Below are 61,828 nucleotides of genomic sequence, written 5' to 3'. Positions count from 1 at the left end.
TATCTTGGTGTCTGGTTCGACTCTAAAAGCACCTGGGGTTGTCACGTGAGGTATCTGATGAAAAAATGCCAACAAAGAGTGAATTTTCTTCGTACAATAACCGGACAATGGTGGGGAGCCCACCCAGGAGACCTTATAAGGCTTTACCAAACAACGATATTGTCTGTCATTGAGTACGGGTGTTTCTGCTTCCGCTCCGCAGCAAACACACATTTGATCAAACTGGAGCGAATACAATATCGTTGTTTGCGTATCGCCTTGGGTTGCATGCAATCGACCCATACGATGAGTTTGGAGATCTTAGCTGGAGTACTACCATTGAAAACCCGCTTCTGGAGCCTGTCTTCTCGTATTCTAATCAAATGTGAGGTCTTGAACCGTCCCGTGATTGAAAATTTTGAAAGGTTAATCGAACTTAATTCTCAAACCCGTTTTATGACATTGTATTTCAATCACATGTCCCAAAATATTAACCCTTCTTCGAATATTCCAAATCGTGTCGACTTATCAAATACTTCTGATTCTACTGTGTTTTTCGATACATCCATGATAGAAGAAACTCGTGGAATCCCGGATCATTTACGCGTGCAGCAGATCCCTAAAATTTTTTCCAATAAATATCGAAACATCAACTGCGACAATATGTACTACACTGACGGATCACTTCTTGATGGGTCCACTGGCTTCGGTATCTTCAATAACAATTTAACCGTCTCCCATAAGCTCGATAATCCTGCTTCTGTTTACGTCGCAGAATTAGCTGCAATTCAGTACACCCTAGGGATTATCGAAAAAATGCCCACGGACCATTATTTCATCTTTACGGACAGTCTCAGTTCCATTGAGGCTCTCCGATCGATGAAAGATGTTAAGCACTCTCCGTATTTCCTGGGGAAAAAACGGGAACATCTGAGTGCTTTATCCGAAAAATCTACTCAGATTACCTTAGCGTGAGTCCCTTCTCATTGCTCGATACCGGGTAATGAGAAAGCGGACTCTTTGGCTAAGGTGGGCGCAACAAACGGTGATATTTATGAAAGACCAATTGCCTTTAATGAATTTTTCGCATTTGTACGTCAGAATACGATCATCAGTTGGCAAAATTCTTGGACCAAGGGCGAACTGGGAAGGTGGTTACATTCCATAATCCCCAAGGTGTCGACGAACCCGTGGTTCAAGGGGTTGGATGTAGGTCGGGATTTCATTTGCGTGATGTCCCGGCTTATGTCCAATCACTATAGATTTGACGCGCATCTCCGTCGTGTTGGGCTCGGCGAGAGTGGTATCTGTGCCTGTGGTGAAGGTTATCACGACATAGAGCACGTTGTTTGGTCATGCCCTGTACACCGTGACGCCAGGTCTAGATTAATAGCTTATATACGTTTTCCTGAAATCCATCCACGCCCCAGTTTAGTCCTATCCCCTTCCGCCTACATCCAACCAAACGACAAGAACACGTTAAGACCCCGGATCCGGAAACAGCAATCAGACCCGCACGATACTCTCAAGGCCCGATGGAAACAACCCAATATGCCAGTCCGTAATATCTTGGCCCAGCAGCGGAACAAATTTAATATGCTGCTTACCTATGGCAATGAAAACCATCAAACAGCAAACCTGTGCTTTTAATGCAAAATATTCTAGCTTTAAGTTAGATTTAGTTTCAGCTCGTAGTCGGCAGCGAGGATAAAAAATTTGCTTTTAGTTTTTATGATACTTTAGAAAGTAAGCTACCAGATATAATTGGCGCCGTTAAACATTGAATTGTATTTGTGCCGTGTCAAATAAACTATAGAAGAAGAAAAAAAAAACTTTTGAACAGTATATAAAATTTTTATTAAGTTTGTTATTTATAAGTTTGAGAGATGACTCGTTCGTATGACACTAGTTATGTTCAAATAAGTCGTGTAATACTTGAGATAATAGATTTTCGTTGTTTTACAAATTAAAACATAACGGTTGCTTAAGTTTGATTACAATCAAATGAAAAGGGAACGTATGGGGGAGCCAAACTTTGAAACCAAGTGTTCAGTCATAATTCATCAGTTAACCCTTAACTATCCCGTTCATTCGATATCAATATTGTTCTAATCTGTTGTGTAGTTTCTAAGATAATGAAGTTTAGTGATTTTCACATTTCGATACATTACAGACGAAGTTACATTCCGATTACAGCAAAATTCAACAGGGTGTTATAAGGCAGCTAGACCTTTCGTTTGATACTAATTCTGTGGAAATCGTGTCAACCATCTCTGAGAAAAGTGAGTGAGCCCAAGTAGTCATCAGAATATGTTTCTTTTCATAGCTGGATTTCACGTTTTTAAACATAACAGGAAAAGTAATGATCCGTTCGCAAAAAAAATCATTAGGGTCTTATGGGGCAACAAGACTTTTTAATATGACACTGACTTTATGAAAATTGGTCCGGTCATCTCTGAGAAACATGAGTGAGATTAAACAGTCTCCAGAACACGTTTCTTTCTGTAATTTCTGAACCATATGTTCAATCTTCATAAAGTTCAAAAGTTGGGGGTTTTTAGGTAGACCGTTCATTTGAAACCAATTTTGTTAAAATCGGTTGTGTAGTTTCTGAGATATTGATGTTTCGTGATTTTTACATTTTGATACATAACCTCTAAACTAGAAATCAGATTACAACAAAATTCAATAGGGTCTTATAGGGCAACTAGATCTTTCATTTGCAATTGATTTCATTGAAATCGAGTGAGATTGGGAGAGCGTTACACACACACACATGCAAAAAATGCTCAGCTCGTCGAACTGAGTCGAGTGGTATACGACATTCGGCCCTTTTGAGCACTTTTATACCTTTAGTTTTTGCAGTGATTGCTATACCTTTCTAGGAGAAAGGCAAAAAGTGAAATGATAGAAATGACTTTTAATTCCAACTTAAATCCTGAGCAAGGCCGCAACATTGAAATAGTACAATATTAAATTTAAATGATGTTGAGGCCACATATTTTGATCGTAGCTATAGTTTTAAACAGTTTGCGGGTTTAGTTTCTTTCTATAACTTTCAAACCACATGTTTAAACATTATGAAATTCATTGTTTAAGGGTTTGAAAGCCCATTTATTCAAATTCAACTATGTTCATAGCTTCTAAGATATAAGAGCGTTTTTCACATTCTGACGCAGCGCCAAAACTAAAAGTTTGATTACAATGCAATTCAATAGCAACCTAAGCGGCAAATAGACCCTTCATTTGACACCAAGATAGAAAGAATCGGTCAGACCATCTCTGAGAAAAATGAGTGCGAAAGAAAAGTGCACATATACACGTACACACCCACACACAAACATATACACCTATACATGCATATATGCAGAAAATGCTCGATTCGTCGAACTGAGTTGAGTAGTATATGACATTCGGCCATTTCAATCATTTTTCTACCTTTTGATTAGCCAGTGATCGTTAGGAGAAAGTCATTATGTTTACTTTCATTATGTGATTTCACGTTTTTATGAACAACGGACAAAGTTACAATCCGATTGCAATGAAAATCAATAGCAACCTATGGGGCAACTAGACCTTTCATTTGACACTAATTTTGTGAAAATCGGTTCAGCCATCACTGAAAAAAATGAGTGAGTTTAAACAACCTCAGGATAACTTTTCTTTACATAACTTTTGAACCATATGTTCAATCATAAAGAAATTTAAAAGTTAAGGGTTCTGAGGACAGCCCAATCATTTGAAACCAGTTTTATTGAAATCGGTTGTGTGGTTTCTGAGATATTGATGTTTCGTGATTTTTACAATTTGATACATAACCTCTAAACTAAAAATCCGATTACAATGAAATTCAATAGCAACCTATGGCGCAAATAGGCCTTTCATTTGCAATTAATTTTATGAAAATCGGTCCAGCCATCTCTGAGAAAAGTGAGTGAGAAAAAAAAGTTGCACATACATACACACACACACACACACACACACACACACACACACACACACACATACACACATACACACATACATACATACATACAGAAAATGCTCAGTTCGTCGAAAGAAGTCGAGTGGTATATGACATTCGGCCATTGGGACCACTTTTATACCTTCGGTTTTTCCAGTGATTGCTATACCTTTCTAGGAGAAAGGCAAAACATGTTATTTGGAAAATCGTTGTAAAGAAAAACCGTGTAAAATGAAATCGTGTAAAAAGAGACTTTACTGTAAATACCAACAACAATGGCAACATGGATTACTAGTGTTCACGTCGGGGAGAAAAATGTATAATGTAAGAAAGTAATCAACACAGCACCAATAGGTTGATTATATAAAATCATCATTAATCATGGAATAATTTTTGCTTAAATGTTCTCAATCAAATAGAAGCTATAGTAAAATAAAACGCGTGCCAAAAACAGTGTTCAGTTGATTTTACACTCTCAGACTCCAAATAAAATACATAATAAAAAAATATTGATTCTTAAAGCACAGACAAACAGACGTGTCACTCGATAACGATTTCATCGACCAGAAAAATTACGATAATTTTGAAATTTTGCTTAGTGGGCAATAATGACGCTATTGTCGCTGTAAGCAAGCGTGCACATCCATTATCAAAGACAAAAACCATCATTAATGCCGCTTGTGTTGATTTAAGCAAGCGTGCACACTAGGGTGTCCCAAAATTGCACAAATCTGCGGCTCACCCTCCAGATGATAGAAAATGGTGTTACGAACAAACTTTTGTTCGGCGGCAACTCTAGAAAATGACTTTTTTGAAAAAATCGGTTTTTCTTATGTTAAATCCAATAAACATGTCCAGTTATTCAATTTTCCATGAAACCTAATCCTTTTATATTTTTTACAGGTTCCTTAGAATACAAACTGTAAGGGAAAAATTCGTTTCGGATTGATTATCGTCAATTTATTTTCCTAAAAAAATTCTATAACTCAAAATCAAGTAATTTTAGAGCCATGTAGTCTTTGGCAATGTTCTTCCCCATAAATTTTCCAACTTTTAATGGTATTCAGTTGGTGAAAGCATTAGGTTTAATACCCACTTTTATGGAATAAATGTCGAAGTATACTTGAAAAATCTCTTTTCCAAACGATAGAATTTTTTTTAGGAAAATAAAATGACAATAATCAATCCGAAACGAATTTTCCCTTACAGTTTGAATCCCAAGGAACCTGTGAAAAATATAAAAGGATTAGGTTTCATGGAAAATTGAATAACTGGACATGTTTATTGGATTTAACATAAGAAAAACCGATTTTTTCAAAAAAGTCATCGGGGCCAGTCGAAAACATCATTTTCTAGAGCTGCCGCCGAACAAAAGTTTGTTCGTAACACCATTTTCTATCATCTGGAGGGTGAGCCCCAGACTTGTGAAATTTTGGGACACCCTAGTGCACACCCATTAGCAAAGACGAAAACCGTTTCACTAAAATAAGTTAGTAGGCAATAAGCTCACATGGTGGCGCATGAATGTAACGTTTCGAAGAACGACGAAAGTTTTTCAGGATTTTTGTTCGAAGAAGCAGGTCTGTTTGTCTAGTCTAGTCTAGTCTGCACTAACACAGCCACCATTTTGAAAAATAAAATGATTTCCATACATTTTCCTTGTCAACGGCCATGCCTACTGTGTAGCGCAATATGATACAATATAATCTAAGAGCGGGGACAATCCGTGCCAACCGTCCGGTGTGTAAAAAGTCATATAATTCGCTGGGAGTGAAAAAGCTAAGAAAGTACACTCCTTTGTTGACCAATCTCCTGAGAAGGAACATAGGTATTTACTCTTAATGTTCGGGTTTCAAAACCAAGGATATAGCGCCTCTACTCGCTTCCACAGTTACGGTTGGAACTTGAGTACTAACTCTAGTCCTAGCATTTTTAGCTTATGGTTATAGCGTCATTACTCGCTCTCTTAAAGGAATATGGATTAGCAAATGATAATTAAGGTAATGTTTCTTGTTAATGATAAAGGAAAAATCGTCACAGCAACATTCAAAGTGCTACTAAAAATCAGAAAAGATGTTAAGAGTGCAAGAAATCTCGGATCATCAAAAATATTGACATAAAAATTGTAAGTTTTTTTTTTCAGCCTCCGACCACTGAGAGCCATTTCATACACAGTAACAATACAACATTCCTAATCCATTTGCAAAATGGCAAAACAATCATTATTATTTTATCGTTTCGAACCTGTATCATCTTTGACATAATTATTAGAACTTTTTTGCGTGGAAGTAAGAAAAAAAATTCAAAACATAGAAAAAGTGCATAATGAAATCGGCTAAATGGCTGGGAAAAGAGTCTCAGGATGATTTTTTTGTGTTCATGAGTAATCAACTCTATCTCCATGACTGATTCGATGAGCGTTTGAACAGAATAACATAGTACAGTACCTCCACATTTATGGGTCAGCTACAATTATGGGTCACTTACACGCAAATAGTTACATCTATTCTCACGAAACTGATCAATTTTTATTAGCAGTGGTATTTTTTGTAACTCACTTGTAACCTCATTCTGCTCGGTGCAATAAGTGAAGTGACCCATAATTGTAGTAATGTTACATCCTGCGGTGCACAATTGTGGGTCAACCCATATTTTGGCTATTTTTATTACTTTTACAAGAATATGCGACAAGACTGAATAAATAACTTATTATCAAGCTTTTATAACAATGAAATAACTTGCGTTATGTATTTTGAGTCTAAATGATTTTGAATACCAAAAGTGACTCATAATTGTGTCTTTGGCTATGTAAGTGATATTTTTCTTCCCAACCGATTTACACATATCAACTGCAGTGAAAGTAATTGTTGATCGAAAGTACACATCAGAACACAGAGATAGATAGTAAAACATTCGTAGTTGATAACTTTTCCGATTTTATATCCAATTTTTGAACATTCAGACAACACGTTGACTGACCCATAATTGTAGAGAGACTGTATTACTAGTTTTGCAGTCAGAAATAGAACATTTATAAAATAAACGGCAGCTACTGTTCGTCAAATGGCAATTGTGCATTCTTCAGATAAATTAAATAGTGATAAATAAAAAAAAAAAAGAAAAAATAGTGATCAATAATAATGAGTAAAATTATGCGTAATTAAATTCAATTTTCAATTAATGTAACGCGTGTTTGGAATCATTGAATTCGGGCTTATAGACCATTTTTCGAGACGTTTCTGAACTCAATTCATGAATGAAATTTTGACAGAAAGCTCGGAACCGCTGACATAACGCACGTAAAAGCAGCATCAATATCCGCAGGATCCGTGACATTTGCCAGTTCGTAAAATGGTCTATATACTATTCGCAGAAATTTGAAACGATCTCACCAAAATAATGTTTCCTATGATTTCAATCGCCTCTTTTACATTTCGCTAGTCTGCCGCCAGCAATCGTTCCATTTTCTGTTGGTAAATTTTTGGTCACATTCATTTCATCCTCTGCAATCTAATTTAATCGAGTTGCCTTTGCCTTCTAGCATGCGTTAACTTGTTATTTCCTTTTCCTATGGGAACTGAACCCTTTTTTCATCATACCCTGCCACCTCTCACTCACGATGCTTTTGATGTGCTTGATTTTCTGGTTACCAACCGTTCATTTTTCACGAAAATGTTAAAAAAAAAGGCAACCACTTTTTTAGATCAGCAATCCGTCCGGTTCTTAGCACTTTAGTACGACTAACTAAAAAATGTTTGTATACTATCTTAATTTTTGCAATAACATGTCAGCGGAAAATTTTTCACATCCACTCGCGGTCGCAGTTTGCTTCGAACCGGAGAAGCAGGTCTGTTTGTCTGTGCTTAAAACATGGATTTTATATCGAGTTGGAATTTCGTACATTTCGGAATTTACATGTTTTTCCCAAAGAACGTCGTTTTTACGAGGTAAGCTTTAATTGATTTTTCATTTTCGATCGTTTATTCATAACGTCCGATTAGTTGCAACGATCTAATTACCGAATATTCACTGATTTGACAGGAAACAGCTCCACTGGATCCCGTAAGTCAAAGTTTCTGTACGTTCTTATTTTCCGAGTTTCGCATAATCCATAGGTTTAAAACTGTGAAATCAAGGTAAAAAAGAGAAAAAGAGCGTTTTCACCATTTAGTATAACTCTAAAAAAATGGTTTTGTTGAAATACCCTCTTAAAACACTCAGCATGGTCTCCGTTACACTGAAAATATTTTTTAGTTTATTCCACGAAAACGTTTATTTTACATACAAAACCTTTTGTTGTTTTCTGCAACAAAACCAATGCTTTATAAATATGAAGGTACTTTCGTCAGAACTGTCAAATTTGCTACAGATTTCTATTCGTATACGCAACGAAAGGTTTCAAAAATAAACGCAAACCAATCGTACAAACAAACGCTGGAGAATGTTGACAGTAGGAAAAATTAGTAAACTTACGTAATAACATATAAGGTGTCGAACGTCTTCGGCAGTGTTTTTTTTCGGCTTTTCTCAGCCGCTTTTTTATGCTAAAACCTGCCGAGAAAGCCACTGTCGAAGAAGTTCGATACCCTACATTATACGAATTCGGAAACAACAGAACACAAAAATTTCGTTCAAGAACTTACTCGTTGTTATCCACATTCGTACGAAAGTACGAATTGTACAAATTATGCCAATGTTGCAATTCTATACGATAACTTGCAATACGAATGTTCTATACAATCAACAAAAGTGCTGTACAACCTACGAACTCCATGTTTATGAAATGTGCGTGAGTGAAATAACGAAAATATATTTTCAATATATTTAACAAATTCATTACTCTCATTAATTAAGTACACGAAGCGTTGTCAATTTTATAAAAGATGAATTTTATTCAATAAAAATTTCACGTGCCTTCCACGTAGTTAAATATCATAATATCACATAATTTATGTAGATTCAGCGTATAAATACCCATCACTACTAAATCCCATTTTATGATGTCAACCCATTCAGAGCTACTAGTACGCATTGTAAATACAATACCCCATTACTACTTATATATACTTGTAACCAATGTATTTCCTCTTTTTTTTAAATATGGCATGCGACTACACTGCTTAATGTCAAGCACTGGTTTTGATTGTTCAATTTTAAATTAAAAATTGTTTACAGCCTTATGTGATGTCACTGAAAACCATGTTAGCAACTGATTTAGTCAGTGCTCCCTCCTTCTTACGCAAGATGGACTATTCTCGTCAAGAATATCCCAATGCTTATTCTAACTTAGCCCGGGGGTCATAAGTACGTGACTCAATCCGTGCCAGTTGCCGGTTTTGAGAAATTATGTGATGAAGCCAGTTGCATTCACGATACACATATTCGAACTCGTCGCAGGTTTTGAAGAAAATCGGATACAGTTGAGGTAGTACTCCGTGGTCGAGCGTGGGAAACATGTGATGCAAACAGTGATCCCCGAAACTGGTCAGTACCGCAAATTGTGACCCTTTAACATCCGCCCGGTCGATAACAGTTGCGATTTGGTAAACTCCGAAGTCAATCTCATCCCTGAAATGATTAAATGAATGCATTCGGGTAGTGAATTGAATGGAGTGTCACAATCCAACAAAAAATATCTTACGGTATTTTATCACCACTGTGGAAGATGTCCGGATGATGGTGAGCCGCGTTCAGTCCTGTCAATCCGAACAAAAAGCTAGTTACCAATAAAATGACGATCCACAATTTCAACACAGTCATTATGCTACTCGAATCAACGAGATACATAAAGGTGGGTAGAATGAATGCAATTAGATCATCTGCGAAGAAAGTGTTCCTGCCTAGTTTGTAACTTTCTACAAATCTGTAAATAAAGAAAACACTTCCAGACATACAGCTCTTTACTACTATAACCAACAAATACCTTTTCAGGTACTCCATCAGCATCATAATAGAGTATAGTATCGGTCCATAGAACCAAGCTCCAAATCGCTGAACCAAGCCTTTGTCCGGATTTGGTAGCCAGCAAAGGGCCGGCTCGAAATAAGATACCTCCAGATCAAGAACCGAATTTGCATAATGATGGTGAGACATTGCATGCGATACTCGCCATTCTCTAGAAGTTAGTACCATTAGTATTTAGTAGTTTGACGGATGAACGAAATACTAACCTATAGCTGAAGAAAGCCAAATTGAACAGTCGCATCCTCCAATTGTCTTTTTTATGAAAATAATTGTGGGCGGAAATTACAGTCCAATTGATACAAAGTCCACATGCAGCTGCCATAAGATAGCTGTTGAATTTCACCGCCAAGAAAGCAAACAGTAGTGCCGATGCTACCAGAGAATCGATGATCAAGTTGGACGTCTTAACTGGTGAATAGTCAAGCTCTGAAAGTTTTTCACGTACTCGTCGTTTTAAGGTCCGATAGAAACCGTCATCTTTAAAGGTCAACCGTATATTTCGTGGTTCTGTTGCCTCACGAACTTTAAACTTAGGAAGTAGATTTTCCGCTTTTGTTGTGAGGTGATGTGTTTCGAATAATTCCGTAATATCGGTTCCCTATTGAGGGGCGAATAAAGTAGTGTCGGCATACGTGCAAGCTTTACTAAACAAACTTACCTTTGTCAGTTGAATCCAACTTGGCCCACCTGGATGTCGTGCGGCAAAATCGGTCAAATCATATAACGTATCGTGAATTCGCCAAAGCCCTTCCGCGCCATCATCTTCTCTTCTACCTTCCAACCAGAAGTGGGGTGTTTTCAACAGAAGGTCATCACGATACGACGGATACTTATTGGTGATGGAAGTTATCAGATTGGGGTGATGAGAACCGTTCGATTTCTCCGTCATGACTGAAGCGTTGCTTTGACTAGTGTCTGCCTGAGACGAAAGTGAGTTTAGTACTATTAGTATGCTCCAGGGGTGTACACATCACAGTTTAATCGTTATTAAGTCTGACGCTGAATAATTAGTATGCCTAACGTTCACCTTCTGTGTTAACGTTAGCTGAGTGTATGTTCTGATTCTGGACAATGAACGCACTGTGAAACGGCAAGTTGTTTCGCTCAATGTAAAAATCTACGAAGGGGGTTACCCAGTGAGCGAAGATTTAATACAGATAGTGCAAATGGCATAAGTGTACTTATAATGGCTTCAAACAGCAATTAAATTATTACCTATTTATTCTCGGTGTGATGTCTATAGAAAGCTTGCAAATAGTTTCGCTGCCTCGTGCTACTATAGGACGTAAATTCAAACAAAATACTCTAATCTGGTAAGAAACCACTGTATAGCACAAATATTTGCATTCATTCTATGTAATCTGACAATCAATATGAGGCGATTTGGATTTCATAAAACGCATTTAGAAATGCAAAGTCATGGTTTTCGCAATTTATTGTTTATTTTTTAACTAAACTATTCATAAAAAGTTGGTTTCCACTTCTTCATTCTAGACTATTTATTAAAAGTTGCGTTTCAAGTTTCGTGAAAAAAAAAATTAAAAAATCTACTTCTTTATTTAAATTAAATTTTAGGGTAAGCTCAAAAAACTTGCAGTCAAAAATTTTTTGCGGTGCACATTTTTTACAAGACGTTATTAATTTTTTACAATGAATGTTCAGACAGTTTTTTTATACAGCCAACGTGTTTTGAGTTACAATGCATGGAATGAAATCTATGCCAAAATGCCTTTTTGAAGGTTAACTCTGCAGTCTACAAAATTAATTTTTGCAGTTTCATTTTAAATAAAGTTTTTGCGTATTTCCAGATCGCTTGACGTGGTAAAACCTCTCTTAAGTGACTTGAGAAAACACACAACTGAGATTCGTTTCACCATTATATGAATTATTTTGGGGTTTTCCTTGAGGATACTGACCTACGTCATTAGAGTATATGGCAAATCAAGTGAATGATTTAAACGAAATAACTAAAGGCTGTGGGTAAGCAAACTAACAAGGTCGAATAAAGGAGAAACAAATGATGTTTTTTGCTGTTATTGTGATACGGCTTGTTTAATCATAACAAGCCGTATCACAATAACAGTAGTTTAGTATGTTTAGTCATAACATTATCTTTGGATTTTATTCAGGAATTCAGCAAGCTGTATTTGTTGCCAAATTTTCAAATGGCGGAATCATTCGCCGTCGCTTCCGTTCCAGCCAAACTTTCGTGCTTTATAACGTACCTTAAGATCAACTGACATGCTTCAAACTGCATTTCATCGTACATCTTTTGGTTTCTACGAGCCAGTCACCGCCGCACTGTGGGGCAGAACCCAGAAAAGTCGCGGCAAAACTGAAAAAACAAAATTTCCATGCCTCATTTCATTTTCTACTTGCTGTAGACATGTTGTTGACTGAAAATCATGATAATTCATTCTGAAAAATAATTTAGAAAATGTGCTATAATATTGTGAAAGTGAGGCTTGTGAAATGGAAGAAAAATTTTAACAGATATTTTACAGTAGGGCATGCAAATACGTAGGAATCAATTAGCTAACTCATATGATCCTCATAAAATAGAGTATTAACTAAGAGGTAATGTTTAAGACAGTTTTTTTGAAAATAGGTTCGTAGGAGGCATAGTATGTAAAATAAGTTTTTCTGTAATTTCGGCAAATTGAAAAACAGAAAGTTCTATGTTGTTCTGCTATGACACTATTATTGACCTAAAATACAAGGTATTGACTAGTACTAAACCGAAAATCAGCTGCTACTAGTTGCGACTTACCGAGTAATTCGAGTTTTCGCAACGATTGTTTTCATGTCATTTCATGTTGAAAATCGTTAATCAGCAGTGTCCGTATCGAAACAAATTCATAGTCTTTGTTCATCTATATATCAATTGTGACAAGCTGATACATTTGTTTATATAGCGTAACTACGTTGTTTTAAAAACAAAACAAAAACGACAAAACCACTAAGCGAAAAAGATCTAACCAAGTTATTGATGGCAGCCAGATATACAAAAACCAAACGAATTGTGACATCATACTCGAGCGAGAGTAGAAATGTCAAGGGCTGTATGGGCTATCTGAGCTAGCTTTGTGTAATAACACGATGAATGACATCCAGAAAAACCTTGCATAAGGACCCGAGAAGTGAACTGCGGTTGTATTGAATAATGAAGGTTGCCCAGCATTAAAATATAATTTCTCTCAAGTTGAATTCGCTTGTACATACCAACATCCATTTTGCTCTGTGAAAAGAGGAAAGAGAGGGCGGTATCCGAGACACGACCGCATGGTTGACGTAGAACTACGTGCATTGAGACCTTTTTAGTTATTCTCGGTTATTATAACTATACTTCAAAAGAAAAGTCATTAACTTTGCATTAACGAGTACTGCCTCATTCTGAAACGATCTTTTTTTGACGTAGAACTACGTCTTGCTGCAATATTCTGGAAAAGGGGGCTAATTGAAATACCAAAAACATCGAGTGTCACGAAAATTGTTCAATACCAAATGCTTCTAACTCAGTTAGTTTTTTTCAGCAACATGCGCAAAAACGGCTCTACTCATTGCACTAATTAAAAATGTAGTTTATTTGTTTATTTTACTTCAATTTATAGTCCTAACAAATAAAAAAAAATCGGGGTCAAGTCCATTAAATATGTGATTGGATTAACCTGTGTACTTTCGAGATGACTCGCCGAACTCAAACAATCTACAACACGGCGCGCAGTGGGGCAAATTGGTCCGTTGGTGCGACAAAACCTCTTAACTCCTTAACAGTTGTTTCCACAGTGTTCATGTCTACGGCAATGTTGTTCACCATAAAAACATCTTTTTGAAAAATGTATTCAGGCAGCTTTAATTTTTTTTTCTGCAGATGGCGCTGACATCTATCTTCTGAATAAATGATGCTAGCAATTTTGTTTCTTCGGGAAAGTTGTTTATATCATCAATTGACATAAAGTTGTCGAACATATTACAACTGTAGGACTGACCGTGAACAAGATAAAGTTATTTTCTTTATTCATAAACCCAAAATTTCAGTAATTAGTTATAACTAAGACTTAAGTACACATGTTTCAATTTCAGATGTATTCGAACTTTTGAGTCATCATGAAATGAATTATTGATAGTTTGTAATTGACTGTCTATAGTTTTTAGTCAACCTGTGATGTGTCACAATTTTAAAGAAAGAATATAAAATATAATTTCAATGTTATTGTTTGTGACAAAGTATTTCAAATAGGAACATTGTTCAATTGAAGATTTGTTGGTCATGTTCCCTTACTGAGAGCTACTCTTGTTTAATTTAATTCCATTTAACATGGATACTAAACGCTTACTTTTGTTCAAAACACTGATCACCCAATAACAAACTGTTTCCTAGTAATAATAATTATTTCGAGGGGTCTTCATTCTGCTAGACGTCATTTTTGAAAGACCCCCAAACACAATTATGGTCGTGTTGCATACACCGGCATTCAGCAAAGTCTATTGTAGGAAAAAATATCGATACGGACACTGCTGATTAACGATTTTTAACATGAAATGACATGAAAACAATCGTTGCGAAAACTCGAATTTCTCGGTAAGTCGCAACTAGTAGCAGCTGATTTTCGGTTTAGTACTAGTCAATACCTTGTATTTTAGTTCAATAATAGTGTCATAGCAGAACAACGTAGAACTTTCTGTTTTTCATTTTGCCGAAATTACAGAAAAACTTATTTTACATACTATGCCTCCTACGAACCTATTTTCAAAAAAACTGTCTTAAACATTACCTCTTAGTTAATACTCTATTTTATGAGGATCATATGAGTTAGCTAATTGATTCCTACGTATTTGCATGCCCTACTGTAAAATATCTGTTAAAATTTTTCTTCCATTTCACAAGCCTCACTTTCACAATATTATAGCACATTTTCTAAATTATTTTTCAGAATGAATTATCATGATTTTCAGTCAACAACATGTCTACAGCAAGTAGAAAATGAAATGAGGCATGGAAAATTTGTTTTTTCAGTTTTGCCGCGACTTTTCTGGGTTCTGCCCCACAGTGCGGCGGTGACTGGCTCGTAGAAACCAAAGGATGTACGATGAAATGCAGTTTGAAGCATGTCAGTTGATCTTAAGGTACGTTATAAAGCACGAAAGTTTGGCTGGAACGGAAGCGACGGCGAATGATTCCGCCATTTGAAAATTTGGCAACAAATACAGCTTGCTGAATTCCTGAATAAAATCCAAAGATAATGTTATGACTAAACATACTAAACTACTGTTATTGTGATACGGCTTGTTATGACTAAACAAGCCGTATCACAATAACAGCAAAAAACATCATTTTTTCTCCTTTATTCGACCTTGTTAGTTTGCTTACCCACAGCCTTTAGTTATTTCGTTTAAATCATTCACTTGATTTGCCATATACTCTAATGACGTGGGTCAGTATCCTCAAGGAAAACCCCAAAATAATTCATATAATGGTGAAACGAATCTCAGTTGTGTGTTTTGTCAAGTCACTTAAGAGAGGTTTTACCACGTCAAGCGATCTGGAAATACGCAAAAACTTTATTAAAAATAAAACTTTGCAAAAATTAATTTTGTAGACTGCAGAGTTAACCTTCAAAAAGGCATTTTGGCATAGATTTCATTCCATGCATTGTAACTCAAAACACGTTGGCTGTATAAAAAAACTGTCTAAACATTCATTGTAAAAAATTAATAACGTCTTGTAAAAAATGTGCACCGCAAAAAATTTTTGACTGCAAGTATTTTAAGCTTACACTAAAATTTAATTTAAATAAAGAAGTAGATTTTTTAATTTTTTTTTTCACGAAACTTGAAACGCAACTTTTAATAAATAGTCTAAAATGAAGAAGTGGAAACAACTTTTTTATGAATAGTTTAGTTAAAAAATAAACAATAAATTGCGACATTATTTGAAATATTTGTTTTCTAATGATTTTGAGCAATTTGCGTAATCATTTTATTTCAACAAACTTTTAACACATAGCTTTTCAAATTCATCCGTTTTTATTTTAAATTGAGGTTGAGAAAACGAATTGTATCGAACAGAACCAAAAATTCTAGATTGGAGATTGAATTTCTAGATAGTAACCAACCCTATTTTGATTTGCCGTTTCAAACCTCATCATATGTCATCAAGAAACACTTTTAAAACAAACGCCAAATTTAGGAAAAGAAAATTTTTCAAAAAGAGAATGAAGAATTGTTTGACATTCTAACTTTTTTTTTCTTCTATGGATTCTCATTATTGTGAACAGTATTGCCTTTTATATTTACTAATTATGTCCATCTAACCATTAATTAGGTATATAAATCAAGTCAAGAGAAATTCACTGCCGTGAGATGACAAAGTGACGTAAGAGCCATTTTTTATCCGAAGACCTATCTTTTGGTATCTTCCTTTTCGTTGTTACTTATTCGTACGTTGCATATAGTCAAAAAAACAAAGTGACGTAGGCACCCATTTCAATACAAAAGTGACCAGAAATTCATTCATTTTTGGGCAGTACTGAAAAGCTGATCACTTGGATCAAAACTCAATACTCATTTTGGATTCCATTGGCTAGAATGCTCAAAAAATATCGATGCAGTATAAATACATCGATGTTCTTTTTTTTTTTTTTCATCTATAGTTTATTTGACACGGCACAAATACAATTCAATGTTTAACGGCGCCAATTATATCTGGTAGCTTACTTTCTAAAGTATCTTAATAACTAAAAGCAAATTTTTTATCCTCGCTGCCGACTACGAGCTGAAACTAAATCTAACTTAAAGCTAGAATATTTTGCATTAAAAGCACAGGTTTGCTGTTTGATGGTTTTCGTTGCCATAGGTAAGCAGCATATTAAATTTGTTCCGCTGCTGGGCCAAGATATTACGGACTGGCATATTGGGTTGTTTCCATCGGGCCTTGAGAGTATCGTGCGGGTCTGATTGCTGTTTCCGGATCCGGGGTCTTAACGTGTTCTTGTCGTTTGGTTGGATGTAGGCGGAAGGGGATAGGACTAAACTGGGGCGTGGATGGATTTCAGGAAAACGTATATAAGGGACATGTAGGATAGGTCACGGCTCGCCAAGACATCACGAACTGGAACAGCCGGCTGCCTACCTTCGGCCTGCAGGGAAGCTATTAATCTAGACCTGGCGTCACGGTGTACAGAGCATGACCAAACAACGTGCTCTATGTCGTGATAACCTTCACCACAGGCACAGATACCACTCTCCCCGAGCCCAACACGACGGAGATGCGCGTCAAATCTATAGTGATTGGACATAAGCCGGGACATCACGCAAATGAAATCCCGACCTACATCCAACCCCTTGAACCACGGGTTCGTCGATACCTTGGGGATTATGGAATGTAACCACCTTCCCAGTTCCCCCTTGGTCCAAGAATTTTGCCAACTGATGATCGTATTCTGACGTACAAATGCGAAAAATTCATTAAAGGCAATTGGTCTTTCATATATATCACCGTTTGTTGCGCCAACCTTAGCCAAATAGTCCGCTTTCTCATTACCCGGTATCGAGCAGTGAGAAGGGACCCACGCTAAGGTAATCTGAGTAGATTTTTCGGATAAAGCACTCAGATGTTCCCGTATTTTCCCCAGGAAATACGGAGAGTGCTTAACATCTTTCATCGATCGGAGAGCCTCAATGGAACTGAGACTGTCCGTAAAGATGAAATAATGGTCCGTGGGCATTTTTTCGATAATCCCTAGGGTGTACTGAATTGCAGCTAATTCTGCGACGTAAACAGAAGCAGGATTATCGAGCTTATGGGAGACGCTTGAATTGTTATTGAAGATACCGAAGCCAGTGGACCCATCAAGAAGTGATCCGTCAGTGTAGTACATATTGTCGCAGTTGATGTTTCGATATTTATTGGAAAAAATTTTAGGGATCTGCTGCACGCGTAAATGGTCCGGGATTCCACGAGTTTCTTCTATCATGGATGTATCGAAAAACACAGTAGAATCAGAAGTATTTGATAAGTCGACACGATTTGGAATATTCGAAGAAGGGTTAATATTTTGGGACATGTGACTGAAATACAATGTCATAAAACGGGTTTGAGAATTAAGTTCGATTAACCTTTCAAAATTTTCAATCACGGGACGGTTCAAGACCTCACATTTGATTAGAATACGAGAAGACAGGCTCCAGAAGCGGTTTTTCAATGGTAGTACTCCAGCTAAGATCTCCAAACTCATCGTATGGGTCGATTGCATGCAACCCAAGGCGATACGCAAACAACGATATTGTATTCGCTCCAGTTTGATCAAATGTGTGTTTGCTGCGGAGCGGAAGCAGAAACACCCGTACTCAATAACAGACAGTATCGTTGTTTGGTAAAGCCTTATAAGGTCTCCTGGGTGGGCTCCCCACCATTGTCCGGTTATTGTACGAAGAAAACTCACTCTTTGTTGACATTTTTTCATCAGATACCTCACGTGACAACCCCAGGTGCTTTTAGAGTCGAACCAGACACCAAGATATTTGTGTACCAAAACCTGAGAAATCGTTTTACCCATTAATTGTGTTTGAAGCTGAGCAGGTTCATGCTTCCTAGAAAAAACTACTATCTCAGTCTTCTCCGGAGAGAATTCCATACCTAGCTGTAAAGCCCAAGCAGACAAATTGTCCAAGGTATCTTGCAATGGTCCTTGCAAATCGGCAGCTTTGGCTCCTGTAACAGAGATTACAGACATTCGTCGATGTCATTTACATAAAAGTTGTAAAGAAGGGGGCTTAAACATGAGCCCTGGGGAAGACCCATGTAGCTAATGCGAAAAGTTGCCAAATCGCCGTGCGTAAAATGCATGTGCTTTTCGGACAACAAATTGTGCAAGAAATTGTTCAAAATTGGAGAAAATCCTTGTCGGTGAAGTTTACCCGAAAGAATGTCAATAGAAACGGAATTAAAAGCCCCCTTAATGTCCAAGAACGCAGACGCCATTTGTTCTTTGCGAGCATACGCCAGCTGAATATCTGTTGAAAGCAACGCAAGACAATCATTCGTCCCTTTGGCACGGCGGAAGCCAAATTGAGTATCTGATAGTAGACCATTTGATTCGACCCAGTGGTCTAAACGACGGAGTATCATTTTTTCCATCAATTTCCGGATACAGGATAGCATTGCAATCGGCCTATAAGAGTTGTGATCAGAAGCTGGTTTCCCTGGTTTTTGGATGGCGATCACCTTCACTTGCCTCCAATCCTGCGGTACAATGTTTTGCTCCAGGAACTTATTGAACAAGTTCAACAAGCGCCTCTTGGCATTGCCGGGTAGATTCTTCAATAAGTTGAATTTGATTCTATCTAACCCAGGCGCGTTATTGTTACAGGACAGGAGGGCAACTGAAAATTCTGCCATCGTAAAAGGTGATTCTATCGCGTCGTGGCCCGGAGACGCATCGCGAACAATGTTTCGCTCAGGAACAGAGTCCGGACATACTTTCCTGGCAAAATCAAATATCCACCGACTTGAAGACTCCTCGCTTTCGTTGACCGTTACGCGATTCCGCATTCTTCGGGCTGTGTTCCAAAGAGTGCTCATCGATGTCTCCCTCGACGTCTCGTTCACGAACCGACGCCAATATCCGCGTTTCTTTGCTTCAGCCAAACTTTTAAGCTTGGTATCAAGCTCCGAATACCGTATATAGTCGCCAGGTATACCTCCCTTCTGGTAGGCCAAAAACGCGTCGGATCTTTGCGTGTAGACATCGGAGCACTCTTGGTCCCACCACGGAGTGGGAGGCCGTTCTTTAATCGTTACGCCAGGATATTTCTTCGTTTGGGCTTGCAACGCGGCGTCGAGAATCAAGCCCGCGAGGAGGTTGTATTCTTCAAGTGGTGGATGATGTTGAATCGAATCGACCGCTTTTGAAATCATTTCCTCGTATAACTTCCAATCGACATTCCGTGTGAGGTCATACGGAATGTCAACTGGTCGCATGCGAGTTGACCCGTTAGTAATTGAAATAAGAATAGGCAAATGGTCGCTACCGTGAGGATCGAGGATTACCTTCCATGTGCAATCCAACCGTAGCGACGTCGAACATAAGGATAGATCCAAAGCGCTTGGTCGCGCTGGAGGTTTCGGGATACGTGTCATTTCACCGTTGTTTAAAATAGTCATGTCGAAGTCATCGCAAAGGTTATAGATTAAAGAGAAGCGGTTATCATTGTAAGGGGAACCCCAAGCCACACCATGAGAGTTGAAGTCTCCCAAAATCAAACGTGGCGAGGGAAGAAGTTCTATTAAAGAGCAGCCGTTGCCCAACCTGTGCTCTGGGAGGAATACATATTGCGGCAATACAAAGCTCTTTACCTTGTATTGTCATTTGACATGCGACAACTTCGATGCCTGGAATCGAGGGGAGGTTAATACGATAGAAAGAATAGCACTTTTTAATCCCTAAAAGTACTCCTCCATATGGGGTGTCTCGATCAAGGCGAATAATATTAAAATCATGGAAGTTGAGATCAATATTGAAGTAAGCCAAGTTTCGCAAAGGGAAAATGCATCGCATTTGTTTTTATTTATCAGAACTTTAAACGAATCATTTTTTGTCAAAATACTTCTACAATTCCACTGTAAGACAGAGATAGAATCCTTCATATACAATCGCTGCAAGGAGGGGCCATTGGGCAGTCAACTGCTTCAAAAATGATCTAACTGTTGGGAGGAATGCTGTAAGAAAAATTTTAATTGGATCGGGTACATTGAAATTTTCAAAAATCCAGTCCACAATGTCAGAAAAATTTACTAATCCAGAGTTTGTTTCATCAACTGGATGTGCAAAAGGAACAACTGGGGTTTTAGATGTTCCTGGCAGTGCTGGGAACTCCTTCTGGGACTTTAAATTTGCAAGCCCAGGAGGAGTTTGCTTCGGTTTTTCCGCTGCACTGTTTGGTTTGTTCGTACTTTTCATTACACTTTGGGAAATCTTAGGACCTTTACGGGGAAGTTTAGGAGAAGAAACATTTTTCCTCTTCCTAGACTCCCCAGGATTGGCATAAGATGTTCCCGCTGATGAATCGTCAGAATCGGTTTCATCAGAGGACAACAGATCAAAGGGGTTTGATGTTATGGTATAAGTGGTCACGGTCTTCTTCAGCATCTCAGCATAAGAACGCTTTGAACGCTCCTTAAGTGACCGCTTGATTTTATCTCTGCGCTGCATGTACACCGGGCATGTGGAGAGCTCATGCTGGTTTTCCCCACAGTGAATACATTTTTCAGCATTAACACTGCAAGAATCTTCCGCATGAGTCTCCCCACACTTGCTACATCGTGCCTTATTGCAGCAGTAGGCGGCTGTGTGGCCTAACTGCTTGCAATTGGTGCAATTCATAACACGGGGTACATACAATCGCACAGGCAGACGAACCCGGTCGATCGAGACGTGGCTAGGGAGTGCAGATCGGGCAAACGTAACGCGAAACGAGTCTGACGGAGTGTAAACTTTTTTACCGCCGACGAGAGACATGGACCGCAATTGCTTACAATCCAAAATCTTCGCCTGTGTTTCGGTATTTTTGAAGCAACCGGTTGCGCTTTTTAGGATACACTCGACAGACAGACTCGAATCGGTTATGACACCGTCGATCTCCACGTCTCGTGCGGGTATGTAAACGCGATACTCGCGTGTGAAGAGCTCAGAGCAAGCGATAGCATTGGCCTGTGCCAGATCACTGACCACGACACGGAGCTTGTTAGGTCGGACCTTGGAAATTTCGGTCACGGCCTTGAACCCCTTCGTCAGGTCCTTAGAAATTTGCAGTATGTTTAATCGCTTTGAATTCACTCCTGCCTTTGGACGAAAATAAACAGTATAGCTGCCCTGTTGAGATCCGTCCGGGTAAAGCCTGGGGCGAGGGGGGACTGGAGAATGAACAGGGGAGGGGTAACAGAAGGGTCAGGGTCAGGGGGGTTCGGGGATGGTGGCACGGGAGGCGAGGGATCTATATAAATGTAGCGCACTAGCGCACTAGCGCCGACAAGAACACGTACCTATTTGCTTTTTCCTTCCAGCAGTGATTGCACCCAAAGTAGCCAGCAGCACCAGTACAGCAGCACCAATACAGCCACCAGCAGTGAGCCGGGAGTGAGATCACTCAGCACAGCGACACGACTCGACTGTAAACTGATGGCCTTGAATTAGAAAGATCTATTCACTGTGCACAGATCAAAACTGCAGCTGGTATTTTGCACCAATACAGCCAAAGTTGCGAGCCGGGTACAGAACGTAGCGACACAACTCACAACCTAGTTGGCCTTTAGCGCGAATAATACACTCTTTTGTTTGGCTATTCGTACACACGGACCGGATTGTAATAGAACGACCACTTTGCACGTCCGTTTCGTTGTTCGACGCGGAATGCCATCGATGTTCTATTTGAATTACTAATTTGTACCAGTTGTGCTTGGTCTTGACGAGTAATGGAAGATTTGATGTATTTTTTGAGGTAAAAATGTTTTTTACCAGGATTTAACACCGAATTAAACGATTAAACGACTGACAATTCATTTTTCTTTGCGGTGCCCATCATCTACGCCCGAAAATTTTCTGAGTGAACTGTGAGGATTATTATCTTCGAAATCAGCAGAAACGACCTGACGAACCATTCGGTGTAATTAATTTCGACTTGTGAATCAATCGGAGCTGAATAAATCACTTTCGTTTCTCATATGAGAGGCAATTGTTCTCACTAGTGTGAGTACCCTAATGGCTTCCACAATGCTCAGCTGCTCGAGACGAGCTTTGTTAGCATGAACATGCCCTATGTCTCCAAATCCGTACTTTTGACAGAGTATCAACGAACGGGGATCAGAACATTATTAAAGTACATATATTACAAAAATCACGGAAGTAACACGAACTTCGTCTGTGTGTATTCAACCCTTCCTTTTCTTCATTGCGTCGAGGTGGATCCAGCGAAAAGCACCAACGAGCAGCGGGAAGCAAAAAAAAACAATCGCAAAAAATGCTTTTTACTTTAGCTTTAAAAGTAACGAAACAACGATAACCATGATTCGCACACACTGCGACACGATAACACCGCAGTAGATAGTATCGGATGAAAGCGACATTGAACTTTACTCACCGTGAGTTGGAGAGCACCTAAATACTTATATAGGTACTGCCATAAACGCTAAAAAAAAATATCGTACAATAACGAGATCAACAAATACGATATTGACGAAGATAAAATTTTACAAATATGATAGATTTCAAAATAATACTCTTTACATTAATTCGTTTTTTAACCCATACAGGTACATTTTCTCCTTTTTCAAGATGCCTACTCAACGACAATTTGAGGTCAACAAGATATAAAGGTAGATAATCACTCTACAATTATGAGTCAGTCAATTGGAAGCCTGCATGTAGAAAAATAAGTAAAAATCCAGAGAAATGATTTATCAACAATGTTTTACCGTCTAGTTATTTGTTCATATGTGTTCTTTCGATCATCAATGGGTTTCACTTCAACTGATTTATGTAGGTCATTTGAAATGTAAAATATTACTTGCATAGTAAAAAGATCATAACGAATCACTTTTGCTATTCAAAATGATGGAAGATCATAAAATATACCTAATAAAATTATGCATGGTTGTAACAGCTTGCAATTTTAATCTTACAAATAGTGAATAATCTACCAAAACAATAGTCATATCTAGTTTAGCGTAACGACTAACGGCATGCCTCCTTTGGATTGGCCAATCTAACCTTGTGATACAGAGTGTTATCTTTGTAAGCATCATAAAATTGCAAAGTCTAGGTCAGAAGAAGTCGATCAATTCCATCTAAAAATAACTAGATACTCTGACTGTAGAGCTTATCGATACTAATCTTATCTAAACTAGCCGGCGAAAAAATCGCTTAATCACCACCAGAACAATCGAACCATAACATAACGGAGTGGAACGAGTGACACATGAGAAAGGAAATGCTTAAATTAAGTCTCGCAATCTAATAGACATGGTAATGAAAGTTGACCAAGTTCCTGCGTATGTAATGAATGGTTTTGGTGACAAAAATCATCGATTTCTGCTTAGTTAGTAGTAAACTGAAATTACTAACCAACCTACCGATTAACTGAAGTCCCACGCAGAAGTTGAAGTCTTGTACAATCATTGTGTCTTCCCGATTCGCACAAATGTTGCACAGAAATCGCACAATAAATGTGTGAAACGCATAACGCAACAGTTGTACTGCGAATACATTGGCATAGAATGAAATCAGAATATGTATCATATACCGACACTTTATTTCTCACGTCGAGTGTATTAGTGACTAGACTAGACACATCACATACAATTTGCAGGTTGCTCTTTCGCTTCTCTTTCGGTTCGGATTGCGACGCGCAAGGCGATATTTCGTTGCTTCACGAAATGAGCGAGACACCCGTGCTGTACATACTTGATACCATAGTGTTGTTAGTCTCACTCATAGGCCGTTGACATACTGGCGCGTTCTGCGTTGCGGAGACGGTTCGCCTCACCGCGGGTTAATGTACAGCTCTACTTAGCGCTGTACATTAACCCACGGCAAGGCGAACCGTCTCCGCAACGCAGAACGCGCCAGTATGTCCCAAGTATGATGACAGTTCTACAAGGTATGCTATTCACGTCGATGCATTAGTATTAGTGATCGTTATGAACTTTTTCCAATTTTGTATGACATTTGAAATGATTTTGCATTTTAAACTAAACTTATAAAACATACTTTCCTGAAAAGTTATAGAAATGATGTTGAAACATGTTTTATTTTTGGGTAATACATAAACATGCTGCGGTTTAGGTAAAATATGCTATTTTTCATCAATTTGCCGGTAACCTTTTTGCACTTTTCGTTTTTTTATTGTAGTCTAATAGCGCTTCTAAATTGAGTCGCTTTGTTTCATACAGTAACAAAAGTCATGAGCTATGACAATGACTAAGATTATGCTCCAACTATTAGAAATATAGCATTTTTATATATTTTATTTCGACATATTGTCGCAATTTTTCACACTAAATCTAAATTAATATCAATTTCTAGTGTGTTTCAACTGGAGATTCACTCTCCAATTAAAAAAAGCAAATATAAAACAACATAAAACGAGAAATTTCCGAGAATGTTCCGAATTCCATACAAAAAACGAAAATTTTCATAACGAGATTTGTTTGTGTGCGTGGATAGATAAAAATGTGGCATACCTTGTAGAACTGTCATCATACTTGGCAGTATGTCAACGGCCATACTGTCGGTGCGTGCTTGCTGCTATTCAGAGGAATGCATGAAGAAGAAAAAGTATCTCGAAAGCGTGTGTGCAAAAGACTTGAAAAGCGTAGCATATGTCTCGTCCTCAAGCAGAAAGGAGGATAATGGTTTTGCTTCTCGCTCGCTTTGCAATGCTGCTTGATACCAGTTGAAACTGTTTAGGTGTAGTAGTTTGGAGCTGCCAATTACATTGGAGAAACGCTAGAGCATTAATTGCGTTATGCCCAACACGCAATCATTGTACTGGTTTCGAATTACATCAACAATTGCGCTAAAAACGCACAATTTTGTACTGGTTTCGCACCATCCAACTTTTGCGTGCAGTTGCAGGTAAGACGTATTGCGATATCAGGTAAGACGTATTGTTCGCTAAATTAAACAAATATTCTAGTACAGCAAACGAGTGCTAATGCGAATACTGACGCTTTACGGCTTATGTTGTTGACACCGGTGACCCTTACGGTAACAATAACAACCAAAACCCATTAACCGTTTAATGATCGCGTTGCTTCTGACCAAAAGTAATAGACATCAACAATGATCGGAAAACAAAGATTTGCGGCCAAAATATTTTTTGATGTCCTGTTTTGTTCTCTAGAAGCTTTTATCGTATAAGAAAATTGTTGTAATGTAAGGCTATCCATAAGACCACGTGAGTTGAAGCAAATATCATTTCTTTCATTCTTTCATGTATTCAAAAAATTATACTAATTTTTTACGTTCTCAGCGTGTTTTGGACCAAATTGGTATGATATACGAAGAATTTCGTTGATAAATAACCCAGAAATTAAAAAGTTAAAGAAAAATGAAAATTAATTCATCATTTCTATAAAAACACAAATTTTCTGCAAACTGTTAACATAGATTCTTAAAACTAATATAATAAGCTCTGAATTGTATTGAAACATACTTTTTTTGTTCACACACACATTTATTTGACACGGCACAATACATCATTAAAACTTACTATAACAGCTTTAGCAGGGTTTTATAAATTTCCACATATCTGAAAGAGGTAACTTTGGAAGCATTTTTCAACATGAATCAATAATCCCCAACAAGCAACGAGGGCGGTCTACCCAGTCAACCACAAATCGTATATCAATGAATGAAAACTATCGTAAATATATCTCAACGAAGTCGAAATCGTATACAACGCTTAATATCATGCGCAGAAGTCATTTTTTCATCGCATATCATACCGGAGGCTGACTGTTTTGTTTACATTGCTTTAAGTCGGATATTTTTGTATATCGATACTCATAGATATAATGAATTGAAAATTATCCTGTACTGTTATAATTGAATAAACAGCAATCGTTTTAATAATTTTGTATCTGGTACCATGAAGCCGAGTTGCATTGTGCCGTGTCAAATAAACAATTTGATAAAAAACAACGATAGAAAATTTTTGAAAATCACGTTTTGCTTAGAAAATGCAGATCTTTCTGATGATATAAAAAACTGATACAGCTAAACAACCCAATGGCCCGGAAATACGCCCAATTGAGACATTTTAATACCCATTACCAAATTTATTCAGTTATTTTTAAGTTTGCTTATACTTCCTGGTGCGGCCTACATGTAGGGATTTCCGAGGCCGAAGAAAAGATGATTGAGAATGTTCCAGACCTCTCCATCCTCTGGAAGGAAAGGGTCCCATACAAATGAAACACAAATTTCTGCATAACTAAGAACTAATCAAGTAAATGTTACCAAATTTAGCATGTGAATATTAATGAAAGCAAGAAATAATTTAAATGGTGGATCGAAACCGTTCCCTCTTCTACTCTTACGGAAGGAAGGGCTCCCATACAAATCAAACACAAATTGCTGCATAACACGGGAAATGACCGAGCAGATGGAACAAAATTTGGCATGTGAAGGTTTTTGAAGCGACAAATGATTCTTTGATAATTTGACACTCCTCCCTACATTGGAAGGGGAGGGGGAGGCTTTCATACAAATGAAACAGATATTTCAACCAATTTTTTCGGGAAGCAACCTAAAATGAATGGAAAACTGCACAGTAGCCAAAAATCAACCCCAGACGCCATTTTTAAATCCCAGATGTAAACTTCAGGTTTCTGGAAAACAGCCGAATATTGCCGAATACCACCTAATATTCGTATTTCCGGAACCAGAATAATGCAGAGGCCAAAAACTGACTCCACATGGCATTTTTAAATCCAAAATGGCGACATCCGAAAGTGACCAAATACCCCCAATATGTGTATTTCCGGAATCGTGATGATTCACAAAGGCCAAAAGTCGACTTAAGACACCATTTTGAAATCCAAGGTGACGACTTCTGGTTTCTGGAAAACAGCCGAAAGTGACCAAAAACCACCCAATATGGATGTTTTTAATCGTGATGAAGCACAGAAGCCAAAAATCTAAATCAGACACCTTTTTTTGAAGGTGAGTTCCGGTTTCTGGAAAACAGCCAAAAATTGACGAATATTAATTAAAACAGGTATTTCCAGAATAAGAATGGTGTTCAGAGGCTAGAAATTGACTCTACATACGATTTTGAAATCCTACTTCACGACTTCCGGTTTTTTGAAAACAGCCAAAAACCAACTAATATCACCTGAGCAGATTGATGCTCAGACGCCAGAAATTGGCCCCACATGCAATTTGCGGAATCAAATAAGAATGTTTAAAAATATTTAAATAAAAAAATATGGGCGGAACGTAGTTTGCCGGCTCAGCTAGTGAATGATACAATGATACACTTCTATTTATTTTACAAATTTTCTTTCGTTTCCTTCGTAAATTTAACGGGGTTCTATTCTGAAGTGCTACATTTTGCTCATGCGAATTTAATGTATGTATTAGCGGAACAAATGAATATAGTTAGTTCGACAGCTTCGCCATGATTAACCCTCTAGTGCCCAAATTAATTTTTAGACGGACTTCGAAAAAATCACTATGAAGCTTTATAAACATTTTTTAATTTCTTATTCAAGCTTTTTAGAAGTTCAACTTAAGACCGTCTAAGGGCGGCACTGGGCACTAGAGGGTTAATGAATGTCAGCGATCAACGTGAGTATAAACTGCCTTCGCATTTCCTAATAGCCCATAATAACCCTGTGTTAAAAAAAAATCTATTCTGTTTCTCATTCGTTATTATAAAGTTTAAAAATTTTTATTTTTTCCTTCATGCATATTACTTGCTTGAGACTTCATATCAACAACATGTGCTTTTCATATTGATACATATGATTATACTGTCGCGCATAGCATGTCACTCCCATTTGCATTTCAGCAAGCCGAGAAAAACGCGTTTTTGTGTGATTTCATTACTTCTTGTGAGATGGGACAATATGATTGGATGTTTTCCCGAATTTTTTCAGAACAAAGTAATTGAGTCCATCTATTGTTACGAGACTATGCATAGCTGGCTACCATTTACACGTATCAACTCAATTTTAGTGAAAATGCAAATGGAACTGACTTGCTATGCGCGTCAGTATAAGTGATGCAACTATTTCAAAAGAAAATAAAAACATACTAGTTCGAAGAGGATTAATGAAATAATTATAATATATGTCAGTTATTTTGTTGATAGAATAGCATAGAATAACAAAAATTTTGATTGTATGTTTCGCATATTCTAATGGTAAATTTAACATTTCTCAATAGTCAGCAAATTATTTCAGGTCAGCAAATATATAGGGTAGTTTGGGGTAATTTGGACCCCTAGGGTGAAATGGACAGGTGTTTTATCTTGGAAAGTATTACTTTTATGGGCTCCATGTACTACTTCATCCTTTCCTTAAACTACTAAACCCTACCTAACATAAAAATTTCATGGTTTGCGGTGATAGGTGCACCGCAGTGCCAATGTGAACAAAGGAAACATCAAAATTTGATTTTGCTGTTAAACTTACAGCAAAATCAACTTTTGATGTTTCCTTTGTTCACATACGCTCGTGTACAGTCAGGTTTTTTTACGCAGTTTTTTTATACGCGGATTTTTTTACGCAGATTTTTTAATTAACGCGGTTTTTCACGCGAATTTTTGAATTACCGCGGTTTTATGAGAACTTCTTCTTTAATGTTTTTAGTCTAATCACCTTCGCGTAAAAGACTACACGATTACGATAACAAAGTGGAAAAACAGTGAGAGAAATTGTGTTTTTTGTAAGGCGCCATATTTGGGGTGAAATGGACAGTTTTTTTGGGGTTATATGGTCAGATGAGTTTGGAGTAAATTCTTTTGTCGGACTGATGCCGCGGGCATACAAAAACGAACGACGGTATACAAAGGATGAACTGTGAAAAGTATTGCAGGCAATCCGAGATAAATCATCCGTACACAAAGTGTTTTCTTAGCTGGTCCATTTCACCCCAAACGATTTTTTCATGTCCGAAAATCATTATTTTTAATTTTGTTATTTTTTTTTTTATTTTGACCTCAATATCATGACGTTTTCGTGTAAAAACATAGAAAACAGGCCAATATTACTATAATACGTTACGTTTATGGGATAGGAAACACAGGCTACGAAATACAGTACAGTAGTTTTCCTTAGGGGGTCCAAATTACCCCAAGCTACCCTGTATCCCTTCATTCCGCTACTTCGCATGCACGTGGGGTAAAATATAAACTACACATAACTATATAATAGTTTTAGTTTAGTTTTACAATTTACTCAAACATTCCCTGTCACAGATGAGAATAACAATAAAATAGCCACTGTCTGAAAACCATCGTGGCGTTCAAGAAGAATTTGGTGAAATTACTGATTATTACTAGGTTATTATTCTCACACAACACAAGTTTCACCTGAAGCAAGCAAGAGTTTTTAAACGTTTGACATAGTAATAAGAATTCAGTAGTACGAAAAAATCAAAGTAATTTCAGATATTGCTTTCCAGCAACCTTTTCTTAAATTCGTTTATTTTCCATGGGCCTGAGATTTCTGGCACCAAAATAGCTTCCTGTGCGATGCCAGATTGAAATTCGAACTTAGACCGACAGGGTTAGTTGTGAGTGCATTATGCCACACCATAACCATCGATACACCAAGTCGCCAATAATGTGGTGTGGATGGTAGAAACGTTCCCAACTACACAAGGCCGACGCATGTCCGGTATCCTTTACGATAGATAGGTACAACAGCTAAGCTTTCACAAAATGATGATGATGATGATGATGGTCCCACCTCTTACCCCTACAAAGGTTTGAGAAAGACGATTTATCTACAAGATAATTATTATAAAACAATTAAACCAGATAAGCAAACAAAACGAACTGGTTTTCATCACAGATATAAATTTCTCCACAATTGATCCAATGCTTTGCAGCGATTCAAATAGAGAAAATATTCGTCAAAAATCAAGTAATTCATCGACAAAGCGTTGTCGGTATCAATTTATTTGCAACTGTCAGCCAAAAGACATTAATTGCATCTGAGTTAAGCCAACATCCAGTGTAATCATCCACAAAGTCGATACAATCCCGACGAGGCCATTCCTGCCGTGATAAGCAAGCAAAGCACAAGTCCAGCTGTCAACTTCGATGTGATTTATAAGAGAGCCCCCACCTAGGGAAGTCGAAAATATTTCCAACTCGAAAATATCCTAGACCGGCTAGGAAACCAATGTCCAATGACAACCAACAGAACTCAAATCGTTCCGATTACTCTGACGAGTATCTTGATAATGTCAAAATAATATAATAAAGGTATTCTCCATCTCAAATGATTAAATTTCTAAATTCAGTCCTTCATATCTGATCATCGCGCGCGATTTTCAAACCTTCGTAGACTACTCTTTTTTATTTTATACTACATCAATAATTACAAAATCCATCATCACCCTCGTGACGAACATAATAGTTTTTCAGTGCTACCATATTCCTTTAAAAAGCTATATAAGCAGAGTCCACAGAGATCATCCGTTACAAGAACTTCGTCAATTACAGTTTAGCTAAATTAAAAAAAATTAAATAACTGCTTAAAATTCAGCTTTGACGTGTGAAATGCATAGTCTCTTGAATTCTGATAGCGTCGCCGTACGTCTGATGTGTCTAGGCATCGAATTGTATACATTTATTCCTTTAAAGAACAATGAATTTTGTGAAGCACTAGTTAAAAAATGTGGTGTTCTAATTTCTCCCGCATTTCTTGTGTTATATCTATGGATGTCACTTCCTCTAACAATTCGATCACACAAATATCGGGGCAGCAATCCATTAGCTACTTTAAAAATGAACACCATTGTCAGAAAAACAATTCGTTGCTTCACCGATAGCCATTGCAAAGCGTCAAGCATCAAGGACGAGGAAGTGTATCTATTGCATCTCAAAATCAACCGCATTATTTTATTTTGCAAACGCTGCAATCTCGATATTTGTGTTTCATTTGCCAAAAATAAAATGGAAGTGCAAAAGTCTAAATGAGGAGAGATGATTGATTTATAGAGATGAATCTTGCTGAAAGTATTCAACTCCTTTTTCAAACGACAGAGGATTCCATATTTCTTGGCAATTTTCTTGATGACATTATCAATGTGAACATTGAACTTTAGCTTGTCATCAATAATCACGCCAAGATATTTGATCTCACTCACGCGATCGATTGTCTCACCATCAATTTCAACTGAGACATTTTCATTTACACGGTTTCGCGAAATAATCATGAATTTTGTTTTGTTGGTATTCAATTTTAGCTGTTTGAATTTCAACCATCCGCTCAGCGATCGCAAATCTTTGTTTAAATGCAATATGGCTTCTTCGAGATTTTTAGCTGCAATGAACAATACTGTGTCATCAGCAAAAAGATTTATGTCACAAAAACGTAAGACTCTTCTCATATCATTAATGTACATAATAAACAAAATAGGCCCTAATACACTTCCCTGAGGTACACCAAGAGTGTTCCTTATGGGATCAGAGGTAAAATCATTGAAAATAGTCCTTTGAGTTCTGTCACACAAGTAGTTTTCAAACCATTTGTATGCAGTACTCGTAATTCCAAAGCGCTTTATAGTTTGTAACAATAAGGGCCTAGAAATCGTTTCAAAAGCGCGTTTAAGATCCAAAAACACCGCAACAATAGTATCCTTACGCTCAATGTTTTCTTTCCATTTTGCTAACACCAAATTCAATGCAGTTTCACAAGAATGGCCTTCCCGATATCCTGATTGTTCTGGTATCAGCAAACCGTTAGAGTTCAAATATTGTAACAGTTGGCCTTTTACAGCAAGTTCTAAGATTTTCTCTAAAGTGTGCAACATATTGATAGGACGAAACTCTTCGGCTTTAATCGTCCCAGCAACTTTTTGTATCGGAATCACTAACGACTCCTTCCAAATTTGTGGCACGTGCCCCGTTTGTAATGATTCGTTTATAAGGCCAAGTAGATCGTGCCCAATAACATGAAAACAATCTTGAATAACTCTAGCATTAACGTTATCAATTCCAGCCGTTTTATGAAGAGAAAAACATATGTTTTTGAGTTGTTCTAGTGTAAGTTGGTGAAAGCTTTCAAAACTACAATTAACATTATACGGCCGTTTTATTTCATTCGGTTCATTAACCAATTCAATTGATTTATTGATCAATGAAACACTTTCGATGAAATAATCATTGAACTTACTTGCAATTGTTGCTTCAGAATGTTCTTCAATGCCATCAAAAGTTATGGACCGCGGATTAAAATTGCAAGGTTTCAGTAATGACTTCAGTATTCTCCATAACTCTTTGCTGTTGTTTTTATGTTGATCTATTTTCCCCTGTATATATTCGCTCCGTGTTTTGTTCAGAGATTGTGAATATATATTCCTAGCAACTGTATAATTGTACCAATCATTATCATTTGTTGTTCTACAAAACTTCTTGTACAATTTGTCTCTTTTTCGCCTGAGGCGCAAAAGATTTAGATTGTACCAGTTGTTCGAGTTCTTAACAACAACATTCTTTTGTTTGACTAACTGATTAGTACGGTTTTTTTAAACATTGTTCAAAATAGTTGCTTTATCATCAAGGGTACGAGATAGGGAAAAGTCCAAGTTTCTTGCAACAAGCTCCGAAACCTTTCGTTTCGAGTAATTTTTCCAGCACTTAAATTTCACTTGATTTATTTTACTTCCCGTACCACAATTATTTATAACAATCGTTTCATGATCGGTAACTTTTAAATTGGGACTCACCATTGCAGAAACGGAGTCAAAATTAGTATAAACGTGGTCAATCAAAGTCCTACTATGTCTGGAAATACGGGTATACTCATTGATTATTTGTTTCAAATTGCAAAATTCGGCTAAGCGCTTCAAATGATTTGAATTGAGGTTATCGCGCCAATTCATGTTAAAATCTCCGGTAATAAGGTTAAATTTACTACAATCCACAAAAACTTCGAACCAAGTTTCCAAAATCTCCATAAAACGCTGGTCACTTGAACTGGGAGAATGATAAACAACACCATAATTACCCATCTTCATGCCACCTTCCACCGTAATGCCCAAGAACCAGTTTCCATCAATTGCTTCGTTGTGGCGAAGATTGAATCGAATTGATTCCTGTGCATAAATAGCAACACCGCCAGTGTGTCTGGAATGCGAGCAACAAGCAGCTATTTTGTATCCCGGTATAGAGTATTGGTCGAACGCATCAATATCTACAATGTGAGTTTCTGATAAAAATACCAAAAATGGACGCTTTTCCTCTACAATCTGTCGCAAAGCAACGTAGTTTGTAGATAACCCTGCAATATTCAAATACATCATATCGAATTGATTCACATTCCACTTGGAACTTGGTTGCTATTTATCGAAACGCAGGCTGCTTTTTTTTTGCTCATACAATTTCTTGTAAACTGAGCATTCCGAGCTAGATGCTGCGTGGTTAACGTCCAAATTCATTTTGCGTTCTTTATTAAATTTTAAACAGTTAATGCATTTCGATACAGTGGAAGAACATTCAGATGTCTTGTGTTGCCCGCTACACAAGGAGCACTTTTCATCGTTTTTACATTCTGTGCTCTTGTGCCCAAATTCTCCACATTTGAAGCATCTCAAAATGTTAATCGCTGGAATGATGTGGCACCGATCCCACCCAACATTCACTTTTTTCGCGGTCAACAAACTATTATACGACTTTTTATCGACTTCAATTACCACGTTGAACTTGTTATATTTGAAACGTGGATTTTCGTACATACTAATAACCTTGATACTATCGATAGAAACCGCCTCGTTTTGACTCTTTAAAAGGTCAATGAAGGCGTCAGGAGAATACTGATCACTCATACCCATTACTTTTAATCTTGGCACCGGGGGAACGGGTACAACAGCTGTGTAGCTTTCACCAAGGTTGTTTTCAATACCACTTTTCACGATCTCTATGTTATCATTTGTTGCACACTCAACAATAACTGAGCCATCTTTCCCGTTTCTAAAGTTACTTATTTTGTGGGTCTTCGGATCTAAATTCGACTTTAAAAATTCCCTTGTAGCTTCACTACTCTGGGAGGACTCTTTTGGCTTGATCACAATGACTGGACCAGCCTTACGTTTTTTTATATTACCACGAACTACACTCGCAAAAGTTAAAACTTCTGTTTCGTTATTCGCGCAATTACCATCTTCATTTAATTTACGTTTTTTAGTCTTTTTTGCCACATTCCGATTCAAACTATCAGAATCCGACACATTATTGCCCATTTCAACTAACTCCTGTCTACGTTTATTTTCTAAAAATGAACTAGTCATAATATCCATTTTTCCACTAATAAATTTATCAAAATCATCGCCTCTTTGCTTTAGAGTACTGATTATATTTAAGCTCATTTCTTCCATCCCGCTCTTTAACGCGTTGCCTATCTGAGCAGTAATGTTGTTTTGAATATCTGCAACCAAACTTGAAATCTGTTTGATCTCCTGTCTTAGTGCATCAACATCCAAAACTGAAACATTCTGCTCGTCACAACTCTGAACTGATAGACAGTCGTTGCATTTAAACAGAACATTATCGCTTGCATTGATTAATTTCACTGAGGGTCCACTTATTCCACCGCAGCGAGAGTGAAATCTCCCTCCGCAGCGAAAACAGCAAACGAGATCGTTAATCAAGACAATACATTTACACTTTACACATTCCATTTCAGCCTTACACAGTGGACGCTACGTACGGCGTCGCACAGGCAACAGAGACAATAGAAAAAAAAAACAGCACCAAACAAACCAGCTCACACCGCAGTGAGTGGCGGAAAGAAATAACAAATTTATATCAAAACAGGTAGTAGTTACTACTGCACTTCTACTTATCCTGATTGAGATCCTTAATAGGTACACTTTGGAATCACAATTTCCACTGTATACACACAATTTCACACGTAAATTAGTTTGAAAATTTCACAGCACGCAATAAATAAACTATGATGTTCGCCATTACAAAGAATTATTACAAAAAGAAAGAAAAATATTTTCTATAGGCGTACAACACATTGACTGCAACAAAATCGCAGTGACTGTTCGTGCATGTACGCGAGCAGCAAAATATATCAAAATTATAACATGTCTTAATATTTTGTTACGAACTGTTTTTATGTCAACTTTTGTTCTAAACTTGTTTTCGTTAATAGTTGAAATATAAAAAATCTCATCAAGTTTATGTATTATGTGATTATTATCAATTACAGCAAATTCTGTTAGATTTTCTGCAGAAAAAGATTAAAATTAGTTAAAATGATTCTTATAAATTTTGTTATAAATACAATATCAATACAGATTTTGCTTCAATCGTGTTATTTAAATTTATTTTATGTCTAAACAGGCTTTTCTCAAAATGCATAAATCATTATTTAGTTCATTTCGCGTCGATCACTCGACAGAAACGGGCGTGCAAAGTGGTCGTTCTATTACAATCCGGTCCGTGTGTACGAATAGCCAAACAAAAGAGTGTATTATTCAAGGCCATCAGTTGACAGTCGAGTCCGTGTCGCTGTGCTGAGTGATCTCACACCCGGCTCACTGCTGGTGGCTGTATTGGTGCTGCTGTACTGGTGCTGCTGGCTGCTTTGGGTGCAGCTTCGAACGATCGGACAACCACTGCTGGAAGGAAGAAGTAAATAGGTACGTGTTCTTGTCGGCGCTAGTTCGCTAGTGCGCTACATTTAGCGCGATGGATATAGATCCCTCGCCTCCCGTGCCACCATCCCCGAACCCCCCTGACCCTGACCCTTCTGTTACCCCCTCCGCTGTTCATTCTCCAGTCCCCCCTCGCCCCAGGCTTTACCCGGACGGATCTCAACAGGGCAGCTATACTGTTTATTTTCGTCCAAAGGCAAGAGTGAATTCAAAGCGATTAAACATACTGCAAATTTCAAAAGACCTGACGAAGGGGTACAAGGCCGTGACCGAAATTTCCAAGTTCCGACCTAACAAGCTCCGTGTCGTGGTCAGTGATCTGGCACAGGCCAATGCTATCGCTTGCTCTGAGCTCTTCACACGCGAGTATCGCGTTTACATACCCGCACGAGACGTGGAGATCGACGGTGTCATAACCGATTCGAGTCTGTCTGTCGAGTGTATCCTAAAAAGCGCAACCGGTTGCTTCAAAAATACCGAAACACAGGCGAAGATTTTGGATTGTAAGCAATTGTGGTCCATGTCTCTCGTCGGCGGTAAAAAAGTTTACACTCCGTCAGACTCGTTTCGCGTTACGTTTGCCGGATCTGCACTCCCTAGCCACGTCTCGATCGACCGGGTTCGTCTGCCTGTGCGATTGTATGTACCCCGTGTTATGAATTGCACTAATTGCAAGCAGTTAGGCCACACAGCCGCCTACTGCTGCAATAAGGCACGATGTAGCAAGTGTGGGGAGACTCATGCGGAAGATTCTTGCAGTGTTAATGCTGAAAAATGTATTCACTGTGGGGGAAAACCAGCATGAGCTCTCCACATGCCCGGTGTACATGCAGCGCAGAGATAAAATCAAGCGGTCACTTAAGGAGCGTTCAAAGCGTTCTTACGCTGAGATGCTGAAGAAGACCGTGACCACTTCTACCATAACATCGAACCCCTTTGATCTGTTGCCCTCCGATTAAACCGATTCTGACGATTCATCAGCGGGAACATCTTATGCCAATCCTGGGGAGTCTAGGAAGAGGAAAAATGTTTCTTCTCCTAAACTTCCCCGTAAAGGTCCTAAGATTTCCCAAAGTGTAATGAAAAGTACGAACAAACCAAACAGTGCTGCGGAAAAACCGAAGCAAACTCCTCCTGGGCTTGCAAATTTAAAGTCCCAGAAGGAGTTCCCAGCACTGCCAGGAACATCTAAAACCCCAGTTGTTCCTTTTGCACATCCAGTTGATGAAACAAACTCTGGATTAGTGAAATTTTCTGACATTGTGGACTGGATTTTTGAAAATTTCAATATACCCGATCCAATTAAAATTTTTCTTACAGCATTCCTCCCAACAGTTAGATCATTTTTGAAGCAGTTGACTGCCCAATGGCCCCTCCTTGCAGCGATTGTATCCTTCGATGCCTAATTCAACTGCGTATATGAAGGATTCTATCTCTGTCTTACAGTGGAATTGTAGAAGTATTTTACCAAAAATTGATTCGTTTAAAGTTTTGATAAATAAAAACAAATGCGATGCATTTTCCCTTTGTGAAACTTGGCTTACTTCAAATATTGATCTCAACTTCCATGATTTTAATATCATTCGCCTTGATCGAGACACCCCATATGGAGGAGTACTTTTAGGGATTAAAAAGTGCTATTCTTTCCATCGTATTAACCTCCCCTCGATTCCAGGCATCGAAGTTGTCGCATGTCAAATGACAATACAAGGTAAAGAGCTTTGTATTGCCTCAATATATATTCCTCCCAGAGCACAGGTTGGGCAACGGCTGCTCTTTGATTTAATAGAACTTCTTCCCTCGCCACGTTTGATTTTGGGAGACTTCAACTCTCATGGCGTGGCTTGGGGTTCCCCATACAATGATAACCGCTCCTCTTTAATCTATAACCTTTGCGATGACTTCGACATGACTATTTTAAACAACGGTGAAATGACACGTATCCCGAAACCTCCAGCGCGCCCAAGCGCTTTGGATCTATCCTTATGTTCGACGTCGCTACGGTTGGATTGCACATGGAAGGTAATCCTTGATCCTCACGGTAGCGACCATTTGCCTATTCTTATTTCAATTAATAACGGGTCGACTCGCATGCGACCAATTGACATTCCGTATGACCTCACACGGAATGTCGATTGGAAGTTATACGAGGAAATGATTTCAAAAGCGGTCGAGTCGATTCAACATCATCCACCACTTGAAGAATACAACCTCCTCGCGGGCTTGATTCTCGACGCCGCGTTGCAAGCCCAAACGAAGAAATATCCCGGGGTAACGATCAAAGAACGGCCTCCCACTCCATGGTGGGACCAAGAGTGCTCCGATGTCTACACGCAAAGATCCGACGCGTTTTTGGCCTACCAGAAGGGAGGTATACCTGGCGACTATTTACGGTATTCGGAGCTTAATACCAAGCTTAAAAGTTTGGCTAAAGCAAAGAAACGCGGATATTGGCGTCGGTTCGTGAACGAGACGTCGAGGGAGACATCGATGAGCACTCTTTGGAACACAGCCCGAAGAATGCGGAATCACGTAACGGTCAACGAAAGCGAGGAGTCTTCAAGTCGGTGGATATTTGATTTTGCCAGGAAAGTATGTCCGGACTCTGTTCCTGAGCAAAACATTGTTCGCGATGCGTCTCCGGGCCACGACGCGATAGAATCACCTTTTACGATGGCAGAATTTTCAGTTGCCCTCCTGTCCTGTAACAATAACGCGCCTGGGTTAGATAGAATCAAATTCAACTTGTTGAAGAATCTACCCGGCAATGCCAAGAGGCGCTTGTTGAACTTGTTCAATAAGTTCCTGGAGCAAAACATTGTACCGCAGGATTGGAGGCAAGTGAAGGTGATCGCCATCCAAAAACCAGGGAAACCAGCTTCCAGATCCAGATCACAACTCTTATAGACCGATTGCAATGCTATCCTGTATCCGGAAATTGATGGAAAAAATGATACTCCGTCGTTTAGACCATTGGGTCGAATCAAATGGTCTACTATCAGATACTCAATTTGGCTTCCGCCGTGCCAAAGGGACGAATGATTGTCTTGCGTTGCTTTCAACAGATATTCAGCTGGCGTATGCTCGCAAAGAACAAATGGCGTCTGCGCTCTTGGACATTAAGGGGGCTTTTGATTCCGTTTCTATTGACATTCTTTCGGGTAAACTTCACCGACAAGGATTTTCTCCAATTTTGAACAATTTTTTGCACAATTTGTTGTCCGAAAAGCACATGCATTTTACGCACGGCGATTTGGCAACTTTTCGCATTAGCTACATGGGTCTTCCCCAGGGCTCATGTTCAAGCCCCCTTCTTTACAACTTTTATGTAAATGACATCGACGAATGTCTGGCAAATTCATGCACGATAAGACAACTTGCAGACGACAGTGTAATCTCTGTTACAGGAGCCAAAGCTGCCGATTTGCAAGGACCATTGCAAGATACCTTGGACAATTTGTCTGCTTGGGCTTTACAGCTAGGTATCGAATTCTCTCCGGAGAAGACTGAGATAGTAGTTTTTTCTAGGAAGCATGAACCTGCTCAGCTTCAAACACAATTAATGGGTAAAACGATTTCTCAGGTTTCGGTACACAAATATCTTGGTGTCTGGTTCGACTCTAAAAGCACCTGGGGTTGTCACGTGAGGTATCTGATGAAAAAATGTCAACAAAGAGTGAATTTTCTTCGTACAATAACCGGACAATGGTGGGGAGCCCACCCAGGAGACCTTATAAGGCTTTACCAAACAACGATATTGTCTGTCATTGAGTACGGGTGTTTCTGCTTCCGCTCCGCAGCAAACACACATTTGATCAAACTGGAGCGAATACAATATCGTTGTTTGCGTATCGCCTTGGGTTGCATGCAATCGACCCATACGATGAGTTTGGAGATCTTAGCTGGAGTACTACCATTGAAAACCCGCTTCTGGAGCCTGTCTTCTCGTATTCTAATCAAATGTGAGGTCTTGAACCGTCCCGTGATTGAAAATTTTGAAAGGTTAATCGAACTTAATTCTCAAACCCGTTTTATGACATTGTATTTCAATCACATGTCCCAAAATATTAACCCTTCTTCGAATATTCCAAATCGTGTCGACTTATCAAATACTTCTGATTCTACTGTGTTTTTCGATACAACCATGATAGAAGAAACTCGTGGAATCCCGGATCATTTACGCGTGCAGCAGATCCCTAAAATTTTTTCCAATAAATATCGAAACATCAACTGCGACAATATGTACTACACTGACGGATCACTTCTTGATGGGTCCACTGGCTTCGGTATCTTCAATAACAATTTAACCGTCTCCCATAAGCTCGATAATCCTGCTTCTGTTTACGTCGCAGAATTAGCTGCAATTCAGTACACCCTAGGGATTATCGAAAAAATGCCCACGGACCATTATTTCATCTTTACGGACAGTCTTAGTTCCATTGAGGCTCTCCGATCGATGAAAGATGTTAAGCACTCTCCGTATTTCCTGGGGAAAATACGGGAACATCTGAGTGCTTTATCCGAAAAATCTACTCAGATTACCTTAGCGTGGGTCCCTTCTCACTGCTCGATACCGGGTAATGAGAAAGCGGACTATTTGGCTAAGGTGGGCGCAACAAACGGTGATATTTATGTAAGACCAATTGCCTTTAATGAATTTTTCGCATTTGTACGTCAGAATACGATCATCAGTTGGCAAAATTCTTGGACCAAGGGGGAACTGGGAAGGTGGTTACATTCCATAATCCCCAAGGTATCGACAAACCCGTGGTTCAAGGGGATGGATGTAGGTCGGGATTTCATTTGCGTGATGTCCCGGCTTATGTCCAATCACTATAGATTTGACGCGCATCTCCGTCGTGTTGGGCTCGGGGAGAGTGGTATCTGTGCCTGTACACCGTGACGCCAGGTCTAGATTAATAGCTTCCCTGCAGGCCGAAGGTAGGCAGCCGGCTGTTCCTGTTCGTGATGTCTTGGCGAGCCGTGACCTATCCTGCATGTCCCTTATATACGTTTTCCTGGAATCCATCCACGCCCCAGTTTAGTCCTATCCCCTTCCGCCTACATCCAACCAAACGACAAGAACACGTTAAGACCCCGGATCCGGAAACAGCAATCAGACCCGCACGATACTCTCAAGGCCCGATGGAAACAACCCAATATGCCAGTCCGTAATATCTTGGCCCAGCAGCGGAACAAATTTAATATGCTGCTTACCTATGGCAATGAAAACCATCAAACAGCAAACCTGTGCTTTTAATGCAAAATATTCTAGCTTTAAGTTAGATTTAGTTTCAGCTCGTAGTCGGCAGCGAGGATAAAAAATTTGCTTTTAGTTATTAAGATACTTTAGAAAGTAAGCTACCAGATATAATTGGCGCCGTTAAACATTGAATTGTATTTGTGCCGTGTCAAATAAACTATAGATGAAGAAAAAAAAAATTATTTAGTTCATAACAAACAAAAAACAAGATATGTTATAATCCTGATATATTTCGATAACTCAGGAAGTTTTCATTCAATGCGACTGAAAAACAGTTTACGAAAATGAATAAACGTTACAACGGTAGTAATCCACCCAGTTAACAAAGCAGTTACTAAATTTATATGAGCATGTAAATTAATTATATTGACATAGAATTTCCAATGTATATAAAATTGAAAATTTTCTAATCTGAAAAGATACCGACGTATATCACTCAAAGCAGTTCGGTATCTTAGATGTATGAAATAGAGTATTTGATTTCATTGTTTTTCCTTGTCTTAAGAAACTTTATCAAACATTCAAGTGTATGATAACAGAATTCGATATAATTCTGTACCTATGATTATTTTAGTATATCTAAAATGCTACAGAGTTTGTTATTTGTATCAAGTTCAGATTTATTAATGTTTGCCATTTGTTATCATCGTTTAATCGGATACTAATGAATCTTCTCACCTATTTTCAAACTAATAATAATAACTACTTTAGCGATAGTTTTTGTTTGTTGTACGCGTAGATTAATAATACGGTAATGGGGGCCTCTTATTTCTGACATGATCTAAACGATTCACTAGTGTATGTATTATAATGATAAACACTTGACTTGATCTAGACTTTATAAAAGCTACTGCATTACCGCGTAATTCCCCACATCATCATCTTAAGATTATCTCCTGAAAATGTAGTTTTCATGAGTCATGAAATGCCGGTAAAATTGAAGGTTGTGACCCAATTGTGACTGCGACATACATTATACAGCCAGTCAACATCGAAACAAAGTCTTCAAGTGGGAAAATGTGATTCCAATATAAACTGAATAATGCATGCCAATAAACACCGACTTTATAATAATCAAGAAAATGAAAAATGTATAAAAATATCAGATAAACGTTGCAATAAAATTGAAACTGGAACAAATCTCGATTCACATTGATGTGAGAACTATTACCTTCAAATGTATTCAAGATAAAACCACAAATTCACAAGTTTAAAAATATAATTTTCGGTGGCTTTTATCAAATAAAATCCTATCAGTGATTTATTTTCAAACGTTCGCTTATCGTTTATTACTTTATTCCTTATCTAGCTGTTCACTAATCAATTCAAAATTTTCTATTTCGAGCAGCAACATTTAAACTTGCGCACAGCTCAACTCACATTAATTAGGAGAGTTTCATGCGAATATTCTGAACATATTTGCATGAAGAATTTTCTACTGTTACTCTGTTTATTCGAGAAATTCAGGAAGATTTAAATTAAGTACATTTTATTCAACCACCGATCGTTAAAGCTCATAAATACGATCAATGATATTGTCATTGTGTAACTCATTTAATGATAAACCGCCCAAACTATGGGTTAATGCCTTCAACTAAGGTGAACTTTGCTCGTTGAAATTCACAATATTGCGCGTTCTACTCGAGTGCTCCCGTCCAGATAGCACTTGCCTGTGCAGGTCACATCAACTTCACTTCTAAAGCGCGTTCACTGTACTAAACTGATCGCTTGCTAAACTTACTTCTGCTCTGGTTAGGTACAGTACAAAACACGACTGCGACCCCGTACTCGCCCAAATCCTACCTCGAACTGAACTGGGTGATTTCCTGCTTTCATTATCAGTTTTGTACTGACCGGCTAGTTGTATGTACTAAAAAAATGCATCGTGAGAGGTCGGCTGTTTACGGTTGACGGTCCAGCCGTTGTTTTCACGCTCTTTCTTGAACATCGAGGCTTTTTCGCATGCGCATGACTGTGGTAAAGGTTCTCTCCGGCATTGCACCAGAGAGGCCAGCTGGCCGGTCGGTCTTTTCTGAGCACTAGAATTATCAGTGGATCTAGTGTACCGTACAACTATGGCGTCTGTACGTTATCATTGCACGCTTTTTGTTTATTTCGATGGAGTGCTTCATCAGTAACGAGAATTGTGCAACTGTTTTTCAATCGAACGAAGGTTTTTTGGAAGCTAGTTATATACTCTGAAAGAGTTTACTGATACAGATTAAGTATATTTTGTTAAAACGCTTCAACAAAAGTCAATTGAGTGGAAAAGTTTTGTTTGAGTATTTACACTAGACTTTACCCTAAAGAGGTACCAGTTTTTGGCCATGCGTAAATTAGTTTGATTATAAATACTCTTAATTCTTATACAAAAAATTATCCACAATTGATATCATTAAAAATTTCATCTAAGTATTAAAACTGCTAGGGAGCATCAATTTTAGTTAAACAAAATTTTTCTTCGCTATCTAAGACTGTTCAGTTTTTTTGCCTAATTTGTTTGTTTCCTTTTTCTACGTCTGACTTCGCTACTTCACAATCAATATTTGCTCTTTCTCATAATACCGCTCTTTTTCTCTTCTCTTCATCCAATTCATGTTCGTTTTTCTCGTTTTGTAGCGTATTTTTTCTAGTCCCTTCCCTGCTGTCAGGACAACAAGATTTCATGAGTAATCACTATGGGTATTCATGTCGAGCTCGTAAACAAATACCCAGCCGTAAAAATACTCACCTCCATTGATGAGTAATGGAAGATACACAGTTTACGGCTGAGTATTCGTATACGAGCTCGATGTGAAGACCCCTACTATCTTTCCCGCTACAGTAAGGTAAACGGTTTCAGGCTGTATATCAATTGGTGGAGCTTTTCGATTTTAAATAAATGTTCAACAGTTCTAAAATGACTCACTCAAAGCCTTCTATTGCAATTTCTTCCTTCTCATACATGTTTCTGGATTAGCAATGCACGATTTATGAAAAAATCGCTCGAAATCTAAAGGATCGGTTTAAAAAATCGATTAATCAACTTTAAAATATTTTCCAGAAAATGGATCGATCTTGCATCATTGCCAACATCCCCTCCCGAAGAATTTATGCAGTAAAAGATCGTACAAACAATAGAATCTGCAAAAAAAAATGAATCAATTTCGCCCATTGCTATTCTAAATCCGCTTCGTCTGAATACCTCTTTGCTTTCGATATTAGGGGAAGAAAGATAGATGTTTCATTGTCATTTCAAACCCGTGTTGGATCCAGTAATATTTCGGCAAATCTTTACATCACTATTAGTAGCCTTTTTGCTACTCTGATAATTCTTCTTTTCAATTCACGTACTCTTTGACTCGATCGGCTTGAATCCATTAACTACCTCAATAAAAATCGAAACCGTGCATAAATCATACAGCACTGCAAGTAACCGGATTGAGTTCAATTAATTAATATGTGATAATGAAGCAACTACATCAACTACCTGGTAAGGTTATTGAAGCCTTTTAAAACATTTTCATTAAACTTATCGCTTTAAATTACAGTAACCCCCTTCCCAAAATGTGACTATATTAAAAAATTCGCCGATTTCCGCTGATTGTCGAACAATTTCTGCCCGTCAGGAAGGCTGGTTCGCCAGTTATCCAATACTCTGTTTCTCGGTAATTAATTCAGTTGCAGCCATGATATAACCACAGACTGACAGACATAACACTTTGAACAATTTTTTAATAATTTCATCGTTCGGATGATACCAGGACGTTTACGTTAACCCATTCCCGGCGGAGAGACCTCAAATTATTCCTCGGAAAATGACCTTCAAACTCGTATAACTCAACGATTACATGCACAATTAACACAAACTGTATTGCATATTGTAGACCGATCTGTTCTCTAACCGTTATAAATAGTTTCAAGTATAATTGTCAAGCTACAATCAAAGTTTATATGTCAGGTGATGCCATACGGCATCACCCGCCGGGAATGGATTAGTAAAACTAATTCCATCTGCTGCCGTGTTCGCGCTGCGTCTTGTATTTCAACATCAGCGCTAGCGTACGTGCATGTGTGAAATTGGGAACCACAAAAGATGTATGAGATTGTTTGACAGCCCCCAGATGGTGTGTCGCTCGGTGACTGTTATTCGATTGGAAATTCGAAATGATCGTTTTTTTTTGTGGCCATGGAGCTGGGTTCCAGTGTTACGTCTGTTAGTCTGTGGTATAATGTTCGTCACCTTCGGTGGTTACTTTTTCGACTTACATTTTCTTCTGTTAACAATTGAAAAAAAGAACGACAAAAATTAATCAACTGATTTAAAGAATCAATGTCATATCAATCATTAGCTATCCATTCTCCATAAATTATTTTTTATTTTTTGTGTTCGTAATGTTCTTACAAAAACATTTTTTCAAACACTTTTTTCTAGGATATTTTTGAATTCACATATGTCTATTTGGTGATTTACTTAGTCGGTTCAATACTAGATAGTAGGAGAAACTAGAGAACCCATCTTGAGTCTCTTATATAGGCGGAAAATGCTATCACTCTGAGGTATACTGAGAGAAGTTTCTTAATTCGTTATTTTTACCTCTGACTAAATAATGAAAACACTGTTCTTCTCACTAATTTATTCACAACTCTGCTATCTAGCTGCAACCTGGGGCTTGTATACAAGTCCTCTTTACAAGAGCCACAGATTAAACAGAACAGATGTTCAACAGATCCGTTTCCCGGAAACCTAAGATTTATCCACTGGTTCGCTATAAAAAGATCCAAGGGAGTCAATTCTACCATTTTTAAAGGATTTTTATAATATCAAATTATGATCCACTTACGAAACAATTTGGCCCACTCTTGCCTAAAGAAGAACGTAAAAGACCCGCTGAAGTAGACAAATGGGTCACCTATATCTCTCTCGGCTCAACGCGTAGTTCGGTCTCATAAAAAATTTTGTGCATTAGCCGCAAACACCACCGTCGAATGATTTTCAATTCAGTTTCGGTTTATCCACCATAAAGCAATTTAATTGATCGGTCAAATCAAAAGGCGTGAAATCAATTACTTGAACAAGCTTGTTCTGGTTCCAGGTTTTTATAAGTTATAATTTATGTTCAACACAAACCAGCAATGACAATTATGGCAGGTCGGGATTCACGCCTGAAACAAAAATGCTTTGTTCAACACGATTTCCTGCCTCTGATTTAATTCCTGAATTAATATTGTTTCTCGAGAATGATAGCAATGGTTAGCGGATTTTTTTTCTCTTCTCGTTTTAGTTGATATGCCCACCTACTCATTTCCACATTTTAATCGAAATAACTGATGAAAATAATGCAGAAGAAGGATTTCCTGTTAACACAAAGAACTTTGTGCTGACATGTAGATCAATTTTATTTAGCCGATAATCGATTGTTTGATATTTCCTGGGGCAAAATCGTTTTGCCTTCCTCCTAGAAAGGTATAGCAATCACTGAAAAAACTTAAGGTTTGAAGTGTTCCAGAGGGCCGAATTTCGTATATCACTCGACTCAGTTCGACGAGCTGAGCATTTTCTGTATGTATGTATGTATGTGTGTATTTTTTTTTTTTTTTTTTTTTTTTTTAAAGGTGGCGGGGAAATCTGCAAACAGACACCTGAGAAGAGAACTCAGGGTGTGGGGATGAGACTAGGGGAGAGATGCTGGGGTAGTTACACTCGCCCAGACACCTACTGATCCCTGTCCCGACCCACTAAAACCCCTCCAGTCTCCAGCCCTGGTCTTCCCGGAACGACGGTTAAGTATTACGTCGGGGAGTGGCTTTTGTGCGTGATGCACCCTCTTTACTCTTATAACCTCCTAGCTAACTACCTGGAGACTGGTAATTAGCTACCACTGGCGTGTTGGTGGTTGACCCGCCACACACGTTGCAGCTCCAGAACAATCTGAGAGGCGGCCGCACAGACCGCGTTCCAGATGTCCGGGTCGTCGCACATCCTCCGGACTAGATTGTCCGGAGTAGTGCCAGGCCCGCTCACAGCCATCATGTTGCTCCTCGCTCTTGCGAAACGGGGGCATACGAAGAAGACATGCTCAGCAGTCTCCTCCTCCTCCACGCACTCGGGACACATGGGGGACACCGCGTGTCCGAACCTGTGCAGATATTGCCTGAAACAACCATGGCCTGACAGGATTTGTGTCAGGTGGAAGTTCACTTCGCCATGTCGTCTCCCGACCCAGCCGGATATCTCCGGTATGAGTCGGTGCGTCCATCTGCCCTTTGTGGAGTTGGACCATTCCCGCTGCAAGCGGAGCATCGAGAATGACCTTCTGGTACCTCGTATGCCCCTTGTGTCACGTTGGTCGAAACACTCTCTGTCCTCCTTGATGGCGATGCTGATAGGCATCATGCCGGACAAGACACAGATTGCATCGTATGACACCGTACGATACGCACTCGCAACTCTCAGGCACATGAGCCTGTAGGTACTTTCCAGTTTACCACGGTAACTGTTAGTACCTAGCGCTCTGGACCACACTGGCCCACCATACCTAAGTATGGACGAAACCACGCTGGCAAGAAGTCTTCGCTTGCTGCCATAAACCGCTGAGCTATTGGACATCATACGAGATAGTGCTGCAATAGCCGATGAGGCCCTCTTACAGGCATAGTCGACGTGACTCCCGAACGTGAGCTTGTCGTCCACCATAACCCCCAAGAGCTTCAGGGATCGCTTCGAGGTGATGGTGCAGTCTCCGACTCTGACCACCGCCTGTTGCTCCGATTTACGGTTGTTCACAACCGTGACCTCCGTCTTATGATGCGCGACCTCCAGTTTCCTGGAGCGCATCCAGTCCTCGACCTTGCGTATACAGTGCGCGGCCGTCAACTCGACCTCCTCGATAGACTCGCCGTAAACCTCCAGCGTTATGTCGTCTGCAAAGCCGACGATCACAACCCCTACAGGGAACTTGAGTTTCAACACTCCGTCATACATGACATTCCACAACACCGGGCCCAGGATAGAACCTTGCGGAACTCCTGCGGTAATTGGGACGCACTTCTGACCCTCCTCCGTGTCGTAAACAAGTACTCGATTCTGGAAATAATTTTCCAGAATCTTGTACAGCGACACCGGTACATGGATGCTCCTGAGCGCGAGCGCTATGGAGTCCCAACTGGCACTATTGAACGCATTCTTCACGTCGAGCGTGACGATTGCGCAGTAGCGTATTCCCCTTCTCTTGCGCTGGATTGCTACCTCCGCCGTCTTGATGACGGAAGAGATTGCGTCCAGCGTGGACCTGCCCTTCCGGAAGCCGAACTGGTTACTTGCCAGACCGTGTACACCCTCCGTGTACCTCACCAGTCTGTTGAGGATGATCCTCTCAAGCACCTTGCCCGCGGTGTCCAGCAGGCAGATAGGCCTATATGCCGATGGGTCCCCTGGCGGTTTCCCAGCCTTTGGCAATAAGACCAGTCTCTGCCGCTTCCACCTGTCCGGAAAGAGACAGTCATCCAGGCACCTCTGCATGACTGCCCTGAACAGCCCGGGGGCCGTTTTTATCGCCTGCCTGATCGCCAGGTTAGGGATACCATCCGGTCCCGGTGCCTTGCTCACCTTTAGGGATTTGGCGATCACGATGAGTTCCTCATTCGTAACCCTTGCCTCCTCCCCTGCCTCGACACGGCTGTCGTCGCTCACGGATTGGATGCTCGGCAGGTTGGCCGACCATCTCTGGTCTATGTCTGAGATACTGGAACGTCGGACGTGAGACTCGACTGCCGGAGGCCAAGGACTTGGCTCGTGGCGTGGAAAGAGTCCCTCGATGATACGCTCCAGCATCGCTGGTGATCGCTCTGCAGGCGCCAGCGCGCCTTTAGTCTTGGCCATTACGATCCTGTAGGCGTCACCCCACGGATTTGTATTGGCACTCGCACATAGCCTATCGAAGCAGGCCCTCTTGCTGGCCTTTATCGCACTCTTTAGCATCGATCTTGCCGAACTGAATGCTGCGCGGCGCTCTGTCCTCTCTTCTTCGTTTCGCGCACGCTGCATCCTCCGTCTTGCACGGAGGCACGCACTGCGAAGGTCGGCTATCGCGTCCGTCCACCAGTAAACCGGTGGCTTTCCATTCCTAGGTTGGCGAGTCCTAGGCATGGTGGCGTCGCACGCCCGCGATAGCATAGCAACTAGTTGGTCAGCAGTCGGGCGGATCCAACTGCCCCCCTCGCGCTCCCTTCTCATTGCCTCTTCGAATACCTCGGCATCAAAGTGCGATGTCTTCCACCCGCGAACGGTCGGAGTGTTGGCTCTACCCGTCGCTTGCCGCCTCTCGTTGTTGTCTACACTATAACAGACCGCCTGGTGGTCGCTATTAGTGTAGCCATCGTCTACCCTCCAGTTCTTGATCAGTCCTGGGCTGGAGAACGTCACGTCGATGATCGACTCCGCACCATTTCTGCTAAATGTACTTTTGTTCCCAACGTTGGCCAGATCTAGGTTGAGCTTTGCAAAAGCCCCCAACAGGATCTGGCCCCTCTGGTTCGTGAAGCGACTTCCCCACTCAACAGCCCAAGCGTTGAAGTCGCCCGCCACCACCAACGGCGTTAGGCCCGTTAGCTCCATGTATAGGAGGTCGACCATCTGGGTGAACCTTTCGGTAGACCAACGTGGCGGAGCATAGCAACTGCAGTAGAACACTCCGTTTACCTTAGCAACTACGTACCCTTCTTCTGAGGTTGAGACAACCTCCTGAACCGGGAACTTGCTCGTCGTACATATGGCCGCCAAACTGGACTTATCCGCAACCCAGTTACCGTTTCCGGGAGGGATGCGGTAGGGATCCGATATGACGGCGATGTCCGACAACGACTCAGTGGCTGCTTGGTGTAGCAGCTGCTGAGCCGCGAAGCAATGGTTCAGGTTCAGTTGCGTCACCCTTACGCCCGTGGTTTCGCAGCCGGCTTACCGGCTGGGCACCTGGGGCCTCCCATAAAGTGTTTGGCGTCCCGTTTCCCGGAACATACCATGCACTTGGGAGACTCCACACAGTCCTTTGCTTTATGGCCTGCACCTCCACATCGCCTGCACAGCTGGATCCTATCGGGCCCCTTGCAGGTCCAGGACTTATGTCCGCCCTCAAAGCACCGGAAGCAAATGTCTGGTTGCTGTAGTATGCCCAGAGGACATACAGACCAGCCGACCTTCAACTTGCCCTCTTTCAGGGCCAGGTTAGCGTCCGCCGACGGTAGTCGGAAGGTGTGTATGTGTGTATGTGTGTGTGCGTGTGTGTGTATGTGCAACTTTTTTGCCTTTCTTCTAGAAAGGTATAGCAATCACTGAAAAAACTAAAGGTATACCCTATTGATTTGTTTTGCAATCGGACTATTACTTTGCCTGTTATGTTTAAAAATGTGAAATCCAGCTATGAAACGAAAAATATTCACAAGACTACCTAAACTCAATCACTTTTCTCAGAGATGGCTGAACCGATTTTCACTAAATTAGTGTCAAATGAGAGGTTCAGCTACCTCATAACACCCTATTGAATTTAACTACATTCGGACTGTAACTTCGTCTGTAATGTATCAAAATGTGGAAATCACGAAACTTCATTATCTCAGAAACTACACAACCGATTTGAACAATATTGATATCAGATGAACGGGCTAGTTAAGGGTTAACTGATGAATTATGATTGAACAAGTGGTTTAATGATTTGGCTGCTCTATATGTTCCCATTTCATTCGATTATAATCGAACTTAAGCAACCGTTATGTATTAAATTGTTAAAACAACGAAAGTCTATTATCTTAAAGATTACACGACTTTTTCAACATAACTAGTGCCATACGAACGAGTTATCTCTTAAACGTACAAATAACTTTGTAACAACTTGATATGTGGTTCAAAACTTATGGAACGAAAAGAAATTCAAAGACTATTCAAAACTATTCCTGCTTTGATCAATATATGTGGCCTCAACACAATTTAAATGTGGTTTCGTACTATTTGAACGTTCCCGGTATCGCTCGTGATGAAATTGTTCGAAATTAAGGGGGGACCCTACTCTGGAAGATTGAAAAATAATGAATATTCTTGTTTTGTGTTTCGGATGTTTAGTGTAAGGTGAAGTGTTCGGGTATTTTGGCTATTGATTAAGGTATATTTGAAGATGTATTTGGATATCGTGGCTGCAAATATAGTAAGTGTTACGTTGTTGACAGCGTTTTTCTCGAAACAATGTTTTTTCAACTGGTGGTAAATTTTTCTCAGCATCTACTGAACCGATTTTGCTGAATTTTTTTTTAACATGTAAAAATGGATTATCTAACTTGTTACGTAGCCGTTTTTTGATATCTGAGTTTTTCAATGTTTTATGATTTTTTAAATAGTGATTTTTCATGGAAAAAAACAATTTTTTTACTAAAATGGCCGCCATTTTGGCAATTTTTGGAATTTTCAAAAACGACTACGTAACAAGATAGATAATATGTTTCTACATACTGAAAAAAAATTTCAGCCCGATCGGTCAACTAGAAGCTGAGAAAAACTTACCACCAGTTAGGTACTGATTTAGAGAGAGCATCCACGTTCCCAGCTGCCACCAGTGTAACACTCACTATATTTACATTCACGACATGGAAAACACATCTTCAAATGTACCTTAATCAATAGCCAAAATAGCCAAACACTTCACTTTACTCTAGAAAGCCAAAAAAATATTAAAATTCATGATTTTTCGACCTTCTAGAGTAGGGTCCCCCCTTAAAAGTCATTTCTTTTATTTCGCTATTTCTTAAGCACTAACATTACGTCAAATTTCATATTTTATCCTTCAATTACAACACCAATATTTAAGAACCCAAAGAGTGAATATACTTTTATTGGATTGAAGCGTCCATGTAAATTTATTTTTACAAATAATAAGTTTAAATGAGAAAGGTCTGACCGCTAGGTGGATTAATTTAGGTTTTTTTCAGAAAATTTTACCTTTATTTTGATTCGTTCTTTATGATCAAATAATTATGAATGTTCAGCGCCTGCCTATCGAAGATGAAACCTACGTCAAAATGAATTTCGGACAGCTTCCTGGCCAAATAATCTACATGGCGACGGCACGAGAAGATGTTCCTGCGAAGTTTAAGTTGGCTTTTATGGACAAAATTGCCAAAAAAAACTGATGATTTGGCATTTATGCAGCTGCGGATCATTAGAAACGAAGAGAAATGATTTGTATGTATAGGGTTACCATTTGGTCGGAGTTAAAAATCAGGACAACTTTCCCGGTACAAATTTGATATGCGGTGTTTCCTTTTTTTTGAGGTATCAATAAATAAAACACGTAATTTGAGATTTACACTTCAAAATACGCTACTCATTCATTTATTTGAAGTATTTCTCGGACGATAGAATTTTGCAACTTTGATTGATTAGGCATTAGTAGATAACTAAAAAATGCAGCACACGTAAACTGTTTAAAATTGGGTCCAAAAGTTTTACACGGTTTCTGATTTTTATATATCAACTAGCTGACCCGGCAAACTTCGTCTCGCCTGTTTTAGTGTTCAATTTAATAATTTTAAACATTTCAAATTCATTGATTTCATGCGATTTGTTTATATCATTTAAATTGATTGGTTTTATCGGAATGACAACATCCTCGACTTTTGGCTTTTGTACATCACCTCTATTCCGGAAATATATTGAATGCATTTCAGTTATTTACGTTGTTTTTTAGAAACTGAAAGTGGTCATCTTCGAATTCAAAATGGTGTCGAGGGTCAATGCTTGGCTTCTATACATCATTTCGATTACGGGAATATCCATATGTAGTAGTATTCGGTTATTTTCGGCTGTTTCCCAGAAGTTGCCATTTACAATTCAAACTGGTGTCTGAGGTCAATTTTTTAGCTCCATGCATCATTCTGGATCCGGTGATACACATATTGGGTGGTATCTGGTCACTTCAGGCTATTTTTCAGAAACCGTAAGTCGCCATCTTGGATTTAAAATGGCATTTGGAGACAATTTTTGACCCCTGAGCGTCATTCTGGTTAAAGAAACGCTCATATTGAGTGGTATTTTGTCATTTTTGGCTGTTTTCCAGACACCGGAAGTCGCCATCTTATAATTCAAAATGTTGTCTGAGGTCGATTTGTGGCTTCAGTGCATCATAACAATCCCGGAAATACCCATATTGGGTGGTATTTGGTTATTTGCCGCTGTTTTTCGGAAACCGGAAGTCGCCATCTTGAATTTCAAAATGGCATTAGGGGACAATTTTTGGCCTCTGAGCGTCATTCTGGTTAAAGAAACACTCATATTGGGTGGTATTTGGTCATTTTCGGCTGTTTTACAGACACCGGAAGTCGCCATCTTACAATTCAAAATGTTATCTGAGGCCGATTTGTGGCTTCAGTGCGTCATAACAATTCCGGAAATACCCATATTGAGTGGTATTTGATCATTTGCCACTGTTTTTCAGAAACCGGAAGTCGCCATCTTGAATTTCAAAATGACATTAGGGGACAGTTTTTGGCCTCTGAGCGTCATTCTGGTTAAAGAAACACTCATATTGGGTGGTATTTGGTCATTTTCGGCTGTTTTCCAGACATCGGAAGTCGCCATCTTACAATTCAAAATGTTGTCTGAGGACGATAGGTCAATTTGTGGCTTCAGTGCATCATAACAATTCCGGAAATACCCATATTGGGTGGTATTTGGTCATATGCCGCTGTTTTTCGGAAACCGGAAGTCACCATCTTGGATTTAAAAATGGCATTTGGAGATATGCCAGTAGAAGGAAGGGTGTCGAAACATTATGGACATGTTTGTTACACCTAAAAACATTCACTTGGCAAATTTGGTTATATTTGCTTGATTGGTTCTCGAGCTGTGCGAAATTTGAGTTTCATTTGTATGGGACCCCTCCCTTATAGAAGAGGGAGCGGTGTCAAACCATTATGGATATATTTGTTACCCCTAAAAACATTCACCTGCCAAATTTGGTTCCATTTAGTCGGTTAGTTCTCGAGATAAGTAGAAATTTGTGTTTCATTTGTATGGAACCCCTCCCTCACAGAAGAGGGAAGGGTGTCAAACCATTATGGATATATTTGTTACCCCTAAAAACATCCACCTACCAAATTTGGTTCTATTTGCTTGGTTAGTTCTCGAGATGAGGAGGAATTTGTGTTTCATTTGTATGGAACCCCTCTCTTCCAGAAAAGGTAGGGGTGTCGAACCAATATGGACATATTTGTTACTCCTAAAAACATCCACATGCCAAATTTGGTTCCATTTGCTTGGTTAGTTTTTGAGATGTGCAGAAATTTGTATTTCGTTTGTATGGGACCCCTCCCTTCCAGAAGAGGGAGGGGTCTCAAACCATCATAGGAACCTTTCTCGGCATCTAAAACTCCTACATACAAACTTTCACGTCGATCGGTTCGGTAGTTTCTGAGCCTATATGGATCAGACAGACAGACAGACCGGACTGCATTATGGGTATAGATTGAAAGAGTGTAATTTTCTGAACAAAACGTGATTTTTAAAAATGTTTATCGTTGTTCTTTGATTTTTAAGTGAAGAATAACAATCGAAATACCTTAAATGACAATTCTCCTGTATATCGTACGTGTGCGAAATGCCAGTTTTTTTTGCTACTAAAAATTGCTTTATTTACAGTTTACATTTTCTAAACATACATAGTCATGTAATTTCTTAACCATTCCAAGTTTTTATCATTGTCAGAGATTTCTAAATTGTACATTACGTATCTTATGAACATCTTCAACACTCTACCTCTAACTCTACTACTACAATTTATTGCACAGTAATGGAGATCTTCAAAGTTTATATTGTTTTGCTGTAATGTTTGTTTAATATTTGTAATGGTTAGTTGCCAAAGATAATTTACTGTCTTGCACTCTGAGAATTTATGTAAGAGGGTTTCTGTTTGTCCGCAATGTAGACAATCTGGATTTTCTCTTCTCTCCTGTCGATATAGTAGTTCATTATGGTATAGTTTTCCGTGAACTAGCAGAAAATAAATGGACTTTTCATCTGACGTCAGGCACTTGTTATCATTGTTTTTCCACACCTGTCCCCAATTCCGTGTGTGCCTTGTAGTTATCCCCACAGGGGGAAGCTGCTTTAAGAAATGGTCATATATGCTGTTAGCTGACGGGTCGTCAGCTATGTTTTGGAGTATGCTCTCCAGGGCAGGTTTTATTATTTTGAGATGAAGAAAGTCCGATGGGATTCGGTGCATTTGTATATAGCGGGCTAGTGAAGGCGTTATATTTAAATATTTCAAATATCTGTTGATTAGCAAACTCTTCGATTTTAGATCTGGAGAATGCAGACCCAAACCACATTTGGATCGCGATCGGAAACAGTCAATCATTTTCACTCGTTGTGCAGGTACTCCACTCCACAGAAAATATCCAATTTGTTTGGTGAACTGTGCCACGAACTTATTCGGCATCGGTATGATAGAAGACAGGTACCATATCTTAGAACATATGTATGTATTAAGCAGAATGACCCTCTGCTTAATATTCACCAGACGAGGACGGTGCAGCCACAGCAGGCCGTTGACGTTTCGATAAACATTTTCCCAGTTTCGAGCGACAGTGTCCTTTATACTGTTTTTGAAAAAGACACCGAGTACTTTTATGACATCTCTCTTGATAAAACCATCCCAATTTGGAAGTGGTTCACCGATATCCATTGCCTCCGTTTTTGTTAAATTCAGTTTAGCTCCTGCTGCTCTGCTAAAACGATCAAAACAGTCTCGAATGCGATTTATTTTCGATGAGCAACGCACTATAATTGTTATGTCGTCAGCATATGCTGTTACACATTCTCCCGGACCGTTACATATTTCCGCCAACGCGTCTAGAAGAGGTTGTAGATGAAGGACAAAGAGTAGCATGCTGAGAGGATCCCCTTGCCTAACCGATCTTTTAATTGAGAAACTTTCTGTGGTGCAACCATTGATGACTATTTGCGATTTTGATTGAGCAGTTAGATTGGTTAGTAGGTTCACAAATTGTGTATTTGTTCCCATCCTACGCATCGTCGTTAGCAGGTATGGGTGGCTGACTCTATCGAAAGCGTTGCTAAGGTCACAGGCGATGATAATTCCTCCTGTCCCGTCCTGTTTTGCTAATGCAATGTGATCCCTGATCATACATGTGGCTTCGAATATTGTACATCTCCATTGCTGCATTTTTGGTGTGCAGAAAGTACGTCCGTAGCGATCTGTTCCAGTCGATGCTTCATCACTCTACTTAGTATTTTATAGTCTACATTCAGCAGCGTGATGGGTCTTAGCGAATTCAAACTGTTATCTCCTCCTCTTTTTTGTACTAACACAATTATTCCGTCTTGAAGGTCGTGTCTGATAGCTCCATTTTTCATCTCGTTAATCATAAATCCAAATTCTCGCTTTATTATGTCCCAGGCTTTGATGTAGAACTCTCTTGTGAGGCCGTCTTTACCGGGTGACTTGTTAGCAGCAGATCCCTTAATTACAGTGAAATTTTCGTTAAGCGAAATATCTTTCATTATCCGTTCGTTTTCCTCGTGGTCTGCATTCAGTAATCTTCTAGGATAAAATAGTTGATCGTCTTCGATTTCCTCTTCGTCAAACAAATTTCTATAATGCTTCAAAACACAGCGACTAATTTCTGCGCTTTCCGTGATCTGTCGTTGGTTCATCTCCAATGTTGCGATGTTGGTTTCCCTGCGCCTATTTTCGTGATCCGCAATTTGAAAAATCGATACATCTTCACCTCCCAGAAATGACATAGTTGTTCTTCGTCTCGAATCGTTAAATTGTTTTTGCTTTTGCAGCATTATTGCTTTGATTTTATTTATTTCGGTTGTACAATCTCGTTCCCGGTGCTCCTCAAAAGCGCGATTCAGACAGGCATAATAAAAGCCTAACGTGTTGTTGAACGTTTGTATAGCAACAGAATTTTTCCAGCGAAAAAAGGATGCAATTTTTCCTTTCACGTAGGATGCCCACCAGTCAACCCATGTTCTGTAATTTCTCTTTTGACGAACCCAATAGTTCCACTTAAGCCGCAACTCATTCTTGTTTTCATCGGTCAGCAGCTGGTTATTCATTCTCCAAAAGGGTCGTTCAACGTTTCGTGCTCGCAAGGGTAGGACTATGCGTGATACAACTGCCTTATGATCGCTGAAGCAATTCGCCTGAAGTCTACAGTATCTTGTGTGCACAAGACATGTTTGGGTAATATATATCCGATCAATTCTGGACATAGACCGTCCACGAACAAAAGAGTAATCGATCTGGTGGTTGAAATGTTTCCAAACGTCCTTCAAATTTAAACTGTCGCACAACCTTGTAAGCATAGGGCTCATATTAGAGATGCCAGTAGAATCAACTGGGTCAATGACTGAATTAATGTCACCCAACATTATGGTGTGAGTTGCGTGATTTTTAAAATATTGCGGAACTGTTTGGTTGGAGAAAGCCTCTCGAGCGGCTCGATTGTTTGATCCCGAGGATGCATATATGTTTATAATTTTGATCAAATTTTCATCATTTCCCAGTTCGATGCATATGGCCCTCGAATCTAAACTTCGCTGCACTCGCCTAACATCTATACCGTTGCGGACAGCTATTGCTGTACCACGCTGTGTTTCATTGATGTTTAAAAACATAGTGTACCAGGGAATACTTATACAAACACCTACTACTTCTTGAAGAGAAACAAAATCGAGATCGAGTGTGTATACAAAAGCCCTCATTGCATTTATTTTAGTTGTATTGCTAATGCCGTTTAGGTTAATTGTCGCGAAAGTGTAAGTATAACATTGTGGACTATTTACGTTTGCCATGTCGTACTCAATTACTTGCCTTTTTTGAAGATGTTGGATAATCCATGGTGATTTGTGTTGTCCGGTATCTCATGCTCCTCATCCGAAATCTCCATCGTGCTCTTCTCTTCTCGGGTGAGAGAATTCGATCTACTGTTCGTTGGTGTGATACGTGGACTCGCCGTTGCCACGCTCTTGTTGATGTCTTGTGTGATCGGGTTCCATGCTGCTTAGTTGTATTTTGTGTATCCAAGGTTGTAGTTTTAACTGCTTTCTCTCGAGGCTGAGTGTCCAAATTTGGCGCTGGCCGTTTGAAGAGACTTTGTGGTTGCTGTGGTACTGTGTTGTTGTGTTGCGTCGAGGAGTGTGCTTGTTGCTGTTGTTGGGCTGTTTTGTCTGCTGGGCATCCAGTTTGTTCCCTCACTGGGCCACTTGCGAGTACCTTGCAGTATAGCGAAGATGTTTTGTTTTGCGTGGTTTGTTTTGCACGATTTTCTGCACAGCTGGCTCCGAAATGAACCTCCTGGTTGCAGTGTCTGCAGGTTTGAATTTGGTTTGTGTACGTGCAATGGCTGCTGTACCCTCGAATGTTGACGAAGGATGGGATTGGATCGGTCATGCGGATACGCGCAACACGTACGCCGCTCGGTGTTTGTGCGAAAAACTGCGATTTACACATTTCATGCCTGATGTGGATGATCTCGCCGTAGAGAGACAGATATTCCACAATCCACTCCTCCGGCATCTTTGGTGGTAGATGATGTAGCTTAACGTCGGTTCCTCCGTCCTCGACGTACAGCCTCATGTGGTGGTTTGTGCCATTGTGATTGATCGCGTACTTATTGTCGTATGCATCCGCCACTTCCTGCACCGCTTCTTGCGTCTGTAACTCCACGAAGACTTTACCTTCGATTCGATCAATTTGTATGGCAGCAACTTCCCCTGGTGTTTTAGGTTTTTTGCAATGAAGATGAATATGTTTTCATCCCTAATTTTGCGCAGTCCTCGAATATCGATGAAGAAAGTATGCTTTCTCAACGAATCCATCGCCGCGTTTGGAGGCTTGAGCCGCAAGCTTCAAGCCCCTGCTCGATTATTGTACCGATGTGAAACTTTCAAATACAATAGCTAACGCTTCGATTTACGTCTGCTCAGCTTAAATGCTCAGCGATAACTCGATTGTTTTTTTATATATCAATTGAAAGAGTGTAATTTTCTGAACAAAACGTGATTTTTAAAAATGTTTATCGTTGTTCTATGATTTTTAAGTGAAGAATAACAATCGAAATACCTTAAATGACAATTCTCCCGTATATCGTACGTGTGCGAAATGCCAGTTAAGACATTTCGAGCAGTTTTTTTTATTCTTCATTTAAAAATCGAAGGAAAACGATGAACATTTTTTTAAAATCACTTTTTGCTCAGAAAACGCGGCTTTTTCAAATGATATATTGATATAATATTGATATATTGATATGTTATAGTTGAAGGTTACAAGAACAAGACAATTACTTTCGACAAAGTTCAACCAAAGAAAAAAAAATCGTCTAAAATGAGTCCGTTTCGTTCAGGAGTCAAAGTAAAAGTACTGAACAATCTTCAACATTTCTGAACATCCGGTATCATTCAGAAAAATCAGGACAAATGCTAAAATATGAAAAATAAATCAGGACGCTCCAAACGGATCTCAAAATCAGGACATGTCCTGCTAAATCAGGACGGATGGTATCCCTATGTATGTATAGCTTTAATAATAAGCTTGAGCCTGAACTGGGGCGACCCCACATTTCGTAGTTGCTCCTCGGTGATGGATCTGAGCTAGTAAATTTACACAAAGAACCACATATAGATAGCTATTTTGGATTAATTTACCATCTTTAATGTACAACAATTCAGTAGCCTCAGGCACGTCAGTAGCCAACAGGTACGGCCTCACGGTCGGTTAGAAAATGAAAGAAGGAAGTGTTACGATCGTTGTGGCCAGAGACAGAGTTTACCTCTACATTTCTAACGGCTATGACGGAAAGGAAGAAAAAGGGTTACTTTCATGCGAAATATTAAGTTATGAAAAGGAAAGAGCAGACGAAATTTCAAAATTTATAAAACAAGTTGGATGAGAAGGAAAAATATAACTTAGTGATTCATACTCAAGGCGAAAACTTAGGGTTTAAAGCTCATTTATATCAATAAATAAATAGGAAGGGGTTACTTTTGTCGCTGCGATCAGTGATGGATTTTTTATACTTTTACCCTTTCTACACGCCTATGCACTAGGGTGGGGAAAAGCATGGGCGCAACTAAGGAAAATTTCTAGGGGGGGCTAATTTTCATGTATGTAATTTTTAAAAACAGAAAGAGGAGTTTTAATATGCTTATTTAATAACGCTTAAAATAGTGTCGTAACAGCAGAAAAATCACTTCGGGATAGAATCTCCGACGATGTACTGAATATCTTGAACACAGCGTCAACGCCAACCTCTTTCAGCAACACTGATTTGATATTTAGGAGAGCCAGGTTTGGTAAATGGCTGGGCAGTGCTTTTTAACAGCACACCCGTACTAGCTGGAATAAAATAGACCCCAGTGTGGTTCAAGGCATAATGCCCTATTCCTACCTCCACGTGTTACCGACTGTGATACGAGCAACCAAGGGAAAACCGGTGAGCCGGTGGGAACTTGGTCGTATGCTGACAGGAAAGGGGTAGTTGTTCTCCTTAGAGAGCAGCTTGTCTGAACCCCACAGGCTAGGAGCGGCTCAAACAGCGACTGATCCGGACCGAACGGCTGAACTATGAAATGCGGTGTCTCACCAGCTACACCTATGGCGGCAGCCCCGTCGCGAACTAGGCATCACAGCCCTAGTAAGGCAGCATACTAAAATTAACATACTACGAAGAATCAAGAATTCAAAACGAACCGGAACAATAGGCAATGACCCAGCCGACGAAATAAGGACGACGATTAGAAGCTCGGTACATGTAACAGTAGATCGCTTAACGCCCCGGATGTCGACTGGATTCTGCTGGATCAGCTAGAATCCCGCCACTTCGACATCGTTGCGCTCCAGGAGCTTTGCCTGAAAGGAGAGAAGGTACGGTGGATTTGTGACCGCAAGGCACAGTACCACCAAAGCGGGGGCACAACCAATGAGCTTATTAGCGGTTTTATAGTGCTGTGCAGTATGCAGAGTCGTGTGATGAAGTGGCAGGCAATCAGTGACAGGTTATGTTTTTTGAGAATAAAAGGCTGGTTCTACAACTACACTATTCCCAATGTGCACTGCCCTCACGAAGGAAGACCTGATGCAGAGAAAGAAACGTTCTACGCACAGCTGGAGAAACTTTACGATAGCTGCTCGCGTAGAGACATCAAGATCGTCATTGGGGACATGAACGGAAGGAAAGACTTTTATAAGCCGGTGATCGGCC

The 61,828-nt window shown here is 39.4% G+C and overlaps 1 protein-coding gene across 4 annotated transcripts; it reads right to left on the bottom strand.

Moving 5' to 3' along the window:
- Positions 1–8,808: 8,808 nt before the first annotated feature.
- On the bottom strand, positions 8,809–43,397 carry LOC129726755 (cytochrome b5-related protein-like). Of its 4 annotated transcripts, none has more exons than XM_055683818.1 (6): positions 43,314–43,397; positions 10,566–10,826; positions 10,114–10,505; positions 9,867–10,058; positions 9,585–9,806; positions 8,809–9,511 (listed from the first exon to the last, which is right to left on the bottom strand). In XM_055683818.1, exons 2-6 carry the CDS (start codon positions 10,794–10,796, stop codon positions 9,220–9,222), a joined length of 1,329 nt encoding a protein of 442 aa, XP_055539793.1. In that variant the 5' UTR covers positions 10,797–10,826; positions 43,314–43,397; the 3' UTR covers positions 8,809–9,219. The 4 variants fall into 4 exon arrangements, with proteins under 4 accessions (XP_055539793.1, XP_055539795.1, XP_055539794.1 ...); XM_055683820.1 differs by having other exon boundaries at positions 10,566–10,822; positions 43,243–43,384; XM_055683819.1 differs by having other exon boundaries at positions 10,566–10,822; positions 43,239–43,376.
- Between the last annotated feature and the right edge of the window lie 18,431 nt (positions 43,398–61,828).

The sequence above is a fragment of the Wyeomyia smithii genome, chromosome 3, assembly GCF_029784165.1.
Source record: "Wyeomyia smithii strain HCP4-BCI-WySm-NY-G18 chromosome 3, ASM2978416v1, whole genome shotgun sequence".
NCBI lineage: Eukaryota > Metazoa > Arthropoda > Insecta > Diptera > Culicidae > Wyeomyia > Wyeomyia smithii.
This window is presented reverse-complemented; position numbering and strand designations above follow the sequence as displayed.

What these genes read in the sequence shown, in the direction of transcription:
- LOC129726755 (XM_055683817.1), bottom strand. An exon ending in GTTGGATTCAACTGACAAAG is followed by an intron (nt 10,506 to 10,565) that starts GTAAGTTTGTTT and finishes GCCCCTCAATAG; the next exon opens with GGAACCGATATTACGGAATT. An exon ending in TTGGCTTTCTTCAGCTATAG is followed by an intron (nt 10,059 to 10,113) that starts GTTAGTATTTCG and finishes ACTAACTTCTAG; the next exon opens with AGAATGGCGAGTATCGCATG.